This window comes from Mercenaria mercenaria, chromosome 7 (genome assembly GCF_021730395.1).
Source record: "Mercenaria mercenaria strain notata chromosome 7, MADL_Memer_1, whole genome shotgun sequence".
Classification (NCBI taxonomy): Eukaryota; Metazoa; Mollusca; class Bivalvia; order Venerida; family Veneridae; genus Mercenaria; species Mercenaria mercenaria.
Window position 1 is genome coordinate 4,175,349 of NC_069367.1, and position 72,089 is coordinate 4,247,437.

Here is a 72,089-nt window from a genome sequence, read left to right on the forward strand (position 1 = left end):
AACTATCGGCTGCATGCCTTTACTTAACATCTTTTTACTTTACATGGGGATTGAATGCATATCTGTATTACCAAATAGTAATATCATATTGATGAGATGGTTAGCCGAATCAGATCCTATATACGTATTTGGTTTCTAACTTTCTAACGTACTAACATAAATCATCTTCCATAGCTACTGTACTATCAGTACTTTGATTTAACCGTGAAATTTATCTATCTATCATCCTTTATTGTCTAACCCTTCACTTTGTATTATGCATAACGTCTAAATGGACAGTTGCTTTATGTGTTTTGACATGAGATAAAAAGCCTGACAGAACTTTATGAATGTGTAATTTTATTTTCATCATGCAAATGTACCTGCATAAAACATGTAATATTACATATAATATAAATACACAATTTATTTCAAACGGTTTTTAAATTCAGTTGCGACTAATATTGTACATGACTTTAACATGTCTGGTTGATATTACACAATATTTGCCTTTGAGTAAGGTCGATATGGGTATTTATCGATCAGAAAAAGCGCGTAGCTCGAGGTTTATATCTCTTTTTCTATCATATTGACCCGAACCTAAAAGACAACAGGTGTTTTATTATTAAATTCAACATTTTTAAGGATAAGTGAAAAACCAAATGCAAACATTTGAACAATGGATAAAGAAACAGAACATCACAGTAATGGCACATTTCTTAATGTCAATTCAATTGATGCTTGAAAGTTATTTATTGTAATAACTGTACTTTCTCTAGGAGTCACTGTCAAACCAACTACAAAACGAAACATCCATACGCGATTCTGTATTTCGTCTGCATCAGTGTTTTATCAGACAAGCGTCCAGAGTTTTTGACGTCAACATTTGCGATGACGTCGGCGTCCACTGATAAAATATTCGCGTATCGTTGTTGTTCAGTTCCCAATACATACATACATTTTCCAGTTTAATACACCACTGCATATTTACTTTTTAGATCAATTTAAAAAAAGGAATATTAAATCAAATTGAAACAAATTATGTTCCAGTTTCCGCTTCAAGTTTCGATATTTCTCTCACTAATCATTTTGTAACTATTGTCAGGAATATTCATTTTTATTGCGTCATTTACAGTGTAACTGATATTTATTTAAAAAAAAGTTTGTCTCCTGTGTTTTGCTTTCGCACCTTTCATTATTGTCATAAATTCTATTCTGTGTTGTTTTTCTTTTTTCTTTTTGTAGTTCAAGTTCAACATTTTATTTGAGTCTCTTCTTTGTGCACATTTATATAATACACGTGTATACATATAATATATAATATAACATTGTGCCACAAAGTCAATATATAAAGATTTGCAAAACACTATATGCATTGTTAAAAAAGAACAACAACATTTTATAATATCTTACATTTTACCATTAAACTAAAATATCTATTTGCTATTAGAAACTATTGTGCTACAATATTTACAGTAAAACCTTAAAACATCTGTCAAACCTATGGGTGGAGAATATTGTTTCTTAACTGTAACACCAAGTAACATTTTACATTTAATCTAAAATATATATTTTCTATTAAAACTTATTGTGTTACAATAGAATTTCAATGTTTTAAATATTTACAGTAAGACCATAAAACTTTTGTCAAACCTATGGGTAGAGAAAATCATTTCTCAACTGTAACATCAAGTAACAGGTTTTGGCTCTACATTTTACCATATTGTTGTCGGAGAATAAAAACACTATTTTCTCATCATCTGTAAGGTTATGAAAATTGTGTTCAACTTTACAGCAGTAGATAAAATTATTGTCTTAAAATTGAGTAAGTATCATAATAAAACATAACATAGAGGATAATTGTTGGTTTCGGTTTAATATCACGTTATAATTTCACCGAGTGGGCACCAAAAGTGATATTTTCACGAGTGGCGCAGCCACGAGTGAAAATAACAACTTTTGGTGTTCACGAGTGAAATTACCGTGATATTACATCGATACCAACAATTTTTCTGTTTATTTTATGTCTAAAACTCTACTTTTGTTGTGTTTATTTCAATAAAATGTCGAAATTTGCGGGAAATTTTATCAGGAAGCATCGCAAAGATGACGTCATTTTAACGACGTCATCGTCATATTGTTTCCGGCTTTCAGTACGCTCGGTAAACTTTTTGACGTTAATCCGGGTATCAGATTTGATAATTTTCACTGAGTGGCCAGTGAGTTTATCAGGATATAATTCACCGTTATATTTCGATAAACCACCGAAAAACATAAAATAAATGTGCTTCATTTTCTATTAATGTAATTATAGAATGAATACAACTCAAGTTTGCAACGCGTTTCGTATTTTAAAAAGACTTCTTCAGGCAAACATACAATGTATACATACAAATATATGTATGACATAATGACGTCAGTTAACATGACATCATAATTTTCTACTGATGATATTTTTGTGTTACTTTGAACGTCATGTTTTAAATAAAACACTTCAATGAAACAGATATAAAATATAACATGTTTAACTGCATGTATTGTAAGGCTTTAATTTCTAAATAAAATATAATTTGAAGAGCCAACTATGTGGTTGAAAATGAAACATTACTTGATTCATTAAATGTGAACCCCATATAATAATAACACTAATTATAATCCCTCTACATGCAGTTATTGTGTTTCTATGTATAAATTTATATGATAATATGATAAGCTTATGGATCTGGATTGATAAGAAAGCCACTAAATGACGACCAGTAAAGGTCAGTTCCAGTGCGACTGTAACACCAGACATATACACTGTCACCTTTCACTAGATGTAGTGTAGCTGCTGCTGTAGCTGTTCCCCAGCCGGCTGTTGCACGCGTACCGTCTATTTCACCCTGCAGAGAAAACATATAGACGTAAAAGGAACCATTCTTCCTAATGCGACAATCTATGCGATTATCACCACTACCATGTTCAATGATACTCGCTGTAAAACCGTATATTCCTGCATACGGACTCGTGAACTTTCCTGTTGATGTATCATAGACGGATCCTTCGTTCAGTTTCACTGTCGAGAATTTTAATATTCCATTAGTTTGTCTATACGCATCCGATACTGTGAAAGCCGCTCTTTTGCCTGTATAAAGAGATATTAAATTGTAAAGACTAATATATATATATATATATTCAAAAAGTTGACATATTAATGTTATAAAGATATATGTTTGCATGACGCTGTGTTTTTAAACTTAACATGCTATATCATATGCACCGAGATGCCTATGTTTATTTAATCACGGCCTTCGCAGTTTGCAAAATCGATTATACATATGTTAACAACAAAGATATATGTAAACAATACAGCTATAAATTTCTTATTTCTTCTGAATCATCCAGAATATATTTGATTTCTTAGATCTTTTTTTTTTTTCTGAGAACCAATCTTATGTCTATTTAATTAAATATGAGCCTTTAACAAATATCTCTGGAACGATATATTTTCAATGTCAACATATATAGAAGATATTTGATTATGTCAGGGTAAGAATGATATATCTTTCACTGATAGAACACAAAGCTGTAAGATTGAAATATATTTCGGTCATACGTTTCTTTGTCGTGCTTTTTTCAATGGTTTTTACTAAATATTATTCATTTTGTATTTCTGTACCAGTGGAAAATGTCTTTTGTTAGTTTCACTGTGAAATAAACATATAAGTGTATATTTAACTTTAATATTTCAATAACTCACTAATATTTACAAAAAGCAACGATAAATTTTAAATTCACTTTCAATAAATATATACATTTACTTAGAGACGCATGCTTCAAAACAAATGTTATCAGTTAAGAAAAGTATGGTAAATATATTTTTGAGGATTTTTGTTTATTTTGAAATATTTATACACATTCTTCAATTTTAATAGTTATATAATGCAAGTTTATAACCTAGCTGCAGACAAATACAGTCAAACCTGTGTTGAAGACCACCTCTGAACAGAGACCACCTAGCTCTAAAGATCACATGTTTTGTTTCCCATTTTAACATTTACAGTGTATCTTAACCTGTGAATAAAGACCACCTTCCAATAAAGACCACATTTTGGCTCTCCCAATGGCGGTCTTTATAGACAGGTTTGACTTTGTCAGAGAATTTGACGAATAGCTTACAGCAAACTATAGATACATTGAATACCTTTATTATGCTTATAAAGGTTGTGAGAGTAATGACAATTTACCTGTAGATAATGGCGAGCGTTAGATTTATCAGATATTGACAAACATGTCGCCATTTTAGGATCACATGCTTTTGCCATCGTTACGTGATGACAGTTGACAATATTCCAGCGTTGAAAAAGAATGAAAGATTGGGTTTAACGTAGCATCGACACATTTTAGGTCATATGGCGACTTTCCAGCTTTGATGGTGGAGGCAGACTCCAGGTGCCTCTCCGCGCATTATTTCATCACGAGCGGGCACCTGGGTAGAACCACCGACCTTCCGTAAGCCAGCTGGATGGCTTCCTCACATGAAGAATTCAACGCCCCAAGTGAGGCTCGAACCCATATCGATGAAGGGCAAGTGATTTGAAGTCAACGACCTTAATCACTCGGCCACGGAGGCTCCTCTCCAGCGTGGAGGTTGTACTTACTGTAGGCTTACAGGAAAGGCAATAGTACTTTAACTGCTAGCAGCGGTAGCCTTTAATCCTTGTTAGGCTGAACACGATTGATTCGACCTTTGCTACCTGTGCAGAACATGATCAGCTTGAACATCCGTGCAGTCTGATCATGATCTCCACTGTTCGATATTTGGTCAATAACGCTTTGGAATGCAGTCCGTTTTTACAGTTAATGGTACTGGTCAAATTGAAAAAAGGACAAGTTCGTTATAGAAAATAAGCAGGGTACCAGTAATGGTATTTGCTTCTGCTGTGACAGAGGTATTAAGATTCACTGCCATTGGTCTGGCACTTCTACTGTCTGATAAATGCATAGGTCAGAGTTTTGAATTAAATGTTTCCTATTGTCAACAATAATGTATTAACATTATTTGGCGGCGGTATAATTTATAAATATGAAATAGTTCAAAACGTTTCAACCTTGTCTTGTTTCAAAATAAACAATTCGTGTTTCTAGTTGCTGAATTTCACCATTAGCTGTTTACAAGGTTTACATGTGATGGTCCGATATTTTATCTAGGCGTTTCTAAGAAATGTATCTTATTTCAAAGTACTTAATTATTTAAAAAAAAAAAAAAGAATTACATTAAGTAATGCTGACAGTTTTCTGTATTGGATAAGTTTAGAAGCTGTAGAGGCATAAACCTTATAAACATATTCGGTGTAGAATTCAAATGGTCCGCGATTCATGCTGTTTGATAGAAAAAATCGTCATGCGGTATTTGATTTAAAATGAATTATTAAAACGGCTTTACCTTGTCTTGATTCAACGTTCCCAATTCTTGTTGTCAGCTGCTGAATTTTACCATTATTTGTATTCAATGTTCTCGTGTGAAAGTCCGTTTTGTCTGTAAGCGTTTCTAAAAATATGAAATTTATTTCACAATTTTTATTTTTCATTTAATAACAAGAATTACACTGCTTGGAATGAAAGACAATAACGTTTAAGTATTTAGATGCGGATGGATATTTTTTTTTACTATTTATGATATTGGATATATTGGAATATGCAGAATCCGAAACCTTATGAAGTAACTGAACTGCGTTAAAGTCTTGCCAATTCATACTTTGAAATAAAGCATTTTAGTGCTGGTGTATTTCATGTCAAAATGAAAGACTCTAAAACGTCTTTACCTTGTCTTCTTTCAACGTTCACCATTCTTGTTTCTAGTTGCTGAACTTCACCATTAGTTGTTTCCAAAGTTCTCGTGTGACGGTCCGATTCTTTATCTACTTTCTCTTGAAGCGTTTCTAATAAAACACAAGATTTATTTCACGGTAGTTAAATAATACTTTTAAATGGAATTACATTAAGGCTAACCGTTTGAAATGTCAGACAGTAATGTTTAAGCATTAACATGCGGACGGATCATTTTGCCTTAGTATATTGGATAAGTTTACAATTTGCAGAGGTCGAAACCTAATTAACATATTCGATGTAGTAACCAAATGCTGTTAATGAAAACAGTTTATGTCAGGCAGTATTTCATACAAAAATAACATACTGATACGTCTTTTACCTTGCCTTGTTTCAAGATTCGCAATTCTTGTGTTCAGCTCCTGATTTGCAACATTAGCTTCGTTAAAAGTTTTCCTATGACGGTCCGATTCTTTATTCATTTCCTCTCGAAGTGTTTCTATTTTTTGCTCAGAATCATTGACAAATGTTAAGATGTCTTTATTAAAATTGAAGAAAGTATTATTCATATAACTTGAGTAATTATTCAGAACAACACTTACAGTTTTTTCAGTCTCTTTTAAAATCGTGTCAAATGAGGAAATTTGTAATTCTACCGAAGCATTCAATGTTGACATTTGTAATTTCATTTCGTTTGAGAAATTTGAGAGTTTCTCGTCATGCGCCCTTTTCATTCCACGTAAGTATATTTTCTCTGACGAAATCATTTTGTGGACCTTAAGAGACTGCTTCATAACTTTGTCTTTTATAACATTTAAAGACGATTCTGATGCCTTAACGGCTTCCAGGTTATTTTCCGTTGCAAGACGTGTCATATCAGAGATAGCCTTTTCATTGTTCAAAGTTTTGTTTTCTAGTTTGTCTAACTTGTTGTTCAGATTTTGCATCTCATTTTCAATATTCGTTACTCCCTTAGTGTTATTTTCGATGTTCTTGACGATGTCTTCTGATTTTGTAATTCTGACAACCTGTTTTTCCATCTTGTTAGTGACTTCTTCCAAGTACTTAATTTTGTTAGCTTGTTCTTTCATTGTGCTGGAGGTTTCTTCTAAACTCGCTATCCTGTTAGCCTGCTTTTCAATGTAGTTAGTTACTTCTTCTAAATTTTCACTTTTGTTAGCTTGTTCTTTAATTGTGCTGAAGGCTTCTTGTAAACTCCTTATCAGGTCAACCTGCTTCTCCATCTTGTTAGTGACTTCTTCTAAAATTTCACTTTTGTTAGCTTGTTCTTTAATCGTGCTAAAGGTTTCTTCTAAACTCATTATCCTGTGAGCTTGTTTTTCGATCCGTTTGTTGGTTGCTTCTATATGCTCAATTTTGTCAGCTTGGTTTTTAGTCGTGTTGAAGGCTTCTTCTAAACTCGTTATCCTGTCAGCCTGCTTTTCCATCCGTTTGGTGGTTTCTTCTAAAGTGGATAGTTTGACAGTTTGTTCTTTAATCTTGTTAATAGCTACTTGGAAACTAGCCATTTTGTCAGCCTGCTTTTCCATCCGTTTTGTGGTATCCACAAAAGTGGAGATTTTGTCAGCTTGTTCTTTAATCGTGCTGAAGGCTTCTTCTAGACTCGCTATCCTGTCAACCTGCTTTTCCATCCGTTTGGTGCTTTCTTCTAAAGTAGATATTTTGTCAGCTTGTTCTTTAATCGTGCTGAATGCTTCTTCTAAACTCGTTATTCTGTCAGCCTGTTTTTCCATCCGTTTGGTGCTTTCTTCTAAATTGGATATTGTTACAGTTTGGTCTTCAATCTTGTTTATAGCTTCTTGGAAATTGGCCATTTTGTCAGCCTGCTTTTCCATCTTGTTGGTGGCATCTTCTACATTTGTTATCCTGTCAGCGTGATTTCCCATATTGCGCACTGCCTCGTCAAACTCGAGCCTTAGTAGTTTATGTTCAAACATAACATCATCCATTCTTCTAGAAAATATTTCATATAAAACGTCAGCATTTAATTCAATTGCGTTTCCCGGCATGAGGAATATGCAAGTAACGCATAAATACACTGATCGGATTTGTTTAACATCCATGGTTGCTAAAAGCCTGTGTGGAGTGTTCAGAATCTATTCGTGAAAGTGACTTCAGCTGTGCGATGTTATGCATTATACTAAACTTAGCAGCTAAAATGTACGGATGAAAGAGAGTGCCATTTAATCAATAAAATAAACTGGATGTCTTAAATTAACCTTCGACTTTGAATATAATATACTCATTTATATCCTTAAAATAATATCGGTCCAATACTGTGGAAATTTTCGGCGAAAAGCAACAAAGTATTCTTTAATTCTGGCTATAATTAAGGACAGAAATCATCAAATGGTTGATTCTCGCTGTCTGTATATTTTAATTTGTCTTTACATTCGCATACAATTTAATAGGATTTCGATATGAGTTGGCTCCGTTCTTAAAACATGTATATTTCAATTTGTTTTTATATTAAGGTTTATCCTCAGTCATGTATACATACAATGTTTGAGGGTTTCGATATGAGTTGACTGCGTTCTTGAAACATGGCATTTCATATCTTATTTATCTGCGTAAAACATCAACGAATGGAGCAACTAGTAGCGAGGAAATGCTCTATATAAATGGTATGTTGCGCTACCCAAATTACCTGTATTTTAGGAGAATTAGGAGAAGAAAGAAGTAAGAATAAACGACATTACAGAAAAGCCGCTTTCAAAGAACGCAACTACCAATATTTTTAACACTTAATACTTCAAATTAGTATTATGACCATATCTTGACTTGAACTGGATAGTTGTTAATATAGTGTTGAGATAGGGTAATGAAGTTATTATAAACAGTACGTAATATGTAGGTTTAATGTCTTTTTTCAAAGTTACACTTACCCAGTGTTTCTGGATTTTGCACCAGTATCGGCCTACCAAAAATAACTGACCAATTCCCAAAATGAATCAGACGTGATGAGTATAATCTGAGTAATCTTCGAGCACGAAAATCAACAGTGAAAATGCAGACTCGTTGATTGAGTCTGTTCTGAGCGTAATGAATGCAAATCCTCGCCCTAGCACGCTAAGCAGTATTCAATCTAATCAAGAGTTGAATCGATGATCCCGAAGACAGAAAATTACACACTGAGATGAAGCGGCGATTTTCATAATTCCTAGACAAGCTGTTGTGCAAATCGTCATAGTCTACGCGTGCGTGAACTTCGGCTGTATTCATATTCTGGTATCTTCTAAAAAGATGACGGTACATGAAACATTACAATATATAGTTTGAAGTTGAATTTTGTAAGAGAACGAGTCGTATATTCTTATCTAGATACACTGTTTCATTGTAAATAAAGGAAAATCGACACAGGAATTTCTAAACAGATTTTATCAATATTGCTGCAGATTTTGAATATTGGAAAACAATGCCCACCATACTCAGTATTTTCAGCATTCAAGATCATATGATAAAACTGCGTACTTCAACATTTATATTTTTCCTTACGCCTCTCAGGAACGTAGAAGTCGTAATTTATGGAGGGGGTGGCGGCGGCAGGTGATAGTATTATTAACAGTGCGAGAAAAGCTTAAAATATTTAATTTTGAAAAATGTCAGGAAAGAGTTAAGCGAATGTATTACATATAGCATTTTATCGCAAGACATGTCCAGTCTGCAAATTAAATCGTTTATATGGTGAAAACCGGTCGAGGAAGGACACTAGAGTTTATGATAAAAATGACCCCAGTGACCCACCTTTTGAAACCTATCCCATTTTATCGTCCAATGACTGTCCTAAAAAACACTGTGTTTGAAAATTTGCTAGGTTTGCATGTAAATCATTCGGAAATGAAACTTTTCTTAAATTCTGTTTCCAAGAGTTTAAGAATAGATAAATATTCAGCTAAAACCTGCTATAAATGTCAATGTTGGGGACGACCTGAGTGGTGTTGCAAGTTCCATTACCTCTCAAACAAACCGAGTCTTCTCTTGTTTTGCTTGCTCGCATTCTGTTTGAAAAGTACTAGTATCTTTTTATAGATTTTATTTTCTACCAAAAGCGTTCTCCAAAGGAAAATCTCTTCAATAAATATGAGTGAAGCGTTTGCTGAATAGAGACTATATACGACCGTGAAATGTTCTCATCCACTTCAAGTAAGCACACTTGAATTATTCAATTGTTACTTAAGACTTTTATATGAGGTTTTATGAGCTACTCGTACGCCTTTCAAGCACACTTGATATATCTTATTGTTACTAAGTAGGTTAAATTGCAAAATTCATTCTTTTCTTATATCACATGCTGTACTCAACTTAATGGCATGTTTCCTATATTTAGAATAATGTTAGAATTAACAGGAAAACAATCGCGTGATACAATGAATGCATAGTAAAATTAGAATAAACAAAAAGATAGTCATCATTTCTTTAATTTTCAATGTCCATTTTTATTCAGATTTAGACACTCCTGACAAAATTGTTAGGCATAAAGTGTTCAGTTAAAAAAATAAGATGATTTCTTTTTTCAAAATTATTAGTTTAGATAAAACACAGTATTGGCGCGGTCTGATTTAAGGGCATTTTATACTTATTTGTATTTATTAGATACGTATACTATTTTAATTGGGTTTGACTCAGGTAACGCTAAAGAGCTACACACATGAAATTATGGGAGAAAATTCTATCAAGGCTGGAAACTTGACTCACAGGTAAATATTGTAACATGTCTGCCAGCTCTCAGAAGCAACTAGAACCGTGTGATCATGTAATTATTCACAGGGCATATTCTAAAATCTGGCCTGGTCCGGACTGATCTGGTCTATATTTGGACCGAACTAGTCCGGGCCTAGCCAGGCCAGGCCATAGATTTCAATTTTGTAAAAGGTGAATATCGATAGCGTCTTACAAATCTTACTTCAGCAACTGCAGTAAATAAATAAGACTAGATATTTCAGACATTATTTAGATACATTATAACAGGGGTGTTTGAATGTTGGTATTTTCTCACTCAGCAAAATTACATATCTAAGAATAACCCGTGTGTTATTGAAATGTCGTTAATATAAGTTATTGTGTGAATTAATGTTACAACTGATATTTGGGGATGTCGATCCACCTCTCTTGATTGACTCTTTCCCCGTGGCTTGGGTTCGCCCGCATTGAATAATCTAGCTTATTAGCTTATTATTATTTTATTTGTTTATTGGTGATAATATAGTAACTTTCATGTAGAACCAGTCTTCTCATATGATATTTTGAACTAAACATTATCTTCTGGGATCTGAGGAAATACATGTTGCAGTTATGGTTATAAACGTACTTTTCTAAAATAGAAAAATGGAAACTCCACAGGTCGCTCATCACGACAAAAACGAAAATGTTGCAGGCTCGGTCTTATTGATCCTGTTCATGGACGGTAGTGGAGATGGATGCTACCGTCCGCGCCCTCTAGCCCTGAGTTGAGCATTTACATAATATGCTATAAGTACACAAAAACAATTTAGAGACATCCGCAAATGTGTTCATACGACGATCGCGATGCAAAATGAAACCTTCAACGATACACTGGCGTGTATTCCATGAAAAGCATAAAAGAGTATGCTCCGCTGTTAAAATCGCGGGTTTGCCCTACACGAGAAAACAATAAGCAGAACTAAACAAACTGGACTTTAGGCAGGGAATCTGAGATTACTGAGCCTGCATATACCTCTAAGACTACTTTTATGTCATTTGAAGTATGTGAAAAAAGTTCCAAAACATTCTTTAAAACAAGCCCAAATACATCTCAATAAGAAATAACATAACACTTTAATAAAAGATATTGTACTATAGTACATATAACAAAAATCATTTACATGCATGATTTATACTTTTATATAATACAAATTATGATGCTTCACATTACATATCAACTACTAATTCTTCTTTTATAATAAATTATGTATTGCATACGTTCAGCTCTTTTCCTTAGTATCCCGTGTCCGCACAAGATTACAACCTTTCCCAGATTTACCCCTGTCACAGTAGTCACCCCACCCCGCCACACATACATACGCACGAACGCACGCACGCACGCACGCACGTACGTACGTACGCACGCACACACATACATACCTAAGACTTTTTTAAATCAGCTGTTCTCGAGAGCACTTGAGATATTCACATGTGTTAAACCGCTTAACCCCCCCCCCCCCCCCACCCCCCGCTCGTTTGATGGAATTGCTGGAATTTGGCTATGTTTCAGGAAAATATATATTTTTTGACAATTTGTTTGCCTACACTGGCATAGCTGAGCGTACTACGATAATACAAGGTAAATTGAGGGGTTGGTCCAATCCTTTGAAAATGAGATGTAGTTAGGGATCCTCCTTTTAAGAGATAATGTTCGCAAATGCTGAATTCTGAGGGTCTTTGGAGTCTTAGACATAGCCTTTTATACATTTGTTAATAGTTGCGGTGTAAGTTTTTCTCCTTCAATCCAAATCTTTGTTCAGATCTTTTGAATAAACGTGCATAACTTAATGATGCGATGATCAGGAACGTACTGTAATTATATTTAGGATGTGTATAGTATTATTATAATCCCGCTAACTTAGTCTAATATGTAAAGAACCCCAAATCTTGTTTTATTTCTTCTGGTTTAAAATGAGCAGGGTTCGTGGGTTTCGGGTTCCCCACCCCCAAGAATTTATAATACCTATGCACGCAAACTGTGAATTTCGGGCGTGTTTTAGGGTCTTCGATGTAACTGTCCCTGCATTAAAATTTATTGTGTTTTAATTTTTAGCTCTGAGATAAGACTTCTGTCACAACAACAGTTTCCACTACTACAGATATTTTCATCAGGACCCAGTAAAGGATCCGGGCCTGATAAATACTGACGTAGTAATTTTCGTGTAGGCGTAAGGGTTAGAGAGGGCGCATGGGGCATTAAGGGTCCATAGTCTCAAACATTGACGATGAAAATTGTCGTTTATAATAAAGATACATAGCGTATGGCTCCATCCCAGATCCAGATGCATGAGAATTGTGGCATAGGTGAAGTTGAATGTTTCAAATTCTACAATTCAAATTGTTGCATATTACGCCATGTGAGATGAGGTATATGTGTAATCAGGTTAAGATACACACTACTGGTCTAGATAATCAAGTACACGTTAGGGTGGGGATTCAGGGGTCCTGGATAATCAAGTACACGTTAGGGTGGGGATTCAGGGGTCCTGGATAATCAAGTACACGTTAGGGTGGGGATTCAGGGGTCCTGGATAATCAAGTACACGTTAGGGTGGGGATTCAGGGGTCCTGGATAATCAAGTACACGTTAGGGTGGGGATTCAGGGGTCCTGGATAATTACATGTAGGAATGGATTTGTGTTTCTGCTTCCTCCCTGACAAATTTTGAAATTGCGGCATTTAAAGCCAGTTCGGACAGAATTGTTTTCAGAATGTCAACCAGCCATAAAAATCAAGCTTTTGTATAGAAAGTCTGTTTGCCGGGCTTATTGCCAATTGCTGCATACGAAAACTTCTTGCCGTATGCAAATTCCTAAATGCTTATAAATATCAAATATCGACCGTCAAGTGGCAACTTTTAAATGATAAACGGTGATATTGTTTAAAGAGAGAAAATGTTACAAAACCTTAGTGCTTATTTATACATGCCTAACTTAACATAAAGCTGAATGTTTCAGTGGCTGGATACAGCTATTATATATTAAATGATCTTCCTTACCTACATTAGCCTGTTTTAAATCTTTTATTTCAACATTTTAAAGTGTAGAATTTCGGTCCCATGTTCACATAATACAAATTATTTTATTTATAAATAATTTCTTTTATTTTTCTTGGAAAACCCGTTTCTGATGCGTTGCTATGCATTTGGTTATCCTCGGGACGTATCGTTAGGCGAACGTCTGGTTCCAATCAAGCATACTATACTTTATCGTCTAACACCGCTTAGCCGGGAACCAACCTAAAGTCATATAAATATCATGAAATCCGTGCAACTGCCACTTGGTTCAATACCGTTTAGCTGAACTCAACTAATTTAGCTTACGAACTCGGACTTCGTTTTCCCTCCCTCCTTCCCACCCGATTTTTACACATATTGTCAGTTATTTTGTGCCTCATTGTCTTGTGCTGCGGTGTTTTGCTTTATAATTTCTTATCAGAGCTGCACATGCTTAACCGTTAAAGCCAAGGAAGCTGCCAGAACAGAACAATGCAACCGTGGAACATAAACTTTCTATGAACAGTGCAAGCATATTACTGATCGTGGTACATTTTGTTAGCACAAAAATAGACTAGTGACACTGCTAAGATACAGAATCAGTCTGTTTTTAGTATTGGTTGTTATATTGTGTGAAGTAAAGTTCTAGTTTGCATATAAACTGCATAAGAATTAATGGGTGAAAATAATGTGAATAATTATGTTTCATGTAACCTTTTTCTTAAAAACTTTAACTATAATTGTCACTTATTGTGCGGAAAATTCTGTCAGTCGAGGGTCGAGCTAGCCAGTCTTACAAAACGCGCCGTTATTAATGTTCAAATTCAGTATTTTTGCAGTAATCATAACGGTCGTGTTTGCTCAGTGATCGTCGTTGGGGCTCCGGCGTAATTCCCGTCGGTCATGGAGCAAAGGCGGCTGGTTTCCTTTATTGTAGCTGTATGTAATCGGGTTGATTTAATCTAGTAAACTGTTGCGTTTGCTCAGTTTCCATGTTGCGTTTCTAGGTTTTGCCCATAAGGTGCTGGCAATCCTAGCTTGCTTGTACTGTTACGCTTGCCGAATGACGTGTCTTTGTTTTGTACCTAGGCGTCGCCTTATTCGTAACAGTATTGCCATTTGCTAAATGAATCCGCAACAGTATTCGCTTTTAGCTTAGTTAATTGCCGGTAATTCGTTGTAGGCTTGTTCTTCTCTCGGCTGATAGGATTTCTCTTCAGTTGACAGTTGCTTCGGCATTCCCTGTCATCTGTTAAGTGGCCAAAATCTTCCATACTTCTATTAATAATTATGGCAGCTTACTACTAAGTATTCATAAATATGACTATATAATGTGTAATGTTATCTTATCTTGGCTAGTAAAGGCCGTAATAAATTATTAAACTTACAGAATTTTGGTTTTGTGTTGTGTCAAGTTCTGACACAAAGGTATCACTTTATCAGCGTCTGTCCGTCTGTCCACTCGCTCATATAAAGATCTGTCGTCAATATTTAAGGGGATGGACGTCAGTCCAGAAATAATTAGAGCGTCACGGGTTATGCTGTTGCCGTGGCGGCAACGTCCATTAAACATCAAATCTTGCCGGTGTCTGTTGTCCATTTGTCATGTGGTTCTCTTCCGGTTTTCAGAATGATAAAATAATAGTATGGCGAAACGGTAAAACATGTTTTTGCGTAAAGCAGGACTGGAAGAACATGGCATATGGTCAAAAATGTAAATTTTAAAACTCTGTATCTTTATGAATTAAAACTCTCTATCTAATAACTCTTAATTATGACTTTATAAATCCTACTCAGGTCCCGTGTTCATAAAACATGTTTCAGTCTCAACTGAGTTTGAGTATGAAATTTTAATATCAATTTTACTAAAACTTCAAGACTTAATTCCAACTCAAACTGACCATTGCTACGGAAAAGTCATTTGAAAATTTTTATTAACTTGAAATTTAGTTTTAAACATGCTATTTAGATATAAATGACAAATAAAGTTTCGTTATCAAACTCAGCTGAGACTGGAAATGTTTTGTGAACACGGGGCCAGGACTTCATAACTACTAACCATCAGTAGGACTTCGTAACTCTCAATTAGGACTTTATAACTACTAACCATCAGTAGGACTTCGTAACTCTCAATTAGGACTTTATAACTACTAACCATCAGTAGGACTTCGTAACTCTCAATTAGGACTTTATAGCACCTAACCATCAGTAGGACTTCGTAACTCACAATTAGGACTTCATAACTACTAACCATCAGTAGGACTTCGTAACTCACAATTAGGACTTTATAGCCCCTAACCATCAGTAGGACTTCGTAACTCTCAATTAGGACTTTATAGCCCCTAACCAGGCTTTTAAAACTAGTCTTAAAAGAACATTACTTGGTCTGTGAGACCCTTCTAAGGTACTCCACCATATTTGTACAACTTGGGGAGCTTCGCACCTTTAAGTGGCCGCTGAAGATGAAGATTGAAAAACCTTTCGACAGCTTCTCCTCAGAAAATGCTGGATGGAACTTCATCAAATTTGCTATGTAGTGTCATTGCAAGGTCGTCTCACAATTCATTCCCAATGGGGATACTATTGGACATTAGAAATAAAAATTGATATACTTATAAATGACTTATTTTTATAAACAGGTTGATGGATCATCAGCACAGTTTGTCATTATCCTCTCCAAAGTTATTTTTTTTTTTTTGAAATTGGACCAATGGGTCCCTTGTAGGTTCCGCTAGATCTAGAAAAGAAAAATACAACCTTTAAACGTTTCCTTTGCTAAATTGCATGATCAATCATCATCAAAGTTAGCCCTGTCGCAAAATATAATGTAACCTCTATGTTTTGCTCAAATATGGGCAACTGCCCTGTTTGATCATAATCAAAGTTGGTCTGTAGCAAACTATAAGGAATCCTCTATGTTTTGTTCAATCAGGTGCAATGGACCAGTTTTGTGTTGCTTTCTTTGTATTCAAAGTTGTTGTTCCAATCATGATTCAGTTTGGCACAAATATATTTAAGGTCAGCAGTCAAGTTCTGGTGAGCGACTCTGGCTCATGCTTGATCTCTTGTTTAACATACGTTGAACTTTTTGTCAGGATTTTAAGTCCTAATTTGGCCCTTTAAACCCCTAATTAGGACTTTATACTTCAAGTAAGGAGTTCAAACGTTTTCGTTAGGAGTTATTAAATCCTAATTAGGAGTAACTAATTCCTTAGGAGCTATAAAGCCCTATTAGTAGTAAATAAAGTTAATAAATACAAAGTCCTTATTAGGAAAACTTTATTTAGATCATAAATTGGCATTAGGACTCTTCCGTAGGTATCTCAATTGCCCAAATGCAGTAGTCTAGAGGTCGTGTGCCTATAAGATTGAAAAGTGTCTTTGCATTCTATGGTAGGTCATGTATACATCTATACTTACACTGCTACTATAGTATTTGAATTTGACATGGACGTGCTTATTTAACGTGGCGTTTCCTTAGATTTACATTTACAGTTTGGAGAGAAACATTCATGTTATACAGAGAAAACAAACAAGCACAAAAGTTAAATAGAAAAAAAAAAACAAACTCGTAAATAGCAGGGAGGCACTCGTAAACTTAAACACTTATTACTTCAAATTTTGACTGCACGACCACAAAGGACAAACTATTTCTATGAAAAATTATTTATTGTAAGAAAACATAGCTTTGGTGGTTCTAAATATAGTTTATTTATTTTTAAAACAAAATTCACACGCAAAGGTGATAATTAATTGGTTATACATTTTACCATATCATTGTTAGAGATTAAAAGCACTATTTTCTCATCATCTGTAAGGTATTTAAAACTTGGTTCAGCTTCTTCACCAGTAGATTTAACATACTTCATCAGGCAAACATACAATGTACGAACATAGGTATGACATAATGGTGTCAGTTAACATGACATTATAATTTTCTCCTCATGATATTTTACTTTATTATTTTGAACGTCATGTTTTAAATAAAACACTACATGAAAGTGATTTTAAATACAGAGATTAAAATACAAAATGTTTAAGTATTGTAAGCACTTAATGTCTTGATAAAACATATAATATATTGATTTCAAGAATCATAAATAATGATTTAAATAACTATGTTCTTTCTTATTTTACAACACACAAAAACGATTCAAGTGATGACAATACTATGTGATTTAGATATAAACGCGTTCGTTAATAATAAAAAATCCCTAAAAATACAGTACATATCAAAAAGAAGCCGTTCTCGGCAAAACTAAGAAATTAGAAGAGATCGGCACTGACTTTCTGAAAAGCTACCTCAGAAGCTTTTATTTAACGGTTAAGAAACAAAACGGAGAAGATTATGAATGGCAGCGGACAGGCGTTTGGCATCCAAAACATGTCCGCTCTCAATTCAGTTTTAATCCTATCTTCACCAAACTTGCTGACAATGTTTGTGTGCATAACATTTAGGCCATTTTCGATAACCAGCCAAATTGTACCAGGGACTCTTTGATTATGGTCCTTGAATTAAACGAAAAAGGGGGAATAAATTCATCCTTGTCCGTTCGCTCTCTTAAGTCGAACAGTTTTCATCCGAACTTCATCAAACTTGCTGACAATGTTTGTTGGCATAATATCTCAGCCAAGTATTATAACAACCCAAATCGCCAAATGTCTGTTGTAGGGAGGTTGCACCATATAATTTATTTAATACTGATATGCAGGAAAACAATATTCAATGAATTACGTATATTATGTATGAAGTGAAATAAATACAGAATATAGAATAAAAAGGTTATAAGACCTAACATTATTCTGTATAATATATATTTGCACTCATACCAAGCTGGGAAAATACAGAAATGACAAGAATACAATATTCAGTGAAACATTTTCTAATTTAAACTTAGATAAAATATATATAGAATAAAAAGTTTATTCAACATTGCACTGTACAATACGAGATATATTTGGTATTTCTCCGTATTGTACAGAACAATGTTAATAACCTAATAATATTATGATCTTATGGGTCAGGAGTAATAAGAAAGCCACTAAATGAAGACCAGCCAAGGTTAATTCCAGTGCGATTGTGACACCAGACATCTACACTATCTTTTTTCGCTAGACGTAGTGTAGCGGTACCTGTAGCTGCTACCCGGCCGTCTGTTACACGCTCGTCGTCTATTACACCCTGTCGAGAAATCACATGGACGTAATCAGAACCATTCTTTCTAATGCGACAGTGTATGTAATTATCACCACTACCAGTTTCAATGATACTCGCTGTAAATCCGTATACTCCCGCATACGGGCTCGTGAACTGTCCTGTTGTTGTATCAAAGACATACCCTTCGTTCAGTTTTACTTTCGTGAAATTTAATATTCCACTAGTTTGTCGAGACGCATCATATACCGTGAAAGCCGTTCTTTTTCCTGTATAGACAGAGATATTAGATTTTATAGATTAATATACTAGTATTGTATGATATAATAAAATGTCTTCACCTGCCCGCTTAGTTTTATTTTTTAATTTTAATAGAAAGTCACAAACTAGTTTCACCGTGAATGGCTCATCAGTGCATATATTCAAAAGGTTAACACATTAATGTTATATAGATATATGTTTGTCTGACGCTGTGTTTGATTTTCAATTTTAACATGTATTTCACATATACTGAGATGTTTTTGTTTATTTAATTACGACTTTCGCAGTTTCGAAATCGATTATAGATACATTTATTAGCCACAAAGTTATGTGTAAACAATACAGCTATACATTTATTACTTCTGGATCATCTGGAATATATTTGATTTCTTAGATCTTATTTCCTATTTAACCAATTTAATGTCTATTAGTGTAGGCTATAAGCCGAAAGATTGTGCACATTTTAGAAGAGTTTTAGTTTTGAATGATTCTTGCATATTATATCATAATATTACAATTCTGATGTAGAACCCATCGCCGCATGAAGTATTTAACAAAATATAGGCCGATTTTTATGAAACTTTACCAGTGGAGATTTTCATTTTACTTGTCATAACTTTTTTATTTTTTGTTTAATTCTAAAAATATTTTGTACAAATATTTGTCTTTTAGCTGCTGACGCGATAGATATATTTATTTGTTGTTTGTTGCAAAATTACTGGAGTGTTTCGAACTTTATTGATTTCAGCAATTCTGCATGTAAAACATGTATACATTGACCTACTTTGTAAAAATTCACGTAAAGGATAAGGTTGGAGCCGTCCCAATTAGAATGGTTATAAAAGTGGATATAATGTCAATGTAGGCGTAATTAGATTGATCTGAAACTTTTTTAGTTGACATTTTCATTGCAATTTTCTCATACAATGTTCAGAAGCTTATGACAAAAACCATTGGACTGTGACAAATTGTATTCGTTGCTTGTATGTCCGTATTTGCTTGTAAATATTGAAAAATACTTTTAAAAAACCATGCAGATGATAGCCAATAAGACGTTCATATGAAATAAGGCAAAGCTTGACGACTTTATCACAAGGAAGCTATTTACTACTAAAAAAAGCGGCGCAAGGTTCTTGTGAAAGTATTTAAATAAGGAACGGAGGTAGTAATTCGCCGATTCTGCCTCTGTGGTCACGCCGAAAGTAGTCCATGTTAGTATATAGTGCTATTTTCACGCCTAGTAAATGTAATTTTCATACCAGATATAAGCTGTATTGATACTTTATAGTAAAGAAGAATGTCTGTGGATCATGTAAAGCTACGTTACGTTTTATCGTTCCATGTTTGTGTAGAACCTGCTGGGTAGAATGAAAGTGAATGTAGGTACCTGCTGATGTCTTCCTACGCAATATTATTGTTTTATCATGTATTTCAGTCACGTGACCATGGTTTCATTGCATTATGGAAAACCCAATATTTTTGTTATTTATTGTCTATAGACAGACCTTCAAGACAAAGGCTGTCTCGCAAGAAGTGAAAGGCTGGACATGCTGACATAAATGCTATGCATTGTCATTTAACATTGAAAATAGTAGCAGAAACAGTACATTCTAACCTACAAAGAAAAATCAAAATCAAAATTAAGGCTCATTTACCAGTCATAAATGACCTGTAGATCAAATTTGATTTTAGACCAAAGCATTCTCATCATCATCATCTTTGATAATGGCAAGCAGTCCTTTTGGACTATAATGGCCATGCGTGGGGGTTAGTAAAGTGAAAGATTATCAAGCCTCCCAAGCTACTCAATCCACCCAGGAGGACATTGACAATGTGATAAAAAATAGTGCAAAAACCTACTCAAGCCCTTAAAGCCTATACTTTGCATAATCTACTATGTATATGGTGAAGAAACAAGAGAGTTAGTACTGTTAAAAGATAAAAGCATATATGTACTGTCTAGGGGATGTGTGGTAACACAGTCAGTCCCGACTTAAACACAGCGTTTGAGTCAGCACTGACTAAGTGCACCGGCAGTGAGTTCCTTTCAACTATTGTCCTAGGGAAAATGAGTACTTTATGTAGTCAACTGATGAGTGTGGTATATGATATGCTAGTTGATGGTGATGTCTGCATGTTCTTAATAGTAGATCCATATATTGTAAAAGTATTATGTCAACAAGCCCATAATGTATTTTATGGAAGAGGCTAAGACGGATGTTCTGTCTTCTGCGCTCTAAGGACTCCCATTGTAATTGCTGCAGTAATTGTGTTACAGTACCCGGCGACTTTGAATAGTTGTTGGTAACAAACCTAGGGGCCCTCTTTTGTACATTTTCTAATTTATGCTTGTCATTTAATTGATAAGGGTCCCAAACAGAAGCACAGTATTCCGAGGAAGGTCTGACTATTGATTTGTAGGCTGCTGCTTTAGTTTCAGGTTTGGCAGAATGTAGATTTCGTTTTAAGAACCCAAGATTTTGACTGGCCTTGTTTGTTATTTTGCTAATGTGTGGAGACCAAGAGAGATTAGATGAAAGTTCCACACCGAGATAGGTAGCTTGTTTGACCTCAGACAAGGGTTGGTTGTGTAGAAAGTAGTCAGTCATGACTGGATTAGATCTAGGTGGGGTAATGTGCATGATGTGGCATTTGTCTACGTTGAAGCCCATCCTCCACTTCCTCTCTTGTTATTTGACAAAATATTTTTACTGTTCTAGGTCAATGTGACATTTTACTTTTGATCTACTGATCTCAAAATCAACAGGGGTCATCTGCTGGTCATGATCAACCACCCTATCAAGTTTCGTTAATTTCGTGATTCTAGGTCTAAACGTTCTCAAGTTATCATTCAGAATTGGTTCAACTGTTCCGGATCGCTGTGACCTACACCTTTGACCTATTGGTCTTAAATTTAATAGGAGTCATTTGTTTGTCATGATCAACCACCCGACACAGTTTCGTGATTCTAGGACTAAGGGTTCTGAAGTTATCGTCAAGAAACTGTTTGACTGTTCTGGATCACAGTGATCTTGACCTGCTGATCTCAAAATCGACAGAGATCATCTGCTGGTCATGACCAACCTCCTTATCAACTTTCAAGATCCTAGGCCCAAACATTCTTGAGATATCATCCGGAAACGGTATACCTGTTCTTCGTCAATGTGACCTTGACCTTTGACCTACTGACCTCAAAATCACTAGGGGTCATCTGCTGGTCATGATCAACCTTTCTATTAAGTTTTGTGATTATAGGTCAAAGCGTTTACAAGTTATCGTCCAGAAACTGTTTAAATGTTCCATGTCACTGTGATCTTGACCTTTGACCTATTGATCTCAAATCGATAGAGGTCATTTGCTGGTCATGACCAGTCTCTTTAATAACATTTATAATCCTATGCCCAAGCATTCTTGAGATATCATCGGGAAACGGTATACATGTTCTTCGTCAATGTGACCTTAACCTTTGACCTACTGACCTCAAAAACACTAAGGGTCATCTGCTGGTCATAATCAACCTTTCTATTAAGTTTTGTGATTACAGGTCAAAGTATTTACAAGTTATCGTCCAGAAACTGTTTAAATGTTACAGGTCACTGTGATCTTGACCTTTGACCTATTGATATCAAAATCGATAAAGGTCATTTGCTGGTCATGACCAGTCTCTCTAAACAACTTTCATAATCCTACGCCCAAGCATTCTTGAGTTATCATCTGGAAACTGTAGACCTGTTCTTCGTCAATGTGACCTTGACCTTTGACCTACTGACCTCAAAATCAATAGAAGTCATTTGCTGGTCATGATCAATCTTTCTGTTAAGTTTCGAGATTCTAGGTCCAAGCGTTTCCAAATTATCGCCCAGAAACTGTTTAACTGTTCCCGGTCACTGTGACCTTGACCTTTGACCTACTGACCTCAAAATCAATAAAAATCAATTTGCTGGTTATGAACAACTTCCCTATTTAATTTCATGATCCTAGGTTTAAGCGTTCTTGAGTTATCATCCTGAAATTGATTGGTCAACATATTAAAAGACCGACAGACAGACCGGCCGACTTCTGAAAAACAATATACTCATCCTTCTTAGAACGGGGGCATAAAAATAGGGTGTCACAACTAATTAGCATGTCCTTTACTACTTACAACATCATTTTTTGGAAAGATAGCTGAACAAAACTATTCAAAAATCAAACTTTAAATGTACCATTATAAGTGTTGTCCGATTTTTCTATAATTTTACAAAGTAAAGGGCCGTAACTCTCATATATGCTCATCTATTTCGTTTCTTAGCACCCAGACTGATTAATAATTTCCTCCGACATACATTTCGCATAAAATGATGGGACATTTGTATTTCATAAAAAAGTATATGGTGGGTGTTGTATACTAATACCTTTTTAAAAATGATTTCAAGGGGCATAACTCTGACCCTTATTATTTACCATAAAAGGCTTGGTTGAGGTGGGTTCTACATCTAAAATGTTTCGTTATAGATAATAGTATTGTATCAGATAAAGATCCAAACTCTTCTAAAAAGTGCACAATTCGGCCATATTTTCAGCCTTATAGCCTACACTATATCTAAATATCACCCTTTAACAAATATCTCCAGAACAATATATTTTCAGTGTCAACATAATTATATAAAGTATATTTGATTATGTGTTTTTTACCTCTTTACCAGTAGCAATGTTTTTTTTTTTTGTTTTTTACTGTGAAATAAACATATAAGTTTGTATTTTACTTAAATATTTACATAATTCATTAACATTAAATGAACCCAATAAATTTAAATTCAATAAATATATATATTTACTAAGATACAAATGCTTTAGAACAGATGTAATTAGTTAAGAAAAACTATTGTAAATATATTTTTGAGCATGTTGTTTATTTTGACCTATTTATACACATTCTTCAATTTTAATAACGATAAAACGCAAGTTTTGATCCTAGCGTGCAGAGAAATGGTTAAGTGTATTTTTAATCAGTTTGTAAACAGCAAACCTGAAATTGACATATTGATACATGAACATTTGATGAAAACCGACGTGAAGTTGGCAGTACAGGAGTAGGAGCAGAAGTGGCATCAATTTACTGCTACTACTTCTTGCAGTTACAGCAGTTAACTGCTTCTACTTTTTACATCAGTTAACTGTTTCTACTGCAAACAGTTATAGCAGTGAATTGCTACAATTGCAAGCAGTTACAGCAAATAATGGACACTACTGCCAGTAGTTATAGCAATTAAATGCCCTTAAAAGATAACAGATATTATTGCCAGTAGTTATAGCAGTTAAATGTCGGTTTCGCTACTAGATGTTACTATTGACAGTAGTTACATTAGTTAACTGCCACTATTTCAAGCAGTTACAGCAGTTAACGGCTATTTCTGTCAGCAGTAACTGCAGTTGACTTCTACTTCTGGCAGCGGTAACAAGAGCTAACGACTTCTATTTACAGCAGTTACAGCAGTCAACGGCTACTACTACAAGCAGTAACAGCAGTTGACAGCTACTACTGGCAGCAGCTTCAACAGCTAACGACTACTGTTACCAGCAGTTGCTACTACTGCCGACAGTAACAGCAGTTAACTGTTACTAATTCCAGCAGTTACATCAGTTAACGGTTACTATTGACAGCAGTTGTTACTACTGCCAGCAGGTACAGCAAGTAAGCTACTAAGTTCATCAGTTACAGCAGTTTACGGCTGCTATTGCAAGCAGTTTACGGCTACACTTGTTAGCAGCTGGTACTATTGCAAGCAGTTATCGGCTACTATTGGAAGCAGTCGGTACTATTGCAAAAAGTAACAGCAGCTAACGGCTACTTTTGCCGGCAGTTGCTACTACTTCCAGCAATTACAGCAATTTAAAACTGCCACAACTGCAAGCAGTTACAACAGTTAACTGCTACCTCTGCCCGCAGTTTAAATTTGTACAGAGGTGTACAGCTTCTATTGCGCCCGTGAATGCGGAACGTTTCTTCTGTTGTTGTAGTCTAAACTGTGGTACAATGCTGCTGACTGATTATTGTAGAAATGTCATTTAATGATGAAATATTTACTCTTTTGGCTTTTTTCTAATTGCATAAATTGCATAAAGTACACTTTTTGAAAAGTGCAATTGTGAGTTTCCATGCTATAGCTACATTCGTCTATATACTCGTTAATGTTTATCATCATTTTTATTGGATGAAGTTTTTGACAGTATTTTCAAATATCAGAGTACAGTCAGAGAATTTGATGAATAACTAACAGCAAAGCATAGATTCATTGAATACCTTTATTTTAATATTCATAAAGGTGGTGCAATAAATGTCAATTTGCCTGTAGATAATGGCAAGCATTAGATTAGCATTAGATTTACCAGGCGTTGCCATACATGTCGCTATTTTAGAATCACATGGTTTTGCCATCGTTACGTGATTTGTCTGGACGCAAGGATGATTATTGACAATATTCTCGCGCTGAGGTTGTACTTACGCGCTGAGGTTGTACTTACGCGCTTAGGTTGTACTTACGCGCTGAGGTTGTACTTGCGCGCTTAGTTTGTACTTACGCGCTGAGGTTGTAGGGGCTACTTACGCGCTGAAGTTCTACTTACAGTAAAAGCAATCTTGTACTTAAACTGTTAGCAGCGGTAGCCTTTAATCCTTGTTATGCTGAACATGATTGATTCTGCCCTTGCCAGTGCAGAATATGATCAGCCTGAACATCTATGCAGTCTGATCATGATCTGCACTGTTCGATATCAAGTCTAAAACGTTTTTGTATGCACCCTTTTTAAAAGTTAATAGTACTGTCCAAATTAACGATAAACAGATTCATTATAGAAGATTAGAAGAGTAAGGGTTAAAACAGCTATAACTACTGGAAGTGTGATACTAACATAAGGTTTTTGCTCTTGCTGCAACTGCGATACTGCCAACTTCACACCGATTTAATAGAGATTTACTGACGTGGGTCTGGCACCTCTATTGTCTGATAAATGCATAGATTAGAGTTTTCAATTAGGTGTTCCCTGTTGTTAACAATATAACATTATTTTGCGGAGTCATATTTTATAAATATGATAGATTCTAAAACGTCTTTACCTTGTCTTGTTTCAACGTTCACCATTCTTGTTTCTAGCTGCTGAATTTCACCATTAGTTGTTTTCAAAGTTTTCGTATGATGGTCCGATATTTTATCTACTTTCTCTTGAAGCGTTTCTATAAAACATGAAGTTTGTTTCACAGTAGTTAATTAATACTTGAAAAAAGAATTACATTAAGCAATGCTAACCATTTGAAATGAAAGACAGTATGTTTAAGCATTAAAATACGGACGGAAAATTTACTGTTGCATATTTGTTATGTTTAGAATGTGCAGATGCCGAAACCTTATAAACATATTCGATGTAGTAATCAAATGACTCGCGATTCATGCTTTTAAATAAAAAAATATTTTTGTCATGTGGTATTTGTTTAAAAATGAAATATTAAAACGCCTTTACCTTGTCTTGATTGAACGTTCCCAATTCTTGTTTTCAGCTGCTGAATTTTACCATTATTTGTATTCAAAGTTTTAGTGTGAATGTCCGATTTCTCCTTAAGCGTTGCTAAAACATGAAATTTATTTCACAATGATTAATTATTACTTAATATAAAAACAATAATTACTCCGTTTGGAATGAAAGACCATACTGTTTAAGTATTAACATGCGAGCGGATGTTTTTGCTGTAGTATATTGGATATATTTAGAATATGCAGAGGCCGAAACTTTCTAAAGTAACTGACCCGCTTTCAAGCCTTGCCAGTTCATACTGTTAAATAAAATAGTTTTGTGCGGCGGTATTTTATACAAAAATGAAAGACTCGAAAACGTCTTTACCTTGTCTTGTTTCAACGTTCACCATTCTTGTTTCTAGTTGCTGAATTTCACCATTAGTTGTTTTCAAAGTTTTCGTATAATTGTCCGATATTTTATTTACTTTCTCTTGAAGCGTTTCTATAAAACATGAAGTTTGTTTCACAGTAGTTAATTAATACTTGAAAAAAGAATTACATTAAGCAATGCTAACCATTTGAAATGAAAGACAGTATGTTTAAGCATTAAAATACGGACGGAAAACTTTACTGTTGCATATTTGTTATGTTTAGAATGTGCAGAGGCCGAAACCTTATAAACATATTTGATGTAGTAATCAAATGACCCGCAATTCATGCTGTTAAATAAAAATATTTTTGTCATGCGGTTGTTGACTTAAAAATGTAATATTTAAACGCCTTTACCTTGTCTTGATTGAACTTTCCCAATTCTTGTTTTCAGCTGCTGAATTTTACCATTATTTGTATTCAAAGTTTTTGTGTGAATGTCCGATTTCTCCTTAAGCATCGCTAAAACATGAATAAAATAGTTTTGTGCGGCGGTATTTCATACAAAAATGAAAGACTCGAAAACGTCTTTACCTTGTCTTGTTTCAACGTTCACCATTCTTGTTCCTAGTTGCTGAATTTCACCATTAGTTGTTTTCAAAGTTTTCGTGCAATGGTCCGTTTCTTTATCTACTTTCTTTTGAAGCGTTTCTGAAATAAACACGAAATTTATTTCACAGTTACTGTAGTTAATTACTAGTATCACTTTAAAAAAGGTAAGGCTTACTGTTTGAAATGAAAGACAATAATGCTTAGGCATTTACATGCGGACGGGTAATTTTTATTTTTAGTATAGTCGATATATTTAGAATGTGCAAAGGCTGAAACCTACATGGTCTATGTAGTAAGCAAATGACCCGCGAATCATGCTGTTACATGTAAATAAAAAAAATTTTTTTCTGGCGATATTTGATATAAAAATGAAATAATAAAACACTCGCCGTTTTTACCTTGTCTTGATTCAACGTTCACAATTTTGGTTTTCAGTTGCTGAATTGCACCATTAGCATCGTTCAAAGTTTTCCTGTAATGGTCTGTTTTTCCTTGAAGAGTTTTTAGTTTTCGTTCAGTTTCATTAGCAGATGTTACGATTTCTTGTTTTAAGTTTAAAAAGGTATCATTCATGTAACTAGAGTAATCTGTCAGCGCAACACTTAAAGTTTTTTCAGTGACTTTTAAAATCATGTCAAATGAGGAAATTTGTGAAGCATTCAATGATGACATTTGCAATTTCACCTCGTTTGTGAAATTTGACAGTTTCTCGTCATACGAATTTTCATTGTTCAAGGTACTATTTTCTAGTTTTGCTATCCGGTTGTTCTGTTTTTGCACCTCATTTTCAATACTTGCTACTCCATTAGCCTTGTTTTTGACGGTTTCTTCTAATTTCGAAATTCTGTCAGCCTGCCTTTTTATCTTGTTGTTGGCTTTTTCTAAACTGGAGATTTTGTTGTCCACTTTCTTTTCAATCCTGTTGGTGGTTTCTCCTAGATTCGTTATTCTGTCAGCCTGCTTTTCTACCATGTTGATGGCTTCTTCTAACATGACTATTTTGTCCGCTTGCTTTTCCATCTTGTTGCTGATTTCGTCTATGTCAGCCTGATGTATCATATTACCAACTGCCACATCTAAACTATGCCTTAGTTCTCTCTGTTCCTTCATAACCTTATCTAGTCTGGAAAATATTTCAAATACAACATCAGAATCCAATTCATATGCGTATCCTGGCATGAAGACTATGCACGTAACGCATACTAACACTGATCTCATTCGTTTAATATCCATACTAGCCAAAACCATATGTATAGTAATCAGAATTTTTTCATGAAAGTGACTTCAGCTGCAGTAATCAATATTTTCAGCATACACAGTTTAAATATCATAACGTTGATAATATGATGTAATCACCTACTTAGACATTAATAAGCGCCTCCTATTTCCGTAGCTCTGCTCAGGGGCGTAGAAGGAGATATTAAGTATTGAAGTGATTTATTTGTGCATGTTCTGGTTGAATGAAACATCCTGAATAAACCCGTAAATAAATAAAGTTTTAAGAAACGTCAAGACAGAGAGAGCTAATTTGTTATATTATACATAGTAGCTTATCACATGACATTTTCAGTCAGCCAATTAAATCGTTTATATGGCGATCACGCGATTAAGATTGGTTATAGGACACTAAAGTTTGAGATTAAATGACCCAAACAGCCTACTTACTGAAATCGCTATGTTTAATCTTCAAACTTTCGTTGACACATGAGGTGTCATTTCCCCTGTCTGTCAAATAGCCTTCCAGACATGAAAAAGAAACATTTCTATATGAACATGTCCGTTCAATTTCTTTATTTCCATTCAGAGACAATCGCTCTCAACTGTGCATGGAATTAAGTACTTAGTGAATTTCCAACTAGTACATACTTCACTAAATTGCTAATTTCAGAATTAGGGGTATATAGCAAGGCAGCTATAAAATGCTTAAATTGCACAGAAAACATTACCTTTCAAGATTTTAAAGATATTTTCATGATTCAAGGCAGCACATTTTTAACCAATCATCAGTCTCTTTCAATGTTACGGGGTTCACTTTTTCTGACCGGAGGCCGACACTGATTTCATCTTCACTTCCTGTTTATATCGGAGGTGAAGGTCATTTAACAGCTGAATAAAACTATACATCTTGAGTGGTGGATGAAATATTCCACAAGTTTCCGAATAGAATAGAAAATATGTGCAGTATTGTTAGAGAGTATAATCTGTTGCAAAAAAAAAAACAAACAAAGACAAATATCAAACAGGGAATGCCACGCACCAAAAACGTAGCCTCCCCAAAACGAAACCCACAGCAGACTCCTGTCGAAATAGCTTGTTAAACGTTATACGTCTGAACCGACTCTGATACTCTAAAACTGGAGTGACCAGTCAACTCGTCACCCTGTCAAATCGAATCCTTTGACGATTTCAAAAATGGTCATCTCGCCCCCCCTCTATTTCCTCTTTTCGGCCCCTCATTTTTAGTCTTACGTTTTTGTAAAAGTTTCCTGGATTATGATTAATTTAATTACGATGTAAAATATGTGTTCTGTAAAATGTATTTTATATATAAATCTGAAAACTTTACTTTAACAACTACATTTTGTTTTGTTTTATAAATACCCGCTCATATGTAAAAGTGTAGAGTGCATTCACGTTTCGTAGCTTAAAGTGTGCATTGACTAATCCGGCCTTGTATCTTTTATAAAAACACTTCTTGTTTTCAACCAATCGAAAGCCGGTTTTCAATAACAACAATTGACCAAATATGAGAAACATAGGAAACTATCAAAGGAAGGAGAACCTGTCCAGTTAGCCCACAATTGTGCCATATTCCGTACCGTACTTCCTACCACTAGCATAATTACTACAGTCTGAAAAGAAAATTATGTAAAGATCAAAGAGCAAGTCAGTTACTACACTAGGAAAATTGTGAGATATTTGTGGTGAAATTTGTCAACAAACAGACGATTGTTTTTTTTTTAAAGTCAAAACCTACCGGATTTTTACAAGGTAAAACATGTTGAAAAAGCTAGTGCTACAAAGAGCACAATCTCTGCTATCCATATATATGCGTTAATATATCTAGAAATATTGGGAAATCAAAGAAAACAATTCCAGGACTGTTAGATGCGTAACTGTGTTATCATTCATAGCATTTAACTTACTTTTCCTTTGCATTGATATAACATAGATAGATTATGGATTGACAAATGGTGGTCACACAACAATTTCACTCTAAAACAGATTGTTTCCCTTGTATAAAGAGGGCTTAGGGTAAGTCTCTACGATATGCAATAAAAAAAACAAAACAAAAAAAAACCAACAAATTGCTTTACTCTTAATACATTACAATATCACTGAGGGAAACATCACCAGGAAACTAATATATGATTGCTCTACAGAAGATTCTGCAGCTCTGCAAAGGTTGATTTACTGTTAGGTTTATCTAATTATGACTAGTCTAGGAGTGTTTGCTCTGTGGAAGATGCCGCTCTGCGAAGGTTATTTTTCTATGAGGTTTATCTAATAATGTCCCTGTTTAGGAGTATGAGTTTTAAGGAAGATGATGCTCAGCGGACTCCGAGGTTATTTTTATGAGTTTATCTAATAATGACCCAGTTTGTGAGTGTTTGATCTACCGAACATTCTGCTCAGCAAAGGTTAATTTTCTATGACGTCCATCTAATATTAATCCTGATTAGGGGCATTTGTTCTGTCGAAGTTGCTGCTGTGTAAATGTTTATATTCTCTGACGATTATCTTATAACTGTATACGACTATGAAATGTTCTTATCCACTTAAGCACACTTGAAATATTTACTTGCTACTAAGTCGGTTAATTGCAAAATCTTTTCTTAAATCACATGCTTTACTTAACTTGAAGGCGTGTTTCATGTTTTAAAAATAAAGTACGATTTATTTTAAGAATAAAGTACGACCTATTTTATTATCACAGCAGCGTTGTTTGTGCCGTGTGGCGGCCGTAAAAAGTCTCCCCTTACATTCAATCAGGGCTGTTATATTTCGATCTTCTCAGATTGTTCAGCACGACTTTCATGTCGTGTTTTTGGTACTGTTTAGTTTCTCAACATGTCCATTTCGGCCTGGATGGTTCCAATACTTCCGCTTTCATAGCCTTGGGTATTGTATAATCACCCCTTGGATATGGTGCCTGCTTTTTAATTTTGTCTTTTGACAGTTCATGTGATAAGCAGGCTCCATAACCTCAGATCCCCTTTCTAAATTTCAGTTTGTTTAGTTCTGCCCAATGTTTTCTCGTTTGGGGCAAACCCTTTACTTTATATGGGGACCAAACGCCGCTCTTCATGGAATTACACGCCTCAACACGTGTATCATTGAAGGTTCCATGTTCACCGCCGTTTGAATACATCTGCAGATGTCTTTAAATTGCTTTTTGTACTTTTAACATGTGTAAATGTTGAGTTCTACTCAACCCGGGGCTAGAGGGCGTGGACGATAGCATATATTTCCACTACCGTTCATGAACAGGCTCAATCAAACCGAGCCTGCAACATTTTCGTTTTTGTCGTATTGGGCGACCTGTGAAGTTTCCACTTTTATCTATTTTAACAGGAAAAAATATCGCGTGAAACAATTTATACGTAGAATGAATAATAAAAGAAAACAATTCTGGTATCAAGATATTATTAGGCTTACTGGCATGCAAGTAGTCCCAGGACAGAAATCGCATATATTTCGTCCTCAAAAACTTATACAATATCAAGAATAAAAACGATTGTAATAATTAAATTTTGAAGGTCCTCTACCCATTCTTTTCAAATTGGGGTACTCTCGGCCCCTAGGAATAAAAATAGAAATGCCTTTTAATACCTCCTTTAATGAACAGCCTAATGTTTTTTATCACATTTAGTCTGTAGCCCATTACGTTTGCTGAAATCGGGGCACTGGACCCATTGTAGGGCCAGCTAAATATAAAAAAGAGAAAGTTTAAGCGCTTCCTCTGATGAATTGTATGATCAAGTATCATCGAAGTTGGTCTGTAGCAGCATATAACGTACCCTCTATGTTTTGTTTAGATAGGGGCAATTGACTTGTTTTGTGCTTTTTTTATATTTAAGGCTTTGGTTTCCATTTATGATTCAGTTTGTCATACATATATTTAAGATCAACAGTCAGGATCGGATGATCGGCTCTGGAACACGGTTGATCTCTTGTTTAAGTTTTGTTAAACTTTTAATCATGAGTTTTAAGTCCTGATTTGGCCTTTCAAACACCTAATTAGGACTTTATATCTCTAATTAGGAGTCATAAAATATAATCTGAAAAGTAGATCCCTCTGAAGCACCGAGAACAATGCAAACAGTGAAAATTGCAGACTCGGTTTAATTGAGTCTGTTCATGAGCAGTAATGGAAAATGCAACACTGCCCACGCCCCCTAGCACCGGCTTAAGCAGTATATAATCTTCAAATCTAAAGTTATTAAAATCAATGATCCCGAAGGACCAGAAAATATAACAACACTGAAATGAAGTCGGAGCGACTTTTTACGGCCGCCCCACAGCACTTAACATCTGCTGTTGTAAAGTAAATATAATCTGAAAAGCCTAGTTAGGAATAATTAAATCCTAATTATAAGTAACTTAGTCATAAGAAGCTATAAAGCCATAATTAGTTAATAAAGTTAATAAATATAAAGTCCTTATTAGACCTTTCTAACGTAAACGTAAATCGGAAACGGAATACTGAATTCGTAAATATTATTTTCAAATAATGGTCTAAGGGAGATACTATTGCATTACTATTGGATGAAATTGTCTCCCCTAGACCACAAATTAGCCTAAAATTTTACGAATTCAGTATTCCGTTTCGTAATTACGTTTACGTTAGAAAGGTCTAATAGGAGAATTTGGTTATAGAACATTATAATTTGGCACCAGGGCGCTTCCGTATGTATCTCATTTGCCTAAATGCAGTAGTCCAGAAGCCGTGTGTCTGCCCATAAGATTGATAAATGTCTTTGCATTCTGTGGTAGGTTATGAATACATCTATACTTACACTGCTATATAGAATTTGTATTTGAGATAGATTCGTTTCTTAAACGTGGTGTTTCCTAGTTTTACATTTATAGTTTGAAGCCAAACATCCACGCTATACAGAGAAAGTAAACAAGCACAAAAGTTAAACAGGAAAAACCTCATCAATAGCAGGGAGTCACTCGTACGCTTAAACAGTAATTACTTCAAATCTTGGCTTTACGACAAGACAGGGCAGTAAAAATGTTTGTTAACAAACTATTTCTATGTCACATCATTTATTATAAGAAAACATAGCTTTTGTGGTTCTAAATATAGTTTGTTCTTTTTTTTTCAACAAAGTTCAGATGCAACCGCGGTAATTAATCAACAAAGTGTTCCAGGATTCGGCACCATTAAAAACTTGCTTCGCACAAGTAAATGACCACTTCCTCAAAGGAAGACCGCATGACAAATTATTTCAGATACATCGTCACGTAGATTTTATGCCTTTCTCGATATCGGATCAGTGGCCTCTCTATTGTCACGAAGAGCTTGTACAGTGTCACGGGTCGGACACGACAAACAAATTCTAAAGTTATAGTATTTTCTCTTTCTAATGGCCTGTAGATGATAAACATAAAACTAGGATGTAAAACAAATGTAATTAATACCGTTTCCGAACATAGAAAACAATGTAAAAAATAAACACTACATTTTCTTATCGGACGGAGTTTAAATATTGTAACGTTGGTCATATGCTTTAATGACCTACTTGAACACCCTAAAGAAGGAAAATATTTCATAATTACTTTGTCGTAGTGCTGCTCATGAGCGTAGCTAATAATTATCTATAGACGATGTTGAGTCTTGTATAGCTTCGACATAGGAACAATATTTATAAAACGAAACAATAACTACATTAAAATCATTACATTGATCAAAATGACTTTGACAGGCATTCTGGCTCCCTTAGCAAATGGTTGTTTTTAATTATGAATAGTTATCATAAATAGATAAGAATGGTTATCATCATCAAACATTGCAAACATTTGCGAAAACGGCAATAAAATGTACTTGTGGAGTTATATTCATTGCATAAGAGAATAAAATAGTCCATAAAGAGCTAAAATAATCTGAATATTGAAGCAAAGGAGCGAGTCTGTTCGACATCATAATGAACTAGAATAAGAACTCACATTAAGCCATTGCCGAAAATTTTGACATGAATGTGACATCTTGGTAATAACTTGCTCACTAAGTTTTCTGATACCTTATTTTCATTTTCAATGGTATAGAAACAAAGAAATAGTTAGAAAGTAAAGGTAAGGTTGGTGACGCCGAGCAAGTTAAACCAAGCGCAATTTGAATGACTTTCCGCAGTCTGTACCGACACAACGAACTAAATCTGGACACAGAATTGTTGAAGACGAGCAGCAAGTTAAATCAAACACATTTTTGTTTTTACTTTTCATACTCGTTTATGATAAATTTCAACCAATCAGTGTACCGACAAAAAACACAGTTTGGACTAGACAAATGTATTGGTGACGGTGTGCAAGGCAAACCAATCACAACTGGTGTCACTTTCTTTAGACGTTTATGAAAAATATCAGCCAATCAATGTAACGCTATCAGGCACAGTTTGGGAACGGAAATGGTAATGACGAAGAACACGTTTGACAAACTTAAACAAATCAAGGTGACGATAATGAACACAGTTTGGATAAGCATATTCATTAGTTTGCGTCACAGACTCTTGGGGCTTTGACAAGCTTTTATAAGCATTGGTCTGCAATTTTATACATATTACATACAGAAATATCCGATGAACATGAACAAGGATTTAAGTGACTGGTGACATTTTAAAAATAACCTAATATACTATCAAGCCTAAATCTACAGAAGGTGACAAATTTCTCCTTGTGACCTTGTTTATATAAGTGAACTTGTTCCGGACAACTTTATTTAACTGATCCGACACTAACACACATGATTTTGGTGTCGATCGTTTTAGCCCTTGAAAATATTTCCATCCATATATATATAATTACCTGTCATGGACTTATACCAGCAAATTTCTTCGGGTTTTTTTCATCTTTTGCCAGAAATGCATATGTGTAACACAAAAACTTATCATAATTATTTCCTGATTATTTTTATCCGTATTTTTTTTTTATTTTTCCAAAGAAAACTTGGGCTTTTGTTGTTTTTATTGCATTATTGTAAAATGTTTTCTTACTTTTCCGTTTTAAATATGACACTCTTTGTCTGGTTTTCTTGTAATTATCGAGGTCTTTAATCTTGTAAAAATAATCTCTTAGGTAGACTGCCCCTTCTATGTAATCCGTGAACCAGTCAGACTGAGTTTTTTTTCTTAATTCCCTTTTCCGTAAATCGGTGCATTCCTAAGAAGAATGTTATTCAATATGTTATATAATAACTCTAAGGCAACATTTGGGTCTGTTATTGTATAAATTGTTTCAAGCGCTGAGCTTATCAAATATGTTTGAAATAAATCTACATGTATTTCAAATTTATCTATGAATTATTGTATCAAAGCATTTTATGGATGTCAAACAATATGCACTCTATAATCAAAGGCTTTCCATTAGGTGGAATATATACCATTTGATGACCCCATTTTCAAATTGTTCTACTCTGCGATGATATTTGCCGAAAACAGATTGTATACGCCCGTGAAATCCAGCTGAGGCTAATTACAAACGTACACTAGAAAAATACTTATGTTTTACAAAATCGCTTTTGTGGATTTCTTTGTTTTGTTCAACAGAGTACTTAACTGAAGAGTGAGTGTCCTATTTTAGGGACTGAGCTGGCTAAACCGTGAAAAGTTATTGCGTGATACAATGTACACAAAAATCCCTTTAAATTTTTCTTTAATATGCATATATAAATGTAAGACAAATTAAACTTTATTTTTTTAGGCTTTATCCAGGTTCAGTCTTTTTTAAAACTACATAAATGGCCAAACAAGGAAGTAAATGCTTTTGGCTGAACAGCACTAAATCCGTCTGTTTTATTTTTTATTTCATATAAATCCGTTTGTTTAATATATACAACATGTTTATAGATTTTCTCAGAGACTCATATTTGTTTTAAAGAGAAAACTACATTGCTAGTATAGAAAAAGAAAACAAAAAAGTGAAATTTTAACTTTTTTACAACAAAGATACGCTTCATTTAATACACCCGCAGAATATCTCCTTTTCGCTTTTTTTAATGTCTCTTCTCGTCACTAGACGTAATGCCATCAAATGCGGTGTTTTTGCCTTTAATGTAAAATATATTAGTCTTACTGATTTTTATGTTGCTAGGTAACAAAGAACCAGGAGACATATGGTGTTTTAACACACCGTCCTTCTGTGACGCTACCTGTCAACTTCTAGAGTTTATGTCCAACTGATGTGTGCCATCAGTACGAAGGGGTGTGCATGTTATCGGGACTTTCAGATCCGATGTGTTTTTTTTTTTTGAAGTTTTGACATTTTTTTTCGATTTTGAAATGTTATGTCTGAAGCAGTATATTGTGTAGAAAATTCGGGAAATGAAAAATGGCAAAATTTGGATATCACATAAGTTTTCATATTAGGAGTCTATGGAAAAATCACAATTTTGTAAACATGTTCGCAAATAGAATATTTTGTACAATTTGAATAGATTTTGATAAAACCTCTCACAGTCGTAAATAAACAAATGGTCTACATGACTACGAAATAAAATGTATATATATGTCCATGTGCTAGTGTTTTGAGATTTTTGCTCAAGGTTAAAGAGATTCGAATACTTTCAAGCTAATATTAAGACATTATTTGGAGTTACCTAATATGACAAATGTGTTTATATCATATTTTATCTTTAGAAAGGTAATGCCATTGTCTTTGTAATAAATTTATTACGGGTTGCTCTGACTTCATAAAATGATATTCATTTCCGTATGCCGTGTCCAGGCTTTATTCTGCGTTTTCCGGATAAATGACGTTACGCCTTAAGGTGAACTGTTTTGAATGAACGCACAATAGATTGTTTTTGCATCAGTTAAAAGGGGCAGGGTCAGGCCTATTTTTACTTTCAATAATGCTCATTGCAATTCATCTGTGTACTTTTTAAAATATATATATCGTCTGGTTTTTCATTTTGTCTCATCTGAACCTTATTTATGGATAAGCTATGCATCGTTCAGCGTCTAGCATCTATTGTTGATTATCCCTTTAGAAATGAGTTTTCTTCATAAATGGCTATCTTTGTATTGGCGTGTCTCAAGTTTGTTTAAATGTTTCCGCCTTAGAGCAAGAAAAGCTTGAAAAGACTTAAGGACAATTAAAATCTGGCCAAAATTTCCTCGTGTAGCGATCACATGAATATGCTTGTATACGTGTGCTCCGGAGACCACGTGATATATAACAGAGAAATTCAAGTAACTCATTATCATGAACGCTATGGTAGCATTAAACTTGGACAGAAACTCCCTTACACAAAGTCTTTCTTAGATGTTTTTACATATTTTACTGGACACAAGTATTTCGAAAGCTTTGTCCAATTTACTGCGTACTGCTTACGGTCTTAAGGGCCCTCTTTGTTTTAGCAGTTTATTGTTTTACTATTGGGCCTTGACATGTTATGCTATCTTGATATGAGTTGAAATCCTACTTTCTTATTTATATTTTTAGTTGTGTATTGCTAGTCAGTCAGTCTAAAGATTGTTCCTGGTTCCTTTATTAGTCCTGATTTGACCTAAAATACAAGCATCTCATTTTGAAGAGGAATGACTTCACCCAGAGATCAAGCTCATTTAGAACTGATTCATAGCCTCGTGTTATAAGTTCTGTGCACTGGAGAGGTTAACCCTTACCCTTGCCCATCTTACGATTTGGACTGTATCGTTAAATTATAAAAGGGGTGCTTACCAATGATATACTGAATGAATGGCGAACAGCGCCCATCTTGCTCTCACTACACAAGCTGATCATTATCTGCACTGGTCTCTAAGGCAGAATCAAATAGTCATTCGTGTCCCGCATGATAAAAAATAATTGACTAGGAAGTTAATATATCAGGAAGAAAAAATATCTGAGGATGTAGAGAAGTCATTAAGTTGTTTATATATGAGCCGTGCCATGAGAGAACCAACATAGTGGGTTTGCGACCAGCATAAATCCAGACCAGCCTTCGCATCCGCGCAGTCTGGTCAGGATCCATGCTGTTCGCTAACAGTTTCTCTGATTGCAATAGGCTTTGAAAGCGAACAGCATGGATCCTGACCAGACTGCGCGGATGCGCAGGCTGGTCTGGATCCATGCTGGTCGCAAACCCACTATGCTGGTTTTCTCATGGCACGGCTCGATTATATACTTTATTAGCTGTTCTTTGACAACATACAATGAGTAATTTCTCTGGTTTCAGTGCGTGTTTCCTGTTCCGAGAACAAAGTTGGTTTAACCTAGTAAAGTACTGCGTGATACGATGTATATTTATATCAAAGGTCACTGCCCCTTGAGAATCATATGATCATTTTTCCTTGACATGCATACAAGACAAGTGTTAGACTGTCCTGATTTTGTTAACCATTGTAGTCAAAGCCTTGAGACGACTTGATGGGTGGGGTCGATTTATTTTCTGTTTTATGGCAACTATTGTGTAGATGCCATATTTTAAAGAGCTAGGATAAAGCTGAGAATACCTGAACTTAAATTTTGTCTATTAAAATGTCATAGACCTTGAGCTGACAATTGACCCTGCTCCCCACCCAGGGGGAATTTTCAACACTATGATTTTCTTAAACCTTATGGTAGTTGGCATTCACAGACAAAAGTTTGCAAGTTTCCGTTGGGGCTTTAACGAGTTACGGAGATTTAAAATACGTTACCATGCAAATTTTCATTTAATTCAACATTTATGCCAATTGTACAATTAATCGTAATAAACAAGACATTTACACATGTTTATGTATTTAAAATTGAAATTATCATATGTTCATATCATTTTAGGTGAACAGATGTTATGTAATATCCGTAACTTACGTTACTCTTTTTGAAATTACTAGAACATAGAAATATATCAACAATGATGATTTTTTAAGTTGTAAAAAATTGATAATGGCCAATACACAGTTCAGTAATTAAATTTATATATAATAAAACTGCCCCTAGAGTTAACTTATTCAATACGTCACCCATGATACGTTACCTTTCCGAAATATGTGTGAAAGAAAAAATATTTAAAATTTTGGTATTACCTATATGGTTAGGATTTTAAATTTTTTTTACACTGGACTATAAATAAACATCAACAGACATGAACAACATTATCAAATAAATGTATATAGATTTTATAATTCATTAGACAATATTATTTAAATGTATTTTACGAATATATAGCTCTTTGAATGTACAAGTATGACTGCATATCATAATTATCATTAGTATGATTAAATAACATGAACTCCGCAATGCGAAGCAATATTAGTCCTAAGGTATGACCTCTGACGACTAAGTGTGACATTGACTTTGAGGTGAAAATGGTATTAACTATACCAGGGTCGACACTCTTATTAGGGGCAGAACAGGTTTCTAACGCTAAAAGGCAGATGGCCTTATATTTCAGTTGTTGATGATAGATACAACTGCATTCAATAGAGTCTGGTCGAGAGGAGATACTCCTCGTAAACGATTGGTCCTCCTAGCCATGTGATGTCGATCCTCCTCGCTGATTTGCTGTTTCTCCTGTGACCTTTGACAGTGACCTTGGTAACCATTAACAGCATTCTCACTACACTCCTCCAGCCCAGTTCTATAAAGTGGGTCACAAGGGCTTGGGAGGCCACAAATGGATTCCTTGCAGAATCATACCCTGTAGGATAATTAACATGGCCAATAACGATTATACATCTAATGCGAAGCAGACCACAAGTAATTCCTTCTTAAAACAGGCGAGATTCCCCAATGGACGGTTAATTACTATACTGAAGCAGTTATTCCACACATATCTTATAATAACAAAAATTAAGGTCATGGGATACCCTGACCCAAGTTCATAAACTTCCGGGATGCCCGAAAAAACATACCAAATTATTAAGGCCCTGAGATACCCAGAGCAAGGACCATAATACTGGCACTAATGTATGGCAGGTGATACACATACTGCATTAGTTCATAAACTCTCGGGTTGCACGGAGAAATGTACCAAATTATTACCGTGCTGGAATACTCATACTAATGTGTACTATGGGATACTCATTCTGACCTAAATTTCTAAAACACAGTTAAGATACATAACAAAACATACAAATCTGAGAAACTTGGGTTTTCTTGGAAGTTTGGCGGACGAATGGACATAGTTTCTGCATCTTTCACAAGGATAAACCTGGGATACCCAGGAAGCTGGGAAGACTTCAAACCGATGGACACAATTTCTGCGTCTATTGCTGGACTGGGCTTTGCCTCTGCTGACCCATATCTAAAAGAGGATCTAAAGTAAATGATACAAGGCCCGGAGTCCCTTTCCTAAGGCCTCTAGCCCAAGAATCTCTATTACTTAAACCAGACAGGTCCCGCAACAGGTCCCGAAATACCAATTCCCATCTGGAAGGGACTCGTGTTTCAACCCAAGTACAAAGGATGTTGTGGTTAAATAAAGGCTGCACAGCCATATCTACCATCAGTTTTAGAGACTGCAGTCTCACACTGGAGATAAGTTGATCTTGCCGCCACTTAACCAAATCCACATGTCCACTTACTGAGTAAGGGTAATCAAACCAAAACAGACCAATAAGTGAGACTCTGGCAGAACGTGGACCTACTGGTCTATCTATCAGAACAGGAGACCTGAACACATCCCATAGACCCAGCCCCTCCAAGTCGATGTTTCCATAATTGTGTAAAGCCATAGTTTCAGGAGCAAGGTCCGTACAGTAATTGTTGTCATAACCCAACCCTTTCCCCCGAAATGTGCACAGTAAGGGTAGTGTAAACTACCAATCTCGGAATGAAGGAATTAGTCCCCAAACAACGACACTGCAGTTTGCGACGCAGGACAAGTATTGCTCAACATATATTTGTTCCATAGTTCTGTCATGGAGATGGACTTGATGTACATGCACTTAGGTTAAATGCAGGAGGATGGAACCCTGTTAGAGAAGGTGGTGCCGAATACAATATGGTTTCTAGTGGTGGCAAACACCAGGCCTGTATGCCCTCATGACCTAGACAAAACAATGATAGATTGACTGTTGGTACCCAAAATTATTAAAAGGTAACTGCCCAGTGTGATTGAAGGTCAGTACTCTAGCGAAGTCTATGTTCATGAATGAATCTACTGTACATTCAAAACAATCACAGTTACAACATACAACAGTTAACAAAATGTAAATTTTGTGAGCATAAACATGCACAAGATTTCTAAATATCGTGATATGCCTGTTTCAAATTTAGCATCATTATAAAGCACTGTTTCGGGTAATGTCTGTATATATTATAAGTACATTTGTATGTCACTACAATGTGCTTAAATAGCTGAATATGTATATATATATATATATATATATCAATTGTTTAAAAAAAATGTTTGGGTGCGTAGTGAAGGTGTAATCATGGACCATGTAAATAAGGTTCTAGTTTCATAGTTTGATTGTTAAATGTATGTGTTTAGAATTAAAAGCAAACTATTTAAAACAAAAAAAAAATCATTGTAAGTTTGCTATTTTTCAAAGATAAAGTATATGTTCACAATACAGAATACATGAAAATGTATAGCTTATATGTTAGGTAACGTACGACGTAAATCGTAACGTAGACTGTTTTTAGATACATGGGTTTAAAAATAAAATGCAAAGCTATGTTAAAACATATTTTGATTGAATTGTAGATATGCTTTTTCTAAGTGCTACAGTATATATAAGGTAACAGAACACAAGAGATATAGTTAGTGTGTTCGGTAACGTAAATTGTAACTTTATTTGATATATTTATACATGTGTTATAAGTTAAACCTTCAGTTTGAAATGCAAAACTATACTGTTGAGAATAGAATTATATCATTGTTTTTTTTTCAACTGATAAAGTATGTTTTAAAGAAACTGAAGACATACAATATAATTTGTATGTTTGGTAACGTAAAATGTAATGTAGAATTCAATGTATCGCATCTTACAAGTTAGAAGTTTGTTGGTAAATAAGTATATAGTTGTATTACATGTAACTAAAGAATGTCAATATAAAATTGATAGAACATTTTTATGAAAAACATGTTTGAAGTAGGTATGATTGAAAATTAGCATATTTTGGAAGAATGACGTTACATTTTAAGAATCGCTAAAAGTCAGCTTTCCCTTAACTTATACTAGCAATCTATATATCATTATTTTTGCTGAACTTTGAACTTTTTAATAGTAACTTCAGTTACTAATTACCTGGTCATCTAAATTTGCAATAAAAACTTTATGCCAAAAATGTTTGTTTTTTAGGGTAACGTATCTTTTTCCGATATTTTTCTTCTTTAACATCACATTTTAGATAATGAAATTTAATCAAATTGCAGCATCTAGTATACACTTTGAAATGAAATATGCAAACTTGAAATGATTTACTAACATAATGGTACCATTTGTCTGTATAAATTGATGAAAAAATTATTGGTTTTGAGGGTAACGTACTTTAAGGCGTTGTTACGGAGAAAAGCCCCACTCGCCAGTTGCAAACTTTATGCCAAAATGTTCACCACACATTGGAGTTTCAAAAAAAACATGGTCCACAAAATTCCCCCTTGGGGAGGGGGTGGGGGTGGTGGGGGAGGGGGAAGCAAAACCCCTTCTGGCTCATAGTCTATCATGTCTCCTGTACAAATTGTAATTTTGTAAAGTAAAAGCAACAAACAGTTTGCATGCAAATAAAAAGAACTTCACTGTGAAATATATACATTCGCTGCCTTAAGTTTATTTCATTTATAAATCGCGCTATAATGGTATACTTCAGATTTATTTGCAACTGTCTACTTGTACAAACAAAGCAAAGGCCAAACTATTCAAAATACATACAAATGGGCCTCAACTCTAAAAGTTATCTAAATGCGAACCTTGAAGGCAGTGATGTAAGCATAGGTTTGAATACCTTATCATCGATAGATCTTTTATAATCTAAATGGTCAGTGCGAATGGAAACAGGCAAAATTAAGACTGATTGATCATTATTTATTCATTCACAATGTTCATGAATGTAACTATTTCGTGTAGCGCATGAAGATACTTTTTAATTTGATTAGGAACAAAATAAAGATTCTATGATTGTCAGAAGTAAACTTATCAACCAGCACCCAAAAATGTTATCCTTCAGTTAATGTATCAGAACGTGTTGCTGCTCGATGCCGAACAAAATTAATAGAAGTAACGTTGTTTACGTCAATATCATATTAGACGTGACTAACGTTAAGGTGAAGGTTGACGACTCTATTGTAAGAATCTCGGGGCTTTAAAGTGCCCATCTTGCATTAACATATTGTATTTTTGCAATCCTCTTCAACTGTATGTAATTTGATCAAGTATACAAATTAATTGTTTATATAGGGATAATTTCATAATTAGCCTTTAGCCTGCTGGCGGCAAGTGATTTTGCCTTTGCAAACAGAGTAGACCAAGATCAGCCTGCATATACGTTCGTTATTTTTAATAAACACCCCTTCATGGAATAAATGGTACTGTCCAAATTGAACGACAGACCAGTCCATTGTAGAAATATAGCAGGGTAAAGGATAAATATCATGTAGTGTGAGTCATTTTTCTTTATTAAAAAATCTTCCCGTTTTTTAGTGATAATACACTTCTGTGTTTACATAAATGTGTACTGGTTTAAACAGTTAGACATGTTCTGTTGATTTCTAAAACTAAATGTAGTATTTATTCACATCCTCAAACATGAAATCTGGGTCCAGTTTACCTTTAATATTGGATATGCATTAACGTATTAACCTTGTCTGCAGAGCAGAATAGGTTTAAAAGTATACTGAAGTGCTGTGATACCGCTAAAATATCGAACTTTAGCAGTAATTATCTCCCACTGATATTCACGGCGTTTATAAATTCCGCGTGACCATGAAAATTTCTCAAAATGAAACTCAAATATTGTTTTCTTAATTTCGATTTTTTTTTTCTTTTTATCAACCACTTTAGACTTATGTGGATGTCTCTAAATTGTTTCTGTTCCTGTAGCATGTGTAAATGTTGTGTTCTGCTCAACCCGGGACTAAAGGGTGTGAACGGTAGCTTGCATTTCTACTACTCTACATGAACAGGATCAATCATTTTCATATATGTCGTGTTGTGCAACCGGTAGAGTTTCCAATTTTTCTATGTCATTTAGTCTTTGAAATATACTCAAAACAATTGCAATAACTGAAATCTAATATTAAATGATGAAAAATAGTTTGTTTCATCAAAATCATGATAAAAATTAAATGATGACAGTGGCCTTAAGGAGAAACGACTGTGCAGGAGATTGATGTAAGCAACGATATCACTAAAATACTCGGCAAAGCCTGATGCCCCTATATTTTGACTATGTAGTGCGTTACTGAGTGGTATTTATAACACAATATTTGACAAGCAACAACAGGTCAAGAACAAGGCAGCTCACACAATAAAAAGAATGTCCCGTCATAGACATACTATCTCTGTATTGATTTGTTTCTTTTTTTTTTGTTGAGTTTAACGTCGCACGACACAATGAAAGATGATATCGCCACTTTCGAGCTTCCAGCTTTTGAAGGCAGAGGAAGACCCCGCGTGCACCTCAGTGCATTATTTCATCACAGACGGGCACCTTGGTAGAACCACCGACCTTCCGTAAGTCAGTTGGTCGGCTTCCTCACATGAAGATTCCCTCTTGGCCGAGTTTAATAATACAAGTATGGCCCTTTATTGGCTTAACCCATTTTGTTAAAACTTTGCGTGCAATGAACAATCAAGCTGTATGTCAGTAACAACTACTTGTATCGGATTGAAAACATCACACAGTGATTCCCGTCATCAAGCCAAGGGAAATAATCCAGGTAGAAAGTTCTTGGTTGAATTCATACAAATTATTGCCCTTATTCGCCTTTTGGAATTCGATTGACGTTTTGCGAACAACTAAATATCAAAATGTATTTCAGGAGCAATACTTCCGACACTACAGGCCTATTGAAATGATAAAGTTATAAAACTCATGGTTACATTTAATTAAAATTATAGCCCGCTTACATTTAAATTATCTTATTGTTTTACTTCAAGGCAAATATGATGCGCCATTATCATAACTAGAAATAGACTAAAACGTTGTTTGGTGATGGAACTAAATAATCTATTTATGATTGCTAAATGACGGTTTGGATGTTATCGATATGGCGGAGGTTTTGATATGGCAGTGGTTTTGTTACAATGTGGCGGGTTTTGTGATCAGTATATGTTTTGATATTAATATGGGGGCTTTAATACCAATGGTAGTGGTTAATTATCAATCTGGCTGTTCAGTTACAAGTATGTTGATATTTGTTATCAATAAGGCGGTTTTGGTATTGTTTTGAGTCATTTGTATCTGGCGGTTTTGTTAGTAATATGGAGGTTTTGTTATTGTCTTAGTTTTCTATTTGTTATAGATATGGTGGTTTTATTTTCTTCTTGGCGGTTATGTTATCAATAAGGCGATGTAGTTATTGTCGTAAGTAATTTGTCCATAGCAGTTTTGTCATACATAAGGCGGTTGTATTATATGTATGGCGTGTTTGTTCTATTAAGATGACCGTTTTGATATCAATATGATTGTTCTAATGTCAAATATGATGGTGGTATTCCTATATGTACGGTGGCGGTTATATTTATAATTTGGCGGTGGAATTGTTATCAATATTTTGGTTTTATTATCAAAATGGAGGTGATTTGATATCAATATGGCGATTTTGTAATCAATATGGCTGCGATTTTATTATCGATATCGCTACAAACTGGTTATCAATGTGGCAAGGGTTTTGTTTATTAGATCTACATGGCGGATTATTTGTTATCAATATTGCGAGGTTCTTTTATTAATAACATTATGATGGTGGTTTTGTTATAAATATAGAAACGGTTTTGTTATCAACATCATGGCGTAATTATTATCAATATGGCTAAGGATTCGTTATGAATATGGCGACTTCCAGAGGGATAGTTGCTTAGCGCCAAGGGAAGTAATGCGGCCATTTACGCTAAAAAAGGATTCCAGATTAATATCCCTTCCTGTAGTAATTCGAACGTGTTCGAATGGAAATAGATTTTAGTTTGGCGTGCTTTTATGATAAATGAAACCCATGTTTTTGTTCAGATGCGTCGTAATTACTTCGGCCTTCTTGATTACATTTCTACGCATCTGAACTCAAAACCGTCTTTTATTTGACAACAAATTTATTTATTTATTCAAAGTCTCGTCATTTACAAACATATGAAATACACAGACATAAAGAGTATGTATAAACAGCAAAACATGTAAAACTGTATATTCCACAAACTCTTCAATACTATTCTAAAATTATAAAATTGTTTCTGTAAAGGTATATGATCTTATTGCTCTATCACATATCAGATCATAACATTATAGTTCATTTATTACGACTTAATGCAAATGTAATCTACAGAGGCCCGCACATGCAGCGGATCAAACCCACAGCAAGCCACCCCAACCACCAGGTGAGTAACCCGGGGTATAACAAGTGCTGGTTCACAAAGCACACAAAACTAAAATATATTTCCCAATTAGATCATAAGACACATTTACATTGTAAACATGTGAGGGAGTGCTTTATTTTATTTAACCTCATCACTATACAATTTACTAGTGCAGCATGGGACTTAATGAATGATTTGAAATACGAAGATCAGCAAAACAGGAGACCGTGCATGTTTGTGTAAGCTTATATATTGCTGTCACCTGTAGCCAGCAAAAGCGTTTCGACCAGAGGATTGCTAGTATTTTACGTGGGAGGATAGTGCGATACAGAAGACATTCCAATTCCAGAAGCTCTGCTTAGTCTTTAGCATGCCACGTGTAAAGCACCCCGTCACAGGACCCTTATCCGAATGTTGAAATTTTATCTGTTAGTTAGTTTGAACATATGCAATGTACATTATCAACAATGTTCCAGATGGCGAAACTATTTCATTGTATCTTGCTAGTAATAGACCTTTCTAACGTAAACGTAATTACGAAACGGAATACTGAATCCGTAAAATTTTAGGCTAATTTGTGGTCTATGGGAGACAATTTCATCCAATAGTAATGCAATAGTATCTCCCTTAGACCATTATTTGCAAATAACATTTACGAATTCAGTAATCCGTTTCCGATTTACGTTTACGTTAGAAATGTCTATTACTGAATGACAGTTAACATCCGTCTTGTGAATATGATAGAAGTGTATAAACCGGTCAGAAACCTAAGATCACAAGACACACTGTCACTGGTTATGCCAGAAACTAAAACTATGATGTATGGCAATCGCAGCTTTTCTTGCACTGCTCCGAAGCTATGGAACTCCCTTCCCGTCAAGATCAGGGAAGCTCACACGCTAGCTGCTTTCAAAAGCCTGCTAAAAACCCACTTCTTTGTACAATATTTTGTTAACTGACCGATACATTGATGCTTTTTTTAAATTTCTTCTTCATAAAACTGCGTAGAACAGTATTTTATCCTAGGGTAACCTAAATACTTTTAAATATGTGAGTATGTTTGTCTTGTTTAATCTATACGTTTTACATTTATGAATTTTGTTAATGTTGAATGCATTATTTTTGTATGTGTATTTGTTAGTATTTTTGCAATTTTTCTGTGAAGCTTTTCTGAACGTGTACACGTGCATGAAAAGAGTGCTATATAAATGTGGTATAATAATAATAATAATAATAATAATAATATAATATTCCATAGTAGCATTATATATTTGTTTATAGTATAAGAAAATGTCACCAGACTGATGTATCAAGAAAGGATGTTGGCATATCCAACAGCCTTTGCGAAGCGATGCAATAGATATACTTATATGGCCCCAAAGTACAATTAATTTCCCATAGGGTTACATACAAATATATCAATGCAAGGCTTTGACACAATGTTCTGAAGACAAATACAAATACCTTCTCTTTAGAAATCTATCCAAGAGAAACACAAAAATCACTTTGAAGTGACCTGTTGACCTGCTACTTTTCTTCTCACATCTGTCAGAATGAATACTGTATTGCATTTTTACAAAGTGAAGCGGTCCAGCTTACTTTTTGTACAAATCCGCAGACAGTCATTTGCACAAGAAACCATGATTTTCCAGATATTTTTACCCCTTTCTCTTCATTTACATCAGATCTATAAAATTTGGCTACTTTCAGAAGCTCAGAATATCTATTTACAATCAAATCCATCATGAATTGAGGGACCTCTTTTCTCTCGGATACACTTTTTTAGTTGGGTAACGAAGGGCAGGTAACTGTACCTTGTTACCATATACGGAATAAAAGTATATTTTGAGGAGTGTTTTCACTTCGGTACACTTTGAAACAAAATCAATCAAGTGCTATTATCAAAAATAGAATAACATAACAAAGTCATTTTCTTCCAAATTTCGCTTTGTTTCCGATACTTATCTCTTTTATTGGGAAGGAAATTATTTCATTGAGCGGTCATAATGGCTGCTTACCTACCACCTTAGTTTCATTTTTAATTGCATTGCTGTGTTGGGTTCATTCGCATCGATATAATTCAGTCATTAGGTGACCTTTTCAGCTATTTGTTGTGGACAAAGACCCTAGGTAACCCTCAAGGAATTATTTCAGACATGAGCGGGTACTTTGGTAGAAACATCGACTTTCCGTTAATCAGAAAGATGTTGAAATCATAGCCACCATTAAAGGGAATTCCTATAGTTTTTTATGCACATCTTTCTGCGCAGCTGACACTTTCTATGGAAAACCGAAGTGAAGTCAACATTTGTTGAAACATGTGACAGACAATCCTAAAAATAAGGAATCTTGAATGAAATAACAGTTTTGATAAGTTTTATCAGTAATCAAATGTTGATACTGGTTTATGTTGTATTGACAAGTACAATGCCTGACAGGTATCTTGCCATTTTTGTGGTTGTGTTTATACATCGCATCTTAGTACAAAGACAGTGTCGTCCATATAATGAAAGACAATTGACATAATACTGATAAGACAATATCACCTTTCAGATTATTTAGTATTCAGTTATAGTAAGAATGAAGAATTTTTAAAACATTTTTTAACTTCTAGCAGATATACATGTAATCAATTTGGTCAGGTTCGCGCTATTTTTCGTCCGAACAGGTGTTGTATTCAAGCGGTCTTAACATAAAATTTAGTCCTGTGACCCATACATTTTTATTCATTTTTATGCTCGCAATACAGTTACTCATACACAAGAAAAACAAGAAACAATTCTGTGAAACAGTTTTTTTTTTTCAAAATTTTAAAAAATATTCTTCACTATTGGTATTTTTCATTGGAAAAAGTTCACAAAAGTGAATAGGAAACACGATTTGTTTTTCATTTGTACCAATTATTGTAAGGATATAGTATTACAAATATGACTATGATATCAAATAATATATAAAAAAATCTGTAAAAAGAATAAACCTTAATGTGCTGTCTTGATGTATATTTTGGTTAGTATTTATAAGAAAAGCAGAACATTATGAAAATGTTGAAAAATCCCTGGCTGTTTCAACAACAGTGGGTGTTTTCAAAACAATTTTTCAGAAAAAGCAAGCCTAGTGACCCATTATTTTTATTTGTTCATTGTTTTCAGCACAAAATTTCCTATCATATATGTGAATTTTAAAAAAAATCTATGAAAGGAAAAAAAACTATAGGAATTCTCTTTAAATCTATAATAAAAAGCTTCAGTGGAAAAAAAAAACAACATTTCAAATCATACAATATTTTTACTATACAAAGAGTAGTATCCTCTACAATGTCATCAAATAATTAACCGCCTCGGTAGCCTAGTGATAGAGCGTCCGCTTCGAGTGCGGGAGGTCGTGGGTTCGATCCCCGGCCGCGTCATACCAAAGACGTGAGAAATGGTACCAGTACCTCCCTTGCTTGGCGAAAAGGGAAACTGGCCTCTTCTCTCATACCCTCGTGGCGATGGATTCCATCAGGAATGAGGTGTCGAGAGTGATTAATATAAGTTATAGAGCTTCCTTCAATCGACCTTACTCATAACTCGAACTAAATAATTAAGGTTTTCTCGTTGTTTATCATCTGATTAACAATCAGAGTTCAGATCCGCAGGAATTGAATCCCTATGCTTTAAATAACAAACATCTATATCTCGTTTCACGGTATGCCTTGTTTATTTTCATACCAACAATAAGCCTACTTATTACCATTATTGACGTCATAGTGTTTTTTTTCACGTGTTCGCGCGTCTTACGTTGTTTATTGCAGAATATACAACTGTTATGTTATTACAACAGTTGACTTCCTTTTTGCTTTGCAAAACTAATCCAGCCATTTTAGAATACTGAAATGTATTTTAAAGCGGCGAAAATTGACACTCGCATATAGCCAAAGGCGTTCGAGCAGTAATATGAATAGTTATGCATTCCGCATACATGTTAAAACATTTTATACTAAAGCCAACGTTAAAACTGAAAAAAATTACTTTTTTTTGATATTTCAGCAATACATTTGATGTTTTATTTCTTCATATAGGTTTAGAGTTTAGTTTTAACGTGGGTAGTATGACGCAATTTGTGTTACTTATATTCAAAAGAAACATCATGATCTATGAAATTATATTTTGTTTGAAATTCTTATTTCGCATCGGTTTAAGACTTAATGTTGGCCATGTAACATCTGACTGTTACACCCCTAAAATGGAATGTATGTATGAGGATATAACCTACGTAACTTTATAAGGTCACATGAACTTTAGTGTGTTAACAGATACTGCGAGAAATAACATTATATTTCCCGGGTTCAAAAAATCTAATAACACACCAAGAAAACACGTGATATTAATAAATTGGCGTTTCTATATAATTGCTGGTCTTAATAAGGTATTCTTCTTGTTACCGAAGGGCACTAAAAGTTCAAGATGTCTGGAGCCACAGATGTAATAAGGATAATATTTCTAATGTATCCTAATTTGTTTCTCATTACCTATAAAATGGAGAAAAACATATATTTATGTTATAAGTAGCTGTGAAAAAGTTTAAATTACAAAATCTTTGAGTCAAAGACCGTCAACACATTTCCTGATGTAACACAAAGAGTAAGTTCAGGGGCCTGCGTGGCCGAGTGGTTAAGGTCACTGACTTCTTCAGGTGATAAAGTTACACAATTGGTGCACGGAAAGTTGGTGGTTCTAAAGAGGTGCCAAATAATGTTTGAAAAAAGCCCAGAGGCGGACCTTTTTTTTGTTGGCCAACATGAAAAGTAGGAAAACTCTCCAAACAACCAAAGTTATGCCTGTGTGACTCTTAACCCATCGTGGTTTCGACTTTCATCATCGTGGTTTCTACTTTCATCATCGTGGTTTCTTCTTTCATCATTGTGGTTTCGACTTTCACCATCGTGGTTTCGACTTTCATCATCGTGGTTTCGACTTTCACCATCATGGTTTCGACTTTCATCATCGTAGGTTCATGATTTCGAAATACAACATTCTGTTGTGAAAGTTGAAACCTTGATGATGAAAACACGAAACCACGATGGTGAAAACGCGTTTTCATCATCTTGGTTTCGTTCTGTTAACTTTCATCATCTTAGGACAGATTCCTGATTCCGACCTTTGAAGTATTCGGTTCAGAAATAAAAATGTCAATGGTCCAAACTGAACACCGTAAGTATATTTCTTTCTAATCTTTCGATAAATCATTGAATAAAAATATTTCTTCTAAATATGCTTGTTTCTGTTAAAGCACGCTTACGCTTAATGACACTGCGTTTTTAGTAAAATGTTGTTTTTTTTATGTTACAAGCGACGAAAAGGAATACCGAGGTATTTGTTTTCATCCGATTTTACGGATACGTTATTTTTCGTCTGAGTTTTGTAACACTGGTGAAAACACCGGAAACGCCTGTCCGGTATGCGAGAAATTTCATTTCCAAATGACGTCAATATTTCATCCATTATTTCTACATCACGCCTTACAAATCCGATATCCTGAAATAAAGTGCAAACATCAGTATGAATATTCATTCGTTCATTAGACACATTTGTTTTGTAAACACCTTGCCACTAAAGGGAAAAGGGCAAAGTTGCTCTCGTATTGTTTCGTTGTGATATACTTCATTAGTGTAGCAACTAAGAATCTGTAAAAGTGAATGTAAATACAGCTTGTTACAAAACAGTATTTAATTACCATAACTATTCGGTTTCAGACATGATAATCAAAAGAACACCTTGTGCTTGTCTTTTGATTTCAGATTTTTAAGGCTTCCCGATGAAACTGGAAAACTGGAATCAGCCGATCATTTAAATGTTTATATTAAGGTATTCTTGCATCAAAACTATATTTTTCATTCGATCCGCCCATGTATTAACGGGAGAAAAATCGTGTACAAACTAGACAATTCACGTGCTGTTAATACATGATTATCATTTTTAAAATGCTTTGTAACACAGACACTTGGGGTCAGGACTCCCCACCCACCCAACTCTCCACCGCCCCTGGTTAAGTTTAGCGTACATTTATTAGGATTTTGATATGTATTGAGCATAGGTGACGATCACAATACGCATTTCGTAGCAATTTCAGCGTGTTTCAAAATGCATGTTTCAAACGCAGATGAACATCTGGTATCTGCGTCTTGTCTCTTCCATAATTATTTCTCTTTCTTGCATCAAAACTACTTTTTTTTTCACTGGATCCGCCCATGTATTAACGGGAGAAAAATCGTGTGCAAACAAGGCTGTTAATACATGATTTTTATTTTTGAAATGCTTTCCCCGGGACATATATGTATTTCTGCGCAGATTGGCATAATGGTATCTGCGTCTTTTTTCTTTCATAAAACCTTTTCTTGTAGCATAAAAGATGCAATCTAATCCCTAGAATGATTTGCTGTGTCAGTTACCAACACCAAATGCACTGCTCCAACAATGTTCATACTCACTTCTCCCCTTGTTTACTCTCCTTTTAGAAGTCGGCGTCGATTCAGTGTTTGTAGATAAACGTGAATGTTTAAGAATCACGTGTAACTTGTGCGATTATTTGTTTTTAGGAATTATATTAATGATTTTGGTAAGTATCAGTCGGTATGTTTTTATCTAATTTCTCAAAGAATTTATATAAAAAGCTTGAAAGCTTGTCACTACGTTCGTACTCATTCGTACACGAAGTGTGTTCGTACTCAAAATAACTCAAATGTAAACTTATCATTGATGAAATTGTGCTCCTGTTTATCAAAGGTTTAAGCAATATGAACAACTGTTGCTAATTTCATGTTTGTAATAACGAGAGTTAAAAAATCGTTTAAATACCTTCATTACGTGCTTTTTGTAGTGTTGTTGATTTCTAGGCCCTGGTTATGGATATTTAAAACATGTTTGTTTCGTGTATTAACGTCTGTGATATGATTTCATGGGATATGTTTGTGACCTCGGCCTTCGGTCTCGGCCACAAACATTCCAGCGGGCTTCTGCAGACGTTAATACACAAAAAAGTGTATTATCCCTACATTGTAGCATAAAAGATACAATCTAATCCGTGGTATGTCTTTGTACGTGTGTTTATATTATGATTCCATTTTGGTCTTTATTATAGTGTTTATATTTTAATTCCTTTTGGGTCTTTAAAATTGTGTTTATATTCTCTCTCTTTTTTGGTCCTTGTACTTGTGTTTATATTCTAAATCCTTTTCGGTCTTTGTACTTGTACTTATATTCTAAATCCTTTTCGGTCTTTGTACTTGTATTTATATTCTAAATCCTTTTCGGTCTTTGTACTTGTACTTATATTCTAAATCCTTTTCGGTCTTTGTACTTGTACTTATATTCTAAATCCTTTTCGGTCTTTGTACTTGTATTTATATTCTAATTCCTTTTCGGTCTTTGAATTTGTATTTATATTCTAAATCCTTTTGGGTCTTTGTACTGTGTTTTTATATTAAATTTCGCACTCCTTTTTGTGTCCTTGAAATTGAGTTTATATGCTTTGAATCTTTGTCCTTATGTTTATATAGAAACTCTTGTATAGGGAATAACATTCCTATAACAAGTTTCCGCTTTGAAGAAAAAAGTCATTACCATCTATAACTAATGTACTTGCTTATGTTCGTTCTAATTTGGTTTTTCGATTATCATAAACACACGTCCCTGTCCCACAGCGGTATTTTAATGACAAAAGCACATTATAAAAACTGCTAAATTAGGTTTCTTTTCATTAAATTATTTCTAAAGGTATTAATGATACGGTTTTTAATGGCCTTCTTTTATGAGCTACATATAATCACGGTTTGCTCATGTTCATATTCTAGTGGAAATGATCTATTAACGCAACTTAGAAAACCAAAAGACCTATAATTAGTTTTGCTAGAGATCAGGCAACGCTGTTTCCAAAGAGCGTATCACAATTTAAAAAACAATTGTTAAGGTATTTAACATCTTATTTTCTCCCATATGTGACAATTCAAACGTCAAAGAAAGAAAAGAGAGAATAGATGAGAGCCTGTAGTTATACAAGCAGGACATGTCTCGAAAGCAAAAAAATATAGGTTTCTCGTTAGCTCAGTCAAATGAACTTGCTAGTCACGTTATAATAAAGGCTTTAATTAATAGAGAAAGTCATTTAGTCATTAAATTGGGTAAAGAAATAATTAGAATATTCTAAATCTGATTCAATTTTTCCTGAAAACTGCCAAATTTTTAATGTATAAGTTCTATGCATCCAAAATATTTTCAGAATCATTTTACTATCACAACAACAGTCTATCTGAAAAGAGTAATAAAAGCAAGAAGTCACAGACAAACGTCAACATACGATATTTAAAACAATGCATTTAAGGACTGAAGAGGTATTATTAGTTACCAAGCTTGTTGGTGAAAGGATACGGGATATATGCTGTCGAGGATATTCATATCAGGCGAGAGCGAAGATGGAGGAAGTCTTCATATCAGGCGAGAGCGAAGATGGAGGAAGTCTTCATATCAGGCGAGAGCGAAGACGGAGGAAATCCATATCAGGCGAGAGCGAAGATGGAGGAAATCCATATCAGGCGAAAGCGAAGATGGAGGAAGTCTTCATATCAGGCGAGAGCGAAGATGGAGGAAATCCATATCAGGCGAGAGCGAAGATCAAGGAAATCCATATCAAGCGAGAGCAATCAAGCGAGAGCAAAGATCTAGGAAATCCGTATCAAGCGAGAGCGAATATCGAGGAAAATTCAGAGTGATTTTCTTGGGTAGGTACCATCTCTACGTAATGTGTGTAAATTTAATTAAGAAATAATATATCTCATCCAGTGATTTGTCGTTGAATAAATCATTGTTTGGAGTTCAGATGCGAAGGAATTATATCACGAGGGCGCAGCCCGAGTGATATAATAATACGCATCTGAACGATAAACGATGATTTATTCAAGAGCGGATCACTAAATGAGATATATTATTTCGATTCTAACACGTTACCAAGGATTTTTAAGTACATCCTTAACGACATTCATTAAATATTTGCCCGTTTTCAATCGGTTTCTTTTCCAGTGCGCCGCTATGCCGTTAGACGCCATGACATAATAATTGTGACGTCAGAACAGTGATTTGTTGTATAATAATTCACTGTTTTCTGCCTTCTTTGTTTAATAGGAAAATGAATCGGATCGTGTTAGAATACCAGTTATGGATTTACTTGCACTATGACATTTTAATTGGAAAACAAGACATTATCTTTCATAAATTGATGAGAAATATCATTTTATAAATGACAAAACAAATTTATCTAGATAGCATTCAAAGGTCAGGTCGTCGTAATGATGCTCCCATAAGACTTATGAAAGCGTAATGTATGTATAAATTTAATACCACCGATAAAATACTTGCACTCTGACATTTTATGGAATGTAAATCATTATCTTTTATAAATAAATGGGAAATATTACTTCATATGCGCTAAGCACATTATATATAGATCACATGTATCATCAGTAAAGCTTGTAGAGGTGTACGTAATGTATGTATAAACTTTATACGGGCCTCCGTGGCCAAGTGGTTAAGGTCGTTGACTTTAAATCACCTGCCCCTCACTCGGGGCGTTGAATTCTTCATGTGAGGAAGCCATCCAGCTGGCTTACGGAAGGTCGGTGGTTCTACTCAGGTGCCCGCTCGTGATGAAATAATGTTAAGGTAGTGTACTGTAATGACAATCGGCAATTTCGTGCGTTTACGTATTCTCCGTATAAGATTTCGGCATTCTTCGGCATCACTCGGCATCACTCGGCGTATTCCGATGTTGTATTTGAAGCGGGCAAAAACATTCTAATGAGATGCAGACAGGAGTCAACATCCACCTAAATGAGGGTAATTTACTAAACTAAAATTTAAATCACCCCTCTCACCTTAAAATTTGTATATTTAATAACAATGTAAATCAAAAACATGTATAATTAGTATACTTAACTTGAACTTCCAGGTATACATGCTGTTTTCCATATTCCAACGGTTTACCAAAATTGTAACTTCCATCTCCAAGGAGTGTTACGTGCATATAAAATGAGGATGGCTGCGTATTGGGTGAACTACTCAACATAAATTCTGTTTCACAACAATACAACTGCAAATCTGCCGTGCACATGTTTTTGTCATAGAAATATCACGCCGGAACTCTTAACTCCAAACCTGACGTCTCTCCAACAAATAGGACATGGCTTTCCAAATTAAATCAGTAAGTCTGTCATTCATATATAACTATGTGTCAATGTGGTAAAGTGATGTTAAAAGGTAACGAATCATGTGTTTTGACTGAAGAAACATTGTAATTATTAGTTTTTGAATTAAAACGAACGTGCAAGAAATAAATTACTGAACAAAATTGTTTACCAAAGGTTTCGTGAACCTAATCGAACTTTATTTCCAACTAAGGCCTAAAGTTAGAACGACATGTTGGTATTATTTCAAATATCTACAATACTGGTTTCATCAAAATGCTTTTCCCGAATGGCTACCCAGGTGAGCATTGTACAGTAATTATGGCACTCTGTACTTCATTTAGGTGAGCACTATTTCCCAAAGGGTTTGGGGTTGGCGCTGAGCACTATTTCCCAAGGGGTTGGATTTGGCGCGGAGGTCTAAATGACCGAGTTGTTAAGTGTTTTTTTTTTACTCCAATTCACTTGCCTCTTACCGATGTTGGTTCGAAAGCCTGCTTCTTCACTGGAGGAAGTGATCCAGCTGGCTTGTTGAAGGTCGGTGGTTCTACCTATGTGCCCGCTCGTGATGAAATAAAACACGTTATGGCACCTGGGGTCTTCTTCCACCATCAAAGCTGGAAAGTCGCCATATGACCTATTAGTGTGTCGGTGTGACGTTAACCCCCCCCACCTCTCCCCCCAACCACCCCCCCCCCAAAAAAAAAAAAAAGAAAAAAAAAACAACAACAACAACAACAAACACAAACTATTGTCCTACACTGTAAATGTAAGTGTTAAGGAACTGAACACGCTTTGAACGCCAATTTGCAACAGATATTGAACGCGTCTTTGCGTTCAAAATCCTAATACTATTGTTCAAATTTATTTTTAACACTAGCTGTTCAAAGAAAGAACGCCCGATGAACAGCCAGCTGTTCTTGTGTGGAACACCTTATGAACAGCCAGTTGTTCTTTTTTAACACCAGACATGTTCTATTTTTTAATGTTAGTGTTCAGATTGGTAACACCTACAATTCCGTAAATGAACAGTCTGTGAACACCCAGGTGTTCTTTTGTTTAACTCCGGACGTGTTCAATTCCAATGCAACAGATATTGAACGCCTAGAACATGTTCAAAGACATGGACGTTAAGAATATGAGCATTAGTTGAACATACTGCATTCAGTTTTGAACACTGGATAAGAGACATGTTTTTCTAAGGGATATTTGTAATACATAATAACATTTACTACTGAAAAAAAAAACTTTATTTCAAAAACCATTTTGAAGAGAAACTACCAACATCATGTGCAACTACTTAATCTGACTATTTTACAAGCTTTTTATGTACATGTATAGTGTTCTTTAGTTGTATTTTAAACATACCTGAAAAAAAAAACTGTCATAAAAACATAAAAGAAGATATTATGCTTTGAACATAATTTCCTGTAAAAGTGTTCCCTGTCCTAAAAATTTTAGAAACTGTGTAAAAAATTACCATAATGAAAACAAATATTGACAGAATTTTGTACTCCTGCAAATAGACGATGGTTATAATCCAAGTTTCAAAGATAAAATGGTACTTAAGAAAAATTCAGGATATTTTTTAACAAAAAGACACTGGCACATGACTATGACTTTTTCCCAAAGCAAATAAATCAGGTAAGGTTGGAAATACTAGTTACAAAATTATTTCATCAAAGGCACAAAACCAACATTTCGACCAGACATAACCTTGACAGACTTATAAAATAATATAGAAAGATATGCTACTATTTTATTCTTGCATACAGCTCAGAACATAAGGAAGTACACATTTATTTATGAATTACTGTAATATGCAATAATATATATATATATATACAATTTCATTTGTAAAATGTTAAAAACCTGCTCAGTCCCAATTGCATTTAGAAAATACCAACATGTCTGCTCAGAACTAATAGTAACATTTTGAGAATGTCAATCAACTTGTTCAGTAACAATAATTCCATTTTGTAAAATATGTCCCTACTCAGTACCAAAAACATTATTTTGAAAAACCCAGTAATATTATTAGAAAAATGTCAATCTATCTGCTCAGAAGAGACCAGTGGTATTAGCATTACTGAAAACTATTCTCTATCTTGAACTGCTGCATTTGATTTCAGCAAAATACAAACCAGAATGATATTTCAGAAGAAGGAGTGACTGCTAATTTTATTATCCTCCCAATACCTTAACCATGTAACTCATTTATTTAAATACTGTTCTATACTTCTCACAGAAAAAAAAAATGATTTTCTTAACTTTTTTTGTATACTGTTCATCAAATACAAATTGCTGCAATAATCCTAAAGACATTGCTTAAGAATGATATTCAATGTCGAAAACACAGAATGTTGCAAATAACTGAACTGCAAATAACACTGTACTGTCCCTATTGCACCTAGTGGCAGTACAATTTCCTACTAAATAGGCTGTCTCTGCTTTGTCATTTCTGGTAAATATCACTAATTTTGGAGGAGTGTTTTCTTTTACCTCCAATATGACCTCAAAGTCCTGTTCTTTAACAACCTGGCAAAAGAAAAATGAATTTCATTATATAAACAGCATTTAAATTTCTCAATATTGGAGCATTAATAAAACTATTTGCTGTTTTAAAATACGTACAGAGATGGATATTTGAATGTTGTATAAACCTATTAAATGCGAAACAATGCTTTATGTTAAAATTAGGTATATATGCTGATGTAAAATATCATACACCTTATTCATGAAAATCAGTAATTCAACTCAAACTTCCAAAGGCCAGGCACTGTTTTATAAGAGCAGGTTCAAGTCCCAGCTAAAGATTCAGAAAATCATACTAGCACTTAATGAGAGTATTGTTCAATGATTCTAGCGTACCAGTTTCTTTAACAGAACATAAATATCATCTAACTTTAACAAACAAACCTCAGTGATCACTTTAGGAGTCTGGAAATGACATATGTCCTTCTTATTCCCATCAAACTTTGTTTCAACTTTTGTTCGTCATACGCTTTATGTAGAGCTATCAGACAGTTCCATTGTTTGAATAAGCAGCCAATTGCACCTGCTCAAGATGTGACCTAAAATAAAAGTTAAAGTATTTCATATTCTTTAGTTTAGCATTTGCAATACAACGACAACAACATAATTGCTGCCTGTTTGAATTTACATCTAGTAAACACTATAGATATGGCGGGTGGAACTTAAATATAAATTATGAACAAAGTATTCAAGCTAAGAAGATATGCAAATAGCAGAAAAATGACTTCATAACAAATTATTCCGGAATTCTTTCCAGTTTCCTGTTTCCGCCAAACTTGAGACGCTTGTTGATGACGTACTCACGGTACTGATAGACGCTTTCTTGAAAAATTCTATTTTTCGACATAACACCGGCGTTCTCAGATAGAACATGCTATGAATGCCCCTGTTAATATAAAATTTCCTGTCAATGTTTTTATATAGTTATTTCATTTTTATGCATTCACTGAAACTTCAATTAACAATATATCGGTAAAATAACTTAACCCTTAAAACTCAAAACAGTAAAATATGTCTAGACTTTTCTTGGAAGGCGATCTAATATTGAATGCTTTCGTTCAAATCAAGCGTTCCAATCGTAAACAGAACACTTGTACTAAACGGTGTTCACAGTATAACACAGTATAATACGTAGTGTTCCAAATTTGAATACAGATGAACGCGTCCGGTGTTCTCTCCATTTACAGTGTAGGTAGAAACAAACAGTCATACGTACGAAAGATTGGTGGTGTGTAGGACCACATTTGTAACAGATCGCATTTGTAACAGATTTCGTACGTATGCGATCGCATTCGTAACAGGTAAAATGTGTTTGTCCAACATGGGGGTTGACATGAGAAGCACATATGTATCATGTTGAGATTTATACTGCAAATATTCAAGCAGTTGGTTGTCATCGTAACATCATTAAATGACTGCAATAAGCACCATCACAAGTTAGCGTCGTCGTCGTCGACGTCAAAAATGTCATAAAATTATTTGAGCCGCATCATCTTGAATCTTGGAGGCTTTGCAACCAGTGTAGGCCCAGATCAGCCTGTGCATCCGCGCAGTCTGATCATAGCCCACACCGTTCGCTGTTATTTCAAAGAAGGCTTATTCTACCTGAATATGAAGTTTTCTGACCCTAATTCAGATGCATAAATGCCAGGTCAGCCTTAATATAGAGTTTCCGGAAATTCACAAAATGTTCGAATGCCAATTTTCCCGTGACTTGGCTCAATTTTTATTATCATTTCTGCATCCACTGCCACTACCACTATAATATGATTACAACTTCAGCTACTTCTACTTTTACCTCGACTAGCTGAAATGTAGACCCATATACTCAGGTCACTGGTTCGAACCCTGTGGCGACATACATTTGTTGCTATCTTTCGTTATCCAGAGCTGTCTCAAGTTGGGTGACAAACAGGAAGTTGCTATGTCCTGGGACAAATTATATACAATTTGTCATGGACGGTGTCGTTAGCCTTTAAGTCTAGGAAGGCCCGACCTTGTGCATGCTGCAAACTAATGTCTATGAGATTTTAAGAAAAAAACACCTTAGTTTTTAATTACCCTCACCCCACTGAGCTCGCTTGTAAGGAAATGGCCTTTGTTCATTATAATCCCGCCGTGAAACAGCGGAGTTTGTGCGTTCGTGCAGTCATATATAGGTTCTTGTCCTTGTTATAACTTGCCCATGCATTGTCAGATTTTCAAATTATTTGGTACAAATGATCAGCACGGATAGAAGGTTTGTTGCGATCATGATCCATGTTGCTATATCCAAGATCGTGGTCACAGCTTTGATCTTAGATTTGTTTTTTTTATTTTGCTGTAATACATACGTTTGTGTCCGGATCATAACTCGCTTTAGTCAGATTTCCAAATACCTTGGTTCAAATAACCACCATTAATTGACAATCTGTAGTGATCATATTACACCTATTACTGCAAACGACTCAAATTTTGGCACCCTGTAGAATGGTTTTGATGAATATTATGTTTATTTGTTGGATTCAGAGCGCCTGTTTTCAACAGTACTTAGGCAATACAGTTTAGGGCAGTTAATCTTACCATTGATCCTACAACGGACCAGTCCAAGATAATGATGATGATTATGATGATGATGATGATGATAATGATGATAAAAATGTCAAAAATATCAAAATCAGTACAACAGTATCTTTATGTTAGTAACAGACAACTTCCCAGCTTGAAACAGCACCGATAGGCGAAAATCGCAACAGATACGTGTAGTTATCACCCGGTCTCGAACACGTATCCCTCGACACTCTAGTCGATGGTTAGTTCCTCCCATTAATATTAATTGAAGTTATACCCTGGCTCATATACTCATACAATCGTTTAAGGGTCTGGTAAAACGCACCGATACACGTAAAGTCTTATCTGGGTGGATGAGAGATACAATATCTCTGGAAATTCCGGCCCTGACTTGGAATTCAACAGGCTCCGCCGGTTTCGTAATCTGCAAAACTATCCACTGCACCCCCCTTACCGATGGAGTTACTTGTGCCGCTCCTATAGAGATACAAAATAAGAGTGTTTCAATACGAATGCAGACACCAGGGCAGGCAAGAAAACTCTCTTAGTAAATATAATCCAATAAAGTTCAGGTCGTGATTTTGAATAGGACATATTTCATTTGATGTATCCATTTTCGTCAGTATAAGTTTTTTTATTTTTGATGTTCAAAGCAATGCGAATTGACAAAGATAAACAAAACGAAAACGAAAAACCTATCTTGCAACGAACCCGCGTACGCCAACGACATCAGGATCAGAACAATAGCCATGAGCAGTCTTCGAATAGTCAAGCTAGTCACTATTTAAAAGTATACATAAATGTATATATACCCGGTGTTCTACGAAAACAAGCTTTTACAAGACTTTTATGTTGCGTTTGCCTTGATCTTGTTTTTGAAGTGATACAACCTATAAAAATTGAACAGGGATAGCATGTGGTGTGCATCTTCCCCTTTAATCATACATATTCATTTATTCATGCATTAAGTAAAAATGAAATCTTACAAACCTAAACCGACGTGGGAAATTTATAAGTGACATGTACATGTAGTACCATGCTACTATGAACAGACCAGTCATGATAACGGTATTCTTTCCAAGTTTAATTGCCAGATAACAAACCAGTATCAAGATATTAACCTGACCGGAAATATCCCTCTAATCAACAAGAGGGTCGTCATGGCCCACTATCGCTAACATGAGTAATACTACAATATACATGTTATTGAATCTGCGATTTTTGCCATTTCAGGGGCCATAACTCTAAGACAAATATCGTGATGTGGCTACTCTTCGAGGAAAAAAGCAAGATCTTAATGATATATAATTTCAATGCAAGTTTGGTCAAAATCAAATAATAAATGTGATCTATGTCATGTTTACAATGCTAAAGTCAGCAAATTTTGTCATTTTAGGGGCAATAACTCCAGGAAAAAAAGAATGCTATATAGCTGGTTTTCGCATGGAACCGAGATGTTATAGATATATAACTTCTATAAAAGTTTGGTCAACATGAAATAATAAATATGGTCTCTATTGTGTTCACAAGACTAAAATAAGCAAATTTTGCCATTTCAGCTATTACTCCGAGACAAATGGCGCGATGTTTTTAAAGGAAGTGAGATCCTTTATAAGTTTAATAAAAATCAAATAATAAATGTAATCTCCACTGTGTTGACAAGGATAAAATCAGTATATTTTTTGCCGATTCAGGGGCCGTAACTCCTAGTAAAATGGTGCAATATGGTTGTTTTTGAAAGGACCCGAGATCTTATAGATATATAAGGTGTGTGCAAGTTTAGTAAAAATAAACAAAAAATGTGGTCTCTATCACGTTCACAAGGCTAAAATCAGTAATTATTGCCATCTCTGGGGCAATAACTCCAAGACGAATAAGGTGATATGGCTGGTTTTTGAAAGGAACCGAGATATCATAGATATATACACGTTCTGTGCAAGTTTTGTCAAAATCAAATAATAAATGTTGTCTCTATCGTATTCGCAAGAAAAATGTGAACGGACGGACGGTCGTACGACGGACAACGTACAAAGGATGATCACAATAGCTCACTTTGTCACTTCGTACAAGTGAGCTTAAACATGTTACAAATGTGTTTTTTTTGTTCATTTTTCCGATTGAAAATGACATGTGACAAATGTGATCAGATGTCACATCAAAAATCGGCATCGATCACATTTGTCTCAAAAATTGTTACAAATGTGCTTGATTTCTGTTACATATGCGATCTCATTTGTAACACCTGTTACAAATGCGATCTGTTACGAATGCGGTCCTACAGTGGTGTCTTAATGATTTCACATTTCACCACTTAAAACTTTAAATTGTAAAATGAATAACTGATCGTTTTCTGAAAATCGTTAAGCCATGAAGTGTGAAATCTTGTAATGTGTGATTTTATGCTTCTAAAATTCACGTTTCATGAAAAAAAAAATCATGAAGTCGTATAAAAAGAAATCTCCAATTTTCAAATTTTATTTTTAATGCATGAAATTCTGAAGACCCCACCGGCCTTTTCTTGTTTTTTTTTTTAAATGTGCGTACAAGAACAGCGCGGTACGTACATTCTAAAATCATATAAATATAAAGTTCCTTTGCCACGTCACATGTCGGAATATCGGAGAAATCGCTACCAATGGACATTTTCTGGTATTGGCGTTCCGTTAACAAAAGGTTTTAGAAGCAGTTATATAATGAAAAGATAATCATTAGGATGACCTAAAGCAGCAGTTTGGATAAATTCGTTACGTAAGTAAAATTGTATTTGTTATTTTTTTTGTTTATTATTTTAAAGAATATTTTCTTATATTTACTAATTTTGATTTATTCTGATGAAATAGTTAAATTTATTTAAATCTTTTACGCTTTTTTTCGCGAACGGTGACTGTATATCAAACATGGAAACAACAAAAAAACAACACACAAAAAACCCCCACACAACATAATAGGTTAAGATAACCAAAAAAATTAATGCTTTAAGGCAAATTTTATAAATAGATAATATTACGTTGCCGTCTTATAAATCTAAATTTATTACGGTTAAGTCAAAGAAAATATAAAAGTTCAGGCTTTAACTGCGACTTTTATTTTTTCGAATACGAATCTAATAAGTTTAAATTTATAAATTTGTAGAATAGTAACCTAATGTTGTAACTACCCTATCTTCTGATTTATAACCTACCAACTTAGAGCGTGTCTGATCCAACAACAGTTTAAAAATTAGTATGCCGCTGATATGTGTAGCCAATTTACACTGTCAGCCGTTTGGTAATTTAATTTGAAATAACTCTTAAAAATTCCTATCATGATAGATTGAAGAAAAAAAGAAACTAAGGCTACGGTTACGTTTTGTACCTGATTTCTGTGTACTATTAAACATGATCGAATAACTTGAATTTGCTGATAAGTGAAGTTTTGCCATGAGTTCAGTTGCTAGTCGGATACCCATTCTCAACAAGCAACCGTTAGTCTAAGACCTGGAAAAAAATTGTTGACAGGCCATAACGCCACTTGAAAGAAAAAAAATAGATACCCATTTCCTTGACGATCTGATTTAACAATACTCCTTTCCAAATGCAATTCTCCTTGATTTAAGTACAGAAATCAAAATACCCTTCGCAAACGCTCTGAATGACTCGGCTTCATTGTTGATATATATATATATATATATATATATATATATATATATATATATAAAACAACAACAAGAAAAAAAAGAAAAAGAAAAAAAAAGCAAGACGTCGTCATTTTGTAAAAAAGGTAAAAAAAAGTCCGGGATAAGTTTATTTAGACACTGACCTAATAAAGCAACATTTATTGTACCCATAGAATTTGCCTTTTATTTCGCATGAAGATTAAATGAAGTGAATTATTATCCTAATAACGACAACTATCGGTTTAGTTGATTGCGGATTTGTGGATTGCGGATTTATCGATTTAGTGGATTGCGGATTTATCGATTTAGTGGAATGCGGGTTTATCGATTTAGTGGGTTGTGGGTTTATCGATTTAGTGGATTGCGGATTTATCGATTTAGTAGATTGCGGATTTATCGATTTAGTGGAATGCGGGTTTATCGATTAAGTGGGTTGTGGGTTTATCGAGTTAGTGGATTGCGGATTTATCGATTTAGTGGATTGCGGATTTATCGATTTAGTGGATTGCGGGTTTATCGATTTAGTGGATGGCGGGTTTATCGATTTAGTGAATTGCGGATTTGAAAAGGATACATACTTGGAATGTGTCCTTTCCTGTCACACGGGTTGTAAACACTGTCTCCCACTCTTTCTGGACGTAAGTTGAAAAAAAGCCAGCAATACTTCCGATGCGGCGCTAATGACCGGAACTACACGTGAAATGTAAATAAAGACGGAGGGTGAGTTTATTTTTTACTTTCTGTAACAAACTTTATTCCTCATTTCAAAAAACGGGCTATGCCATTCCACTCAGAATTGGTTAAACTTCTAATGTATTCAGGTCTATCTGCAGAGTGAATGCATTTTTGACATGAGAGCTTTTGAAAGTTGTGAAATAAGACCGAATTAAACTATTGTTACATGTATAATGGAACTCGAACATAGCGTCATTGGTTGTAAAAATTTGATATTTGCAATGTAAGGGGACTTCCCATACGACACGAGAAATGTAAACACAACTTATTTCACAACTTTGAAAAGTTCTCACGTCAAAAAATGCATTCGCTCTGCAGATCGACATGCATACAAGTTTAACCAAATCTGAGTGGAATAGCATTGCCCAGATTTTTGAAATAAGGACTTAAATTTGTTACAGAGAGTAAAAAATCTCAACCTCTGTTTTTGTTTACATTTCTCGTGTAGTTCCGGTCATTAGCGCCGCCTCGGAAGCATCTATGGCTCTTTTTTCAACTCACCTCCATAAAGAGTGGGAGCCAGTGTTTACAGTCCATGTGTCAGATATTTTTAGACCAAAAATGTCGCCTTATTTTCACCCATAATGCTATCCTTCGTGTCTTAGGCTGTTTTGAATTATGTGAAATTTATACTGGAAACAATAAAAGCGTAAAAGAGAACATAAAGTTTTTGCCAACAGATTTGGCCTATTGTATACCAGATTATTTTTTTAAATCAAGTGCTGAAAGGTCAATAATATGATTATGGTCCATATTTTCACTCCAAAACGAACAAACAAAGAAAGAACAATTTTTATGAGTAGTAGTACTTATATGTATTTTTTTCACATTTGTTAGATCTTTGTAACTCTACGGAAAAATGACCCAATGGCGGCATACCAATACTCAGATATGACACTTTAGAGACTGTTAAGAAACGAAATCATTACAAGATTTCTCAGGGGCTTCATGGCCGTATGGTTTAGGTCGCTGACTTCACATCATTTGCCCCTCACCGATGTGGGTTCGAGCCTCACTCGGGGCGTGAAGGAGGCCATCCAGCTGGCTTACTGAAAGTCTGTGGTTCTACCCAGGTGCTCGTTTGTGGTGAATTAATGCACGGAGGGGCACTTTCCTTCACCATCAAAGCTTGAAAGCCGCCATATAACATATAATTGTGTCGGTGCGACGTTAAACCCAACAAAAAATGATCACTTAACTGTTTTATAACCAACTGAATGTTGAATGTGGATAAAAAGGAAAGAGTTTCTAATACATTCAGACTGATATTAAATGCAGAATACTTTGTAGCAGTTTGAGAGACTGAAATACCTGTTGTCAATTTCCGCAACTAAAATACCCATCTATACGATAATTTGAAAGAAATCTCTGGACAAAGTAATGATTTTGGTGTCCAAAATGCATTGATTTTTCATTGTTTTAGACATTTATGTGTGGAGCAGATGTTCTTCTGTATAATGAGAGACTATAACGCTATATTAGGCTACGCATTTGGAACTAAAAGCATTTCTTCCATTAAGATGACTAAATCGAAGCTCACAGTTGTCTACAGATTATAAAGGAGTGTGTTATTGAGATTAGTTTTTCTATTGAAGCAAAAATATTTTGACTTTGAGACATAGCATAAAGCTTAGCGTCATTTTGTTGTTGTTTAAGGCAGTGGATCCGTAGCGACACTCGACAATTTCCGTGTGATTACGTGTTACTATCTCATTAACTAAATCGGTATTCTCCGGATTTAAAATACCTCAACGCACACATAAATTTCCGTAAAATAACGGAAAATGCCGAAAACGGAAAATAGTAATTTGCAGATTGTCATACTTTCCACTACCTTGAAGGGATTGCCATTATTTGCCAACGATTCGGAAACGAAGAATTGTTTTTAGGTTTAACATGTAGACGTAAATATGGAGCTCGTTGCTCTATTTCTTGAACAGTGTCAACAAAGACGCTGCTGGAATGTACATTGAAACACTTGTTGTAATATATATCTATTATCAGACACAATCTTACACAATTTAGGCAATATTCTATTATTAAATGTTATTTGTGTGAGGAGTATGCGTGCTACTGTACCAACTTGTATAATGTAAGATCGCAAATTTCAAGAATCAAGGAAATCTCAAATACAAGTACAGGTACTTGTCGGAAAAATATAAAATAAAAAACATGTACATGTATCTGTCGGGAATGACAAATTAAAGGACATATACCGACCGGGAAATCTCGTGTTCAAATCCTGCCTTTCCCAAACACACATTTGCAGCCTTGATTTGCAATTTGTTTTCTTAATTTTGTAGCACTTGCAAAGTTTTTAATATTGTTAGTAATACATGTTCTAATTTGTTATTTTAGAAAATAACTCTTGCTTTTATGTTGCAAAAATTCTTTAACATTGTTTCATCTTCCAGTGTGATCTATAGGGAAGAGCTCCGGTTTTATGTCTTTCTTTATTAGGATTTATGTAGATTATTTAAAGATCGATTCCAAATGATTCAGCATTATGTTTTTCTTTATTAGGATTTATGTAGATTATTAAATATCGATTCCAAATGATTCAGCATTATGTTTTTCTTTATTAGGATTTATGTAGATTATTAAAGATCGATTCCAAATGATTCAGCATTATGTTTTTCTTTATTAGGATTTATGTAGATTATTAAAGATCGATTCCAAATGATTCAGCATTATGTTTTTCTTTATTAGGATTTATGTAGATTATTGAATATCGATTCCAAATGATTCAGCATTATGTTTTTCTTTATTAGGATTTATGTAGATTATTAAATATCGATTCCAAATGATTCAGCATTATGTTTTTCTTTATTAGGATTTATGTAGATTATTAAAGATCGATTCCAAATGATTCAGCATTATGTTTTTCTTTACTAGGATTTATGTAGATTATTAAAGATCGATTCCAAATGATTCAGCATTATGTTTTTCTTTATTAGGATTTATGTAGATTATTAAAGATCGATTCCAAATGATTCAGCATTACGTTTTTCTTTATTAAGATTTATGTAGATTATTAAAGATCGATTCCAAATGATTCAGCATTATGTTTTTCTTTATTAGGATTTATGTAGATTATTAAATATCGATTCCAAATGATTCAGCATTATGTTTTCTTATTCAACAACAACAGATTAAGAATCAGGTTTGGTCGTTTTATGAGAGGTGTTAACATGCAATGAAATTTATCTCTCTGAAAGAAATGAACGAGATTTGTAAAAAAATGTGCATTTCACTGTTGTTATTATTACATATCTTATTGTTTTTTTTTTTGCTGTAGGAGTTATTGGTTGGGATTGAGTATCATTAGATTAATTGAAAAAGAATGAACAATCATTATGGCAGATTCTAAATTCTATAAAGATAATGTTTTAAAGACCCGCCATAACATTGTGACCTAATTTTCTCCCAACATTAACTTCATGACAATAATGTAAATAATACAGTTTATAATACAGCTAGTCTACCAGATGTAGACAATTTTAGGCCTTTCCCTTAATTTTATATTTTTGCATAACTTTAGCTGCTAATTGATTCAGTCATTGTATGCTGACATTTATATACGCATCCCTATTGGCCTATGGTAAATGAGTAATCCTGAATGGACGACTGCAGAAGTAGTCTTTTAATTCTTAATACCATAAAGGCCTTAAAATTAATCATAAAGATACATATAAGAAGCTTGACCAATAAACTATTAATATAACTTTACCGTCTTGGTCAAAGTACAATGAGACTATTACTGAAGTAACGGATCTGAAATAATGCATTCGTTGCAATAAACTATTAATATAACTTTACCGTTTTGGTCAAAGTACAATGAGACTATTACTGAAGTAACGGATCTGAAATCATGCATGCGTTGCAATAAACTATTAATATAACTTTACCGTCTTGGTCAAAGTACAATGAGACTATTACTGAAGTAACGGATCTGAAATCATGCATTCGTTGCAATAAACTATTAATATAACTTTACCGTCTTGGTCAAAGTACAATGAGACTATTACTGAAGTAACGGATCTGAAATCATGCATTCGTTGCAATAAACTATTAATATAACTTTACCGTCTTGGTCAAAGTACAATGAGACTATTACTGAAGTAACGGATCTGAAATCATGCATTCGTTGCAATAAACTATTAATATAACTTTACCGTCTTGGTCAAAGTACAATGAGACTATTACTGAAGTAACGGATCTGAAATCATGCATTCGTTGCAATAAACTATTAATATAACTTTACCGTCTTGGTCAAAGTACAATGAGACTATTACTGAAGTAACGGATCTGAAATCATGCATTCGTTGCAATAAACTATTAATATAACTTTACCGTCTTGGTCAAAGTACAATGAGACTATTACTGAAGTAACGGATCTGAAATCATGCATTCGTTGCAATAAACTATTAATATAACTTAACCGTCTTGGTCAAAGTACAATGAGACTATTCCTGAAGTGACGGATCTGAAATCATGCATTCGTTGCAATAAACTATTAATATAACTTTACCGTCTTGGTCAAAGTACAATGAGACTATTACTGAAGTAACGGATCTGAAATCATGCATTCGTTGCAATAAACTATTAAAACGACTTTGCCATCTCGGTCAATGCAAAGTGAGAATATAACTACAATAACGGACCTCAAATCATGCATTCATTGCAATAAACTTTTAATACAACTATGCCGTCTTGGTCAATGCATTATAAGAATATATTACTGTAGTAACAGATCTTAAATCATACATTCGTTGCAATAAATTATTGATACAACTTTGCCGTCAAGGTAAATTATTGAACACACATTTATGAACACACATTTATATATTTATAAAGTGTTAAAATATGAGTTGTACGCACCTTGCATTTACATGCAAGCTGCGTTCTTTTGCTGCCTTAAGGAATTATTGATGTTGTGTGTTTTGTTGGGTTTGACATCACTCCGACACATTTTAGGTCATATGGCGACTTGTCAGCTATAAAGGTGAAGGAAGACCCGAGGTCAAGAGAGGGGCAAGTGTTTTGAAGTTAGCGACCTTAATTGCTCGGCCACGTAGGGCCACGATATTTATAAATTCATTTAATTATTGTGTTGAATATTGTTATATTTTATTTTCAGGATGAGTTACTTCAGCATGGCTTATGATCCAAACAGTAATGACACCATGCTGAGGGACCACATTGAAATGGACATAACATATGAACTGCTATACGAGAACATTACACAGCCGCTTTCTGCTGTTCCTTACCACCCAATTACATCTTTTATAGAACAATACACAATTCCAGTCATATCTGTTCTCG

The 72,089-nt window shown here is 34.6% G+C and overlaps 2 protein-coding genes across 3 annotated transcripts; both read right to left on the reverse strand.

The window, feature by feature from the left end:
* Positions 1-322: 322 nt before the first annotated feature.
* Positions 323-8,042, reverse strand: LOC128545865 (myosin heavy chain, fast skeletal muscle-like). The gene is made up of 4 exons (XM_045345702.2): positions 6,170-8,042; positions 5,784-5,900; positions 5,405-5,509; positions 323-3,103 (listed from the first exon to the last, which is right to left on the reverse strand). Exons 1-4 carry the CDS (start codon positions 7,869-7,871, stop codon positions 2,694-2,696), a joined length of 2,334 nt encoding a protein of 777 aa, XP_045201637.2. The 5' UTR covers positions 7,872-8,042; the 3' UTR covers positions 323-2,693.
* Positions 8,043-17,097: 9,055 nt separating this feature from the next.
* Positions 17,098-28,897, reverse strand: LOC123555109 (putative leucine-rich repeat-containing protein DDB_G0290503). Of its 2 annotated transcripts, XM_053547399.1 has the most exons (7): positions 27,811-28,895; positions 27,395-27,511; positions 27,218-27,322; positions 26,817-26,933; positions 26,439-26,543; positions 26,038-26,154; positions 17,157-18,949 (listed from the first exon to the last, which is right to left on the reverse strand). In XM_053547399.1, exons 1-7 carry the CDS (start codon positions 28,658-28,660, stop codon positions 18,540-18,542), a joined length of 1,821 nt encoding a protein of 606 aa, XP_053403374.1. In that variant the 5' UTR covers positions 28,661-28,895; the 3' UTR covers positions 17,157-18,539. The 2 variants fall into 2 exon arrangements, with proteins under 2 accessions (XP_053403375.1, XP_053403374.1); XM_053547400.1 differs by lacking the exon at positions 26,439-26,543 and having other exon boundaries at positions 17,098-18,949; positions 27,811-28,897.
* Between the last annotated feature and the right edge of the window lie 43,192 nt (positions 28,898-72,089).

Coding starts and splice junctions, on each gene's coding strand:
- LOC123555109 (XM_053547399.1), bottom strand. CDS start 28,660: ATGGTTTTGGCTAGTATGGATATTAAACGAATGAGATCAGTGTTAGTA. Junction 26,155..26,438: donor GAACGTTCAATCAAGACAAG/GTAAAGGCGTTT, acceptor CATGTTTTATAG/AAACGCTTCAAGAGAAAGTA. Junction 18,950..26,037: donor GAACGTTGAAACAAGACAAG/GTAAAGACGTTT, acceptor CTGTCTATACAG/GAAAAAGAACGGCTTTCACG.
- LOC128545865 (XM_045345702.2), bottom strand. CDS start 7,871: ATGGATGTTAAACAAATCCGATCAGTGTATTTATGCGTTACTTGCATA. Junction 5,510..5,783: donor GAACGTTGAAAGAAGACAAG/GTAAAGACGTTT, acceptor TCATATTTTTAG/AAACGCTTACAGACAAAACG. Junction 3,104..5,404: donor GAACGTTGAATCAAGACAAG/GTAAAGCCGTTT, acceptor CTCTTTATACAG/GCAAAAGAGCGGCTTTCACA.